Below are 72,089 nucleotides of genomic sequence, written 5' to 3'. Positions count from 1 at the left end.
TGTAGTAGTGTAGGTAGGTGTGTGCGGGAAGGGGGAGTAGGGCTAGCAGCGGTATTGTAGTGTAGTGCATTGGAGTGTGGGTGGGAAGGGGGAGCTGGGTTAGCGGCGGTAGTGTAGGTAGGTGTGTGCGGGAAGGGGGAGTAGGGCTACCAGCGGTATTGTAGTGTAGTGCATTGGAGTGTGGGTGGGAAGGGGGTGCTGGGTTAGTGATGGTAGTGTAGCAGTGTAGTGGAATGTGTGCGGGAAGGGGGAGTAGGGCTAGCAGCGGTATTGTAGTGTAGTGCTGTGTAGTGTTGGTGGGAAGGGGGAGCTGGGTTAGCGGCGTTAGTGTAGTAGTGTAGGTAGGTGTGTGCGGGAAGGGGGAGTAGGGCTAGCAGCGGTATTGTAGTGTAGTGCTTTGGAGTGTGGGTGGGAAGGGGGAGCTGGGTTAGCGGCGGTAGTGTAGTAGTGTAGGTAGGTGTGTGCGGGAAGGGGGAGTAGGGCTAGCAGCGGTATTGTAGTGTAGTGCATTGGAGTGTGGGTGGGAAGGGGGAGCTGGGTTAGCGGCGGTAGTGTAGGTGTGTGCGGGAAGGGGGAGTAGGGCTAGCAGCGGTATTGTAGTGTAGGTAGGTGTAGTGTGGGTGGGAAGGGGGAGCTGGGTTAGCGGCGGTAGTGTAGTAGTGTAGGTAGGTGTGTGCGGGAAGGGGGAGTAGGGCTAGCAGCGGTATTGTAGTGTAGTGCATTGGAGTGTGGGTGGGAAGGGGGAGCTGGGTTAGCGGCGGTAGTGTAGCAGTGTAGGTAGGTGTGTGCGGGAAGGGGGAGTAGGGCTAGCAGCGGTATTGTAGTGTAGTGCATTGGAATGTGGGTGGGGAGCTGGGCTAGCGGCGGTAGTGTAGCAGTGTAGGTAGGTGTGTGCGGGAAGGGGGAGTAGGGCTAGCAGCAGTATTGTAGTGTAGTGCTGTGTGGTGTGGGTGGGAAGGGGGTGCTGGGTTAGTGGCCGTAGTGTAGGTAGGTGTGTGCGGGAAGGGGGAGTAGGGCTAGCAGTGGTATTGTAGTGTAGTGCTGTGTAGTGTGGGTGGGAAGGGGGAGCTGGGTTAGCGGCGGTAGTGTAGTAGTGTAGGTAGGTGTGTGCGGGAAGGGGGAGTAGGGCTAGCAGCGGTAGTGTAGTGTAGTGTTGTGTAGTGTGGGTGGGAAGGGGAAACTGGGTTAGTGGCGGTAGTGTAGTAGTGTAGGTAGGTGTGTGCAGGAAGGGGGAGTAGGGCTAGCAGCGGTATTGTAGTGTAGTGCATTGGAGTGTGGGTGGGAAGGGGGAGCTGGGTTAGCGGCGGTAGTGTAGTAGTGTAGGTAGGTGTGTGCGGGAAGGGGGAGTAGGGCTAGCAGCTGTATTGTAGTGCATTGGAGTGTGGGTGGGAAGGGGGAGCTGGGTTAGCGGCGGTAGTATAGTAGTGTAGGTAGGTGTGTGCGGGAAGGTGGAGTAGGGCTAGCAGCGGAATTGTAGTGTAGTGCTGTGTAGAGTGGGTGGGAAGGGGGAGCTGGATTAGCGGCGGAAGTGTAGTAGTGTAGTGGAATGTGTGCGGGAAGGGGGAGTAGGGCTAGCAGCAGTATTGTAGTGTAGTGCTATGTAGTGTGGGTGGGAAGGGCGAGCTGGGTTAGCGGCGGTAGTGTAGTAGTGTAGGTAGGTGTGTGCGGGAAGGGGGAGTAGGGCTAGCAGCGGTATTGCAGTGTAGTGCATTGGAGTGTGGGTGGGAAGGGGGAGCTGGGTTAGCGGCGGTAGTGTAGTAGTGTAGGTAGGTGTGTGCGGGAAGGGGGAGTAGGGCTAGCAGCGGTATTGTAGTGTAGTGCATTGGAGTGTGGGTGGGAAGGGGGAGCTGGGTTAACGGCGGTAGTGTAGTAGTGTAGGTAGGTGTGTGCGGGAAGGGGGAGTAAGGCTAGCAGTGGTATTGTAGTGTAGTGCATTGGAGTGTGGGTGGGAAGGGGGAGCTGGGTTAACGGCGGTAGTGTAGTAGTGTAGGTAGGTGTGTGCGGGAAGGGGGAGTAAGGCTAGCAGCGGTATTGTAGTGTAGTGCATTGGAGTGTGGGTGGGAAGGGGGAGCTGGGTTAGCGGCGGTATTGTAGTAGTGTAGTTAGGTGTGTGCGGGAAGTGGGAGTAGGGCTAGCAGCGGTATTGTAGTGCAGTGCATTGGAGTGTGGGTGGGAAGGGGGTGCTGGGTTCGTGACGGTAGTGTAGCTGTGTAGTGGAATGTGTGCGGGAAGGGGGAGTAGGGCTAGCAGCGGTATTGTAGTGTAGTGCTGTTAGTGTGGGTGGGAAGGGGGAGCTGGGTTAGCGGCGGTAGTGTAGTAGTGTAGGTAGGTGTGTGCGGGAAGGGGGAGTAGGGCTAGCAGCGGTATTGTAGTGTAGTGTTGTGTAGTGTGGGTGGGAAGGGGAAACTGGGTTAGCGGCGGTAGTGTAGTAGTGTAGGTAGGTGTGTGCAGGAAGGGGAAGTAGGGCTAGCAGCGGTATTGTAGTGTAGTGCATTGGAGTGTGGGTGGGAAGGGGGAGCTGGGTTAGCGGCGGTAGTGTAGGTAGGTGTGTGCGGGAAGGGGGAGTAGGGCTACCAGCGGTATTGTATTGTAGTGTATTGGAGTGTGGGTGGGAAGGGGGTGCTGGGTTAGTGACGGTAGTGTAGCAGTGTAGTGGAATGTGTGCGGGAAGGGGGAGTAGGGCTAGCAGCGGTATTGTAGTGTAGTGCTGTGTAGTGTTGGTGGGAAGGGGGAGCTGGGTTAGAGGTGGTAGTGCAGTAGTGTAGGTAGGTGTGTGCGGGAAGGGGGAGTAGGGCTAGCAGCGGTATTGTAGTGTAGTGCATTGGAGTGTGGGTGGGAAGGGGGAGCTGGGTTAGCGGCGGTAGTGTAGTAGTGTAGGTAGGTGTGTGCGGGAAGGGGGAGTAGAGCTAGCAGTGGTATTGTAGTGTAGGTAGGTGTAGTGTGGGTGGGAAGGGGGAGCTGGGTTAGCGGCGGTAGTGTAGTAGTGTAGGTAGGTGTGTGCGGGAAGGGGGAGTAGGGCTAGCAGCGGTATTGTAGTGTAGTGCATTGGAGTGTGGGTGGGAAGGGGGAGCTGGGTTAGCGGCGGTAGTGTAGCAGTGTAGGTAGGTGTGTGCGGGAAGGGGGAGTAGGGCTAGCAGCGGTATTGTAGTGTAGTGCATTGGAATGTGGGTGGGAAGGGGGAGCTGGGCTAGCGGCGGTAGTGTAGCAGTGTAGGTAGGTGTGTGCGGGAAGGGGGAGTAGGGCTAGCAGCAGTATTGTAGTGTAGTGCTGTGTGGTGTGGGTGGGAAGGGGGTGCTGGGTTAGTGGCCGTAGTGTGGTAGGTGTGTGTGGGAAGGGGGAGTAGGGCTAGCAGCGGTATTGTAGTGTAGTGCTGTGTAGTGTGGGTGTGAAGGGGGAGCTGGGTTAGCGGCGGTAGTGTAGTAGTGTAGGTAGGTGTGTGCGGGAAGGGGTAGTAGGGCTAGTAGCGGTATTGTAGTGTAGTGCTGTGTAATGTGGGTGGGAAGGGGGTGCTGGGTTAGTGGCCGTAGTGTAGGTAGGTGTGTGCGGTAAGGGGGAGTAGGGCTAGTAGTGGTATTGTAGTGTAGTGCTGTGTAGTGTGGGTGGGAAGGGGGAGCTGGGTTAGCGGCGGTAGTGTAGTAGTGTAGGTAGGTGTGTGCGGGAAGGGGTAGTAGGGCTAGCAGCGGTATTGTAGTGTAGTGCTGTGTAGTGTGGGTGGGAAAGGGGTGCTGGGTTAGTGGCCATAGTGTAGGTAGGTGTGTGCGGGGAGGGGGAGTAGAGCTAGCAGTGGTATTGTAGTGTAGTGCATTGGAGTGTGGGTGGGAAGGTAGAGCTGGGTTAACGGCGGTATTGTAGTAGTGTAGGTAGGTGTGTGCGGGAAGGGGGAGTAGGGCTAGCAGCGGTATTGTAGTGTAGTGCTGTGTAGTGTGGGTGGGAAGGGGGAGCTGGGTTAGCGGCGGTAGTGTAGCAGTGTAGGCAGGTGTGTGCGGGAAGGGGGAGTAGGGCTAGCAGCAGTATTGTAGTGTAGTGCATTGGAGTGTGGGTGGGAAGGGGGTGCTGGGTTAGTGATGGTAGTGTAGCAGTGTAGTGGAATGTGTGCGGGAAGGGGGAGTAGGGCTAGCAGTGGTATTGCAGTGTAGTGCTGTGTAGTGTCGGTGGGAAGGGGGAGCTGGGTTAGCGGCAGTAGTGTAGTGTAGGTAGGTGTGTGCGGGAAGTGGGAGTAGGGCTAGCAGCGGTATTGTAGTGCAGTGCATTGGAGTGTGGGTGGGAAGGGGGAGCTGGGTTAGCGTTGGTAGTGTAGCAGTGTAGGCAGGTGTGTGCGGGAAGGGGGAGTAGGGCTAGCAGCGGTATTGTAGTGTAGTGCATTGGAGTGTGGGTGGGAAGGGGTTGCTGGATTAGTGATGGTAGTGTAGCAGTGTAGTGGAATGTGTGCGGGAAGGGGGAGTAGGGCTAGCAGCGGTATTGTAGTGTAGTGCTGTGTAGTGTGGGTGGGAAGGGGGAGCTGGGTTAGCGGCGGTAGTGTAGTAGTGTAGGTAGGTGTGTGCGGGAAGGGGGAGTAGGGCTAGCAGCGGTATTGTAGTGTAGTGCATTGGAGTGTGGGTGGGAAGGGGGAGCTGTGTTAGCGGCGGTAGTGTAGTAGTGCAGGTAGGTGTGTGCGGGAAGGGGGAGTAGGACTAGCAGCAGTATTGTAGTGTAGTGCATTGGAGTGTGGGTGGGAAGGGGGAGCTGGGTTAGCGGCGGTAGTATAGTAGTGTAGGTAGGTGTGTGCGGGAAGGGGGAGTAGGGCTAGCAGCGGTATTGTAGTGTAGTGCATTGGAGTGTGGGTGGGAAGGGGAAGCTGGGTTAGCGGCGGTAGTGTAGTAGTGTAGGTAGGGTGTGTGCGGGAAGGGGGAGTAGGGCTAGCAGCGGTATTGTAGTGTAGTGCATTGGAGTGTGGGTGGGAAGGGGGAGCTGGGTAGCGGTGGTAGTGTAGTAGTGTAGGTAGGTGTGTGCGGGAAGGGGGAGTAGGGCTAGCAGTGGTATTGTAGTGTAGTGCTGTGTAGTGTTGGTGGGAAGGGGGAGCTGGGTTAGCAGCGGTAGTGTAGCAGTGTAGGTAGGTGTGTGCGGGAAGGGGGAGTAGGGCTAGCAGCGGTATTGTAGTGTAGTGCATTGGAGTGTGGGTGGGAAGGGGGAGCTGGGTTAGCGGCGGTAGTGTAGCAGTGTAGGTACGTGTGTGCGGGAAGTGGGAGTAGGGCTAGCAGCGGTATTGTAGTTAGAGCTGTGTAGTGTGGGTGGGAAGGGGGAGCTGGGTTAGCGGCGGTAGTGTAGCAGTGTAGGTAGGTGTGTGCAGGAAGGGGGAGTAGGGCTAGCAGCGGTATTGTAGTGTAGTGCATTGGAGTGTGGATGAGAAGGGGGAGCTGCATTAGCGGCGGTAGTGTAGTAGTGTAGGTAGGTGTGTGCGGTAAGGGGGATTAGGGCTAGCAGCGGTATTGTAGTGTAGTGCTGTGTAGTGTGGGTGGGAAGGGGGAGCTGGGTTAGCGGCGGTAGTGTAGTAGTGTAGGTAGGTGTGTGCGGGAAGGGGGATTAGGGCAAGCAGCGGTATTGTAGTGTAGTGTGGGTGGGAAGGGGGAGCTGGGTTAGCGGTAGTAGTGTAGGTAGGTGTGTGCGGGAAGGGGGAGCAGGGCTAGCAGCGGTATTGTAGTGTAGTGCTGTGTAGTATGCGTGGGAAGGCGGAGCTGGGTTAGTGACGGTAGTGTAGTGCAGTGTAGTGGAATGTGTGCAGGGAGGGGGTACAAAGTTAAGGGTGGTGGGATGCAGGGTTAGGGGTAGTGGGATGCTGGGTACAGAGTAGTACCTGTCCTGTGCCTGGCCGGTCCTTGGGAGCTGTCTGTGACGCTAAAGAAGAGACGCAGGAGGAGTACAGTGCTGCAGAAGGTGAGTAATTAAAGACTAATTTAGGTTCAAAATTTTGGTAAACTCGCACCTAATTGGATATGCCCCATAGTGGACATTTTACAAAGTATTACAAAGTATTTAAAACCTATACCATTAGTAATTACTGAGAGATTTCAGTTTCACAAAAGAAACCAAGCTAATAGTGAAAGTGTGACATACATTACTGAGCTGAGGGAGTTATCGGAACACTCAATTTTGAGCAGGGTTATCAGATGCCCTAAGAGACCGTTTAGTTTGTTGAATGACAAGTATAAGTACACAAAAGAAATTGCTGGCTGAGCCTGACCTGACCTTATTCTGGGTACACTTTGGCCAATATATCGTGTGTGCGTCAATGTACCAGTCAATGTCTGTGAATGAGGTCGTTCACAGATATATCACGTTGGCTGTGCTGCACAGCCGATACCCAGTATACATGAAAATATATTGGTGCATTGTACTGTGTGTACGAGCGGTCAGCCGACTGCCCGTACACTCGCTGTAGGGGCCGCCGAGGAGGGGGGGCGCAACGTGACCCCCAGCCAGCGGGATCCCCGGGAACATATATCTTTAGACAGCAGTGGTGATTGTTCAGGTTGCATCAACAACCATCATCCAATACACTGAAATCAATCAGTTTCTGCTATTGGGAAGTCCTCACATGACACCAGTTAGTGCTGGTAGAAAATGTCACAAAAGCCTGGCATCTTCTGGCCTCTTCCGTGGCTGCCGGAGCTCTTCCCGCGATGTCTTCATTCTCCGCCCGCTGCCGCCGATCTGACTTTTCTGCCCAGCGGCGTCTGACGTCAGAGCCAGCTAAGGTTTCTGTGATTGCCTCACCGTGGCTGCTTTCTATTGGCTGCCAATCTGCGAGCCGAAATTGGTTCACGGCCACCGGCAAATTCAAATGGGCGCTGATCTGCACGGTGCTCCCAGCTGAAGAAACCTGTTCCTGAAACCATACACTCAAGTTCTTAGTCATTGTGTTAGCTTTTGGTTAAACTGGGAAATCGTCCTGTCTCTCTGACAGATATGGGAAATGAAAGAAATCCAGTAAGTCATTCAAGAGGTTCATGTCCAACCATGACAACAGTACAATGTGGTTATGAGAATACTTGACAAAATGATACAGCAAGCAAAAAGTGTGGGTGGGTCCTGACTCAGAACATTGAACATCAAACAGCTGAAACTTCTCAAAGACCATGAGAAAATAGAGAGGAAACTCCAGCCAAGGGGTCCAGATAGCAGAGATGTGTTAGATACAATGCAGGAGATATACTCCATTCTATAAACGAACCACACCCTCTCCACAACACAGCCAAGTGAAGGGGAGGTCAGCTTTTTCCAGGGGGAGGAAATACTGCAGCAGGTGGCATTGAGAATGTGCCAAATGAAGCATTGAGTATGCTTATATCTAGGATAGGTCTCGAGGTAGGAGAGAATAAGAAGTACTGAATGTAAATCTGTGTTATGCATGAGATTAAATTGAGGACAGTTGATCACCAGGGGCGTGGCTTGGACGCAGAGGAGAGTGGCAGCACCCTTCCAGGGCTCCGTGCCTGGGGAGGATTTTGTAGATCACTTTGCAGCCCTTCCTTTCTGCTCCTGCTCGAATCCAATACATAAATGCCCCACCTGATGCAGATCCTCCAACATGACTCCTTCCATTAGGTACAAAATGTTCTGCTCCTGGACTTCCCTCTTAATTTATGATTGCAGCCACCTGTGCTGAAACACCTGTCTCATCAATTACTTAGTTCAACACAGGTGACTGCAATCATACATTAGGTGGGAAGTCCAGGAGCAGAGTGTTTTGTACCTAATGGAACGGGTCATGTTGGAGGGTAGGCTGATGCGGCTGACCTTGGAGTGCCGTAAACACCGCTCCCAAGGACGCCCACGCCATCGGGCCGGGGTCCAACTCCTGCCCACCACACTGCAGTGGCCCTTGGCTTTCGGAGACTGAAGAGACAGGCCACCGGCGGGGAGCCCTGGATCGCTACCCCGCTGTCTACAACGGTTCCCGCATTAAATTGCAAGTGGGCTCTGCACTTCTTCACTGGCACCCTGGTGTCCTGGCTCTTGTTAACCTCCTCCGAAGCACTAGTGGAAGTAATGGCAGCCATCTTGGGGCGGACCTTCAGTTTCCTTGCCTGTGCCTTCAGCCTGCTCTCCCTATTTGGCGGGCAAGTTTATATTTCTCCCTCCTACCTTTTTATACATATACATACCACCACCTCAGAGCTTCTGCTGCATACCATGGACTGTGTATTACTATATGTGATGATGTAGGGAGGCAAGGTGGGATCTCCCCTGCTCATGACCTGAAATCCCAGTCAGAAGGAACTTTTCTTATATATTTCTTGCCTAATATTTGCTGGACCTACTTTACTTTATTACACCTCATCTACTACTAGTGGTGCCCATCAGGGCCGTAGCTATTGTAGTGCGGCCGGTGCCATCGCACAGGGCACCACAGGTCAGGGGGCGCTGTTTTGGCCTGTCAAATTTCTGTTTATTATCATTCTTGCTTGTAGTTTCCTCTAATTTCATCCCCAGCATCTCCTGGCCTCCCCTATCTATCTCTTCCCTGGCCCTTCCCCATGAGGGTATTCCCCTTTTTTGGGTGCAATATGTCCCTTTGAAAAATGAGGGGGGCCCAATGCTCATTCTGGCACAGGGCACCAAAAAGTCTAGGTACGCCTCCGGTGCCCATAATCTATATAGTGCATTCATAGGCAAACGCCGGGGGGGGGGGTTTCGGTTGCCTGGAAACCCCCCTCCCCATCCCACACCATGACCACAGTGGAAATAGTAATATAATATTACTAATGCTGCATGCTCTTCTAAGTATCACAATTGAAATAATTAGCACCGCCTGAGGATCTTGTAACATGTCAGCCAGTAATAAATATACCTGTGCATCAACTAGGAGATCTAGAAAACATGCACTGTAGGGTTAATTATTAATATCATATAATAATAGAATATCCAGTGCATAATGAGACCAATATGTACATATTCTATTATTATATATTTTCACCATACGCCACTAATACTCCATATTGTATGACTTTCAATGACTGTTATTACTCTAATTATATAATGGTGTATTTTGTCTATGCTAATACCTCTGGCTCTATTACTTTGTTTAATGTATGTTACCCATTACATTGACTCATTTCCATATAATGTAGTTTTTGTATTGTATTTTGGATGCCAAATAAAAAAAAATGGAGGATAGACCTCTATAGAGGTGCTATTTTTGGACAATCCCAAAAAATGTGGAGCAGGGTGCCCTCTCAACCACATTCACGCCAGCATAAACGTGAGATTTCTGGGTGGGTTTTATGAAGTCGACTAGGGACCAGATACAATCGGAGGAAGGGCTTAGCCGCATTTTCTCGGATGCGTACACAAGAAGAAGAGGCAGCCACATTGGATCTAATACTGCTCAGGGTCAAAGGTCCTCCCCCCATGTTGGGGATCTTTTTCAGGAGAATGAGCTGAGAAGAGTCGGTCGATGGAGGATAGCATTTCTTTGGAGGGTGCTCTAAGCCAGCAAAAAGACTTCAGAGGGCAGTGTACTTCCTCCAGCACTACAGTATATCTAGGTATACACTGGAGAGACCGCCATTTGTTCTGACTTTCCCGACTATTTCCCTTCAGACCAGAACAAATGATATTGAGTGTACACACTGTGCAATCTTGCCAATGACCAAATGATACAGTATATATATAGTATCGTTTGTTCGTATACGATTTGTCCTTGCTTCTGTACATACTAGAACAACCATCTTTGAGATCACTGGCTGAGAGTGGCAAGAGGTGACGTCTTCAGAGGCCAAATCGGAATGATAAATCTCCGGTTCGACTGATTGGCCGTACACCATATCACTAGCGTTATCGCTAGGTTTGATGTGCCGCACGGACAACCAGCCACTATAGCTAGCGACCAGTGGGAGTACACAATCATGCGTACACACTGAGCAATGTAGACGATTTGTCGTTACGAAACAGCAAATCGGCCCGACATTGCTCCGGTGTGTACCCAGCTTAAAGAACCAAGCAACAACCACTGTGTCATACTTACTAAAAACTTTGCTGCAAACTACAGTAAGTCACAGACTTGTGGGGCCCATACATCAGCAATCAAGGAAAGAAAAAACAATTTGACGATTCTGTGATTTTTTGTCGTTTTCATGATTCTCCAATACACCAATAAGCGCCAATTCATTACAGATAGTTTTCAGTGATTTGCAGATCACTTTCAGCAAATAACAGGTCTGCCAATCATGAAAGGCTCATTATGTTAATAGTAATGGTCGGCAAATCAGCTGATCGTTCCATACACTAGCAATCTACAGTCTCTATTGGTCAGTGAAATCCAACATGTTGGACAACCTGATTTACTGATTACGATCACTTTTTGATCAGTATCGGCGATCGGTGAACCCCATACAATGCAGATATTTTTACACAAACATCTGCAAAACGGGAAATTGCCCCAATTGATTGCTGATGTATGGGCTCAATTATTCTCGTCGAAGGAAGTAAACTGCAGATTGACCACTGTAGTTGAGAAGGAGTAGGCCTGCAGTTATGTAAGTGAGTGGAAGGGTCTTACAAAACTTGAGGGCTCTAGCTGCACATGTGAAAACCAGTATGCATTCATGAGTGAGCAAACCTGTAGAAAAGACTAGTAAATCACCCTCACTGACTGGTAAAACGTGAGCCCTCACTGGCTGGTAAAACGTGAGCCCTCACTGGCTGGTAAAAGAGTCACATCACTCTCAGTCAATTAGGTTTCTATGGCAGTGCCCACTGATTGGCTGAGAGTGAAGAAAGCACAGTCGCAAGCCTGGAGGTTGTAAATATTATACTCAAATCAGTTGTCAAAAAATTGTGCAGAACATTTATTTATAAAATAATTACATTGAAAGTATCAACAATTAACATAAAAAAGAACAATATTAATAACTTTAAAAATGATTGATAATTGACATACGATGCATGATCCCTGGATATGGCTCAATAATAAGTACTCTCGTTTCTCCAGAAAGATGAGAATATGGTCTTTTTTTATCAAAGTCACTAAGGGCCTCATTTATCAACGAGTTTATAACTCAAAACTAGTGATAAATATCACTTTTTCTGATAAATGGTGCTCAGCCAATCAGCTCCCAACTGTCAACTGTTAGAAAAATGACAGTTGGGAGCTGATTGGCTGGAGCACCATTTATCAGAAAAAGTGATATTTATCACTAGTTTTGAGTTATAAACTCGGTGATAAATGAGGCTGTAAGGGGTCTATTTACTAAGCAGTGTTAGGAGACAGAGTGAAAAGTGATAAGAAAGTGATAAGGTACAAGCCAATAAATAAATAAATAAAGCCAATAAAAAGGCCGACCTAACGATATCAGGTTGAGGGAGGGTGCCGTCAGTGAATGATATCGTTGACGATATCGTTCAGTGTGTATGCTCAATGTCGTTAACGAGTCCGGCAGTGCAGGGGAAACACTTAATGATATCACTCATTGAGCATATCGTTAAATGTGTATGTGGCTATAGTTGTGACTTTGGATATTTTTTGGAATTGCAAAAATATTAGAAATAACAATAATAGCAATAATAATAACAGTAATAGCAAGAATAATAGAAGATATAGAAATGTGTAAACATAGCAGGTGTAATTGATAGTGTGACTCCTAATAGCGCCTACACAAATTAACATGGCATAGTATAGTGTGTGTATTGCATATTTATTAAAACTGGCCTCTAAACATAAATTGTATATATATTAATATTAGGGGTGTGCGCCGGCCACTTTTCGTGTTTTGGTTTTGGATCTGGATCTTTCTTCGTGTTTTGGATCTGGATTGGTTTTGCCAAAACCACCCTTCCGTGTTTTGGGTTCTGGGTTTTGTGTTTTGGATCTGTATTTTTTTTTTAAAAAGCATAAAAACAGCTAAAATCACAGAATTTGTTGGTTTCTCTGCTCCTATGCTATTATTAACCTCAATAACCTTAATTTCCACTCATTTCCAGTCTATTCTGAACACCTCACACCTCACAATAGTGTTTTCATGTCCAAAAGGTTGCACCGAGGTAGCTGGATGACTATGCTAAGCGACACGAGTGGGCGGCACAAACACGTGACCCATCTAGGAGTGACACTGCAGTGGCAGACAGGATGGCAGTTAGAAAAACTAGGCCCCAAACTGTACATAATGCAAAGAAAAAAAAGAAGTGCAAGATGGAATTGTCCTTGGGCCCTCCCACCCACCCTTATGTTGTATAAACAGGACATGCACACTTTAACAAATCAATCATTTCAGCGCCAGGGTCTGCCACACAACTGTGGCTGAAATGATTGGTTCGTTTGGGCCCCCACAAAACAAGCTGGCAATTAATGTGTCCCTGCACAAACTGGCTCTACGGAGGCAAGATGTCATCCTCATCCTCCTCATCCACCGATTCCTCACCCTCTTCAGTGTGTACATCCTCATCCTCACAAAGTATTAACTCGTCCCCACTTGAATCCACCACCACAGGTCCCTCTGTACCTTCTGGAGGCTGGTCTCCCTGGAAGAGCTGATAATTCATTTTGATGAACATCATCTTCTCCACATTCTGTGGAAGCAACCTCCTACGCCTTTCGCTGACAAGGTTCCCGGCTGCACTAAACACTCTTTCGGAGTACACACTGGAGGGGGGGCAACTCAGGTAAAATAGAGCCAGCTTGTACAGGGGCCTCCAAATTGCCTCTTTTTCCTGCCAGTACAGGTATGGACTGTCTGACATGCCTACTTGGATGCTGTCACCGATGTAATCCTCCACCATTCTGTCAATGGTGACAGTATCATATGCAGTGACAGTAGACATGTCAGAAATTGTTGCCAGGTCCTTCAGTCCGGACCAGATGTCCAAACTTGGTCCTGCCTGCCCTGCATCACCGCCAGCGGGTTGCTTAGGATACCTAAGTTTTTTCCTGGCAGCCCCAGTTGCGGGAGAAAATGAAGAAGGAGCCGTTGACGTGTCACGTTCCGCTTCAGCTGACAGTGTGTTCACCAGCAGGTCTTTGCACCTCTGCAGGCTTGTGTCGGCCGGAAAGAGAGACACCACATAGGCTTTAAACCTAGGATCAAGTACGGTGGCCAAAATGTAGTGGTCTGATTTCAACAGATTGACCACCCTGGAATCCTGGCAAAGTGAATGAAGGGCTTCATCCACAAGTCCCACATGCCGAGCGGAATCGCTCCGTCTTAGCTCCTCCTTCACTTTCTCCAGCTGCTTCTGCAAAAGCCTGATGAGGGGAATGACCTGACTCAAGCTAGCTGTGTCTGAACTGACTTCACGTATGGCAAGTTCGAAGGGCTGGAGAACCTTGCACAACACGGAAATCATTCTCCACTGCGCTTGAGTCAGGTGCATACCCCCTCCTTTGCCTATGTCATAGGTGGATGTATAGGCTTGTATGGCCTTTTGCTGCTCCTCCATCCTCTGAAGCATATAGAGGGTTGAGTTCCACCACGTCACAACCTCTTGCTTCAGGTGATGGCGGGGCAGGTTCAAGAGTGTTTGCTGGCGCTCCAGTCTTCGGCACACAGTCGCTGAATGGCGAAAGTGGCCAGAAATTCTTCGGGCCACCCAAAGCGTCTCCTGCACGCCCCTGTCGCTTTTCAGAAAATTCTGCACCACCAAGTTTATTGTGTGAGCAAAACATGGGACGTGCTGGAATTTGCCCAGATGTAATGCCCGCACAATATTGGTGGCGTTGTCAGATATCACAAATCCCCAGGAGAGTCTAAGTGGGGTAAGCCACTGGGCGATGATTTCCCTCAGTTTCTCTAAGAGGTTGTCGGCGGTGTGCCTCTTACTGAAACCGGTGATACACAGCGTAGCCTGCCTTGTAACGAGCTGGCGTTTCTGAGATGCTGCTACTGGTGACGCTGCTGCTGTTGCTGCGTAAGGTGATACATCTACCCAGTGGGCTGTCACAGTCATATAGTCCTTAGTCTGCCCTGTTCCACTTGTCCACATGTCCGTGGTTAAGTGGACATTGTGTACAACGGCATTTTTCAGGACACTGAGGACACTTTTTCTGACGTTTCTGTACAGTCTCGGTATCGCCTGCCTAGTGAAGTGGAATCTAGACGGGATTTGGAACCGGGGACACACTACCTCCATCAATTGTCTAAATCCCACTGCACTAATGGCGGATACCGGACGCACGTCTAACACCAACATAGCAGTCAAGGCCTCAGTTATACGTTTTGCTTCAGGATGACTGCTGTCGTACTTCATCCTCCTCGCTAAGGACTGTTGGAGGGTCAATTGTTTAGTAAAGGTAGTGGTGTTCCTACTTCCTCTCTGGGATGATGAACGACTCCCAGCAGCAGCAACAGCAGCAGCGGCAGCAGTAGGCGTAGCAATGCAGGATCCTCCAGAGGAATCCCGGATAGGAGAGACAGTCATGCCAGTGACATGGCCTGCAGGACTACTTCCGATCCTGACTAAGGAGGAAATTGACGAGGAGGGAGTTGACGGTGTGGTTTGCAGGCGCTTGGATACAACAGGACAACAGGATTTAGGTGTCCCTGGACTGCTTACGGTCTTAGCCAAAGTTTCTGAACTTGACAGTAACTTTTTATGAACGCGCTGCAGGTGCCGTATAAGGGAGGATGTTCCTAGGTGGTTGACGTCCCTACCCCTACTTATTTCACCTTTACATATGGTACATATGGCAAGACAGTTGTTGTCCGGATTTGGATAGAAATATTGCCAGACCAAAGAGGTGGAATGTTTGGTCTTCTGCCCAGGCATGACCGTGATGGGCTTTTTCATCCCACGGACAACAACTGTCTCCCCCGGAGCCTGATTTAAACAAACCACATCACCATCAGAATCCTCGCCAACTTCCTCCTCAGCGCCAGCTACACCAGTATCCTCATCCTGTTGTACTTCAACAGTGACATCTTCAATTTGCATATCAGCAAGTGGACTGTGGGTGCTCCTTTCAGCACTTGCAGGGGGCGTGCAAATGGTGGAAAGAGCCACCTCTTCCCGTCCAGTGCTGGGAAGGTCAGGCATCGCAACCACCACCACACTTGGACTCTCCTTGGGGATTTGTGATATCTTCTTAGAAAGCACAGTTCTTCGCTGTGCTTTTGCCAGCTTAACTCTTTTGATTTTTTTAGTGGGAGGAGGGCTTCCATCGTCATTGAAGCTGAACCACTAGTCATGAACATACTAGGGATCGACCTTAGCCGTTCCTTGCCACTCCGTGTCGTAAATGGCATATTGGCAAGTTTACGTTTCTCTTCAGCTGATTTAAATGTCTTTTTCAAGGTCATTTTCCTGAACTTTGCCATTTGGGATTGTATGTGCCCTCTACTATGACATTGGGCATCGGCCTTGGCAGACGACGTTGATGGCATGTTATCGTCTATGTCATGACTAGTGGCAGCAGCTTCAGCACTAGGAGGAAGTGGTTCTTGATCTTTCTCTATTTTATTTTTATTGGAGAAAGTTTGGTCCTCCATTTATGTTATATCGATTTGATATATACGTGCGGCTAAACACAGAAAATAATTTTTTTTTTGGTTTGGACTGGAGTGTACTCTCGGGGGTTACAGCACCCTTAACGGTCAAGCCAGCCGGCCCTTTACTTATGACACAGGCGCACGCTTGGCACTACTTTGTTGATGCACGTGCGGCTACTGCGCACACAATTCACAAACACAGAAAATAATTTTTTTTTGGTTTGGACTGGAGTGTACTTTCGGGGGTTACAGCACCCTTTAACGGTCAAGCCAGCCGGCCCTTTACTTATGACACAGGCGCACGCTTGGCACTACTTTGTTGATGCACGTGCGGCTACTGCGCACACAATTCACAAACACAGAAAATATATTATTTTTTTAGCACTTGGGGGGAGCACCCCTGATGGACAGAGCACCCCCTGGACAACACTACAGCACTCCTTTAGGACTGGGACACTGCACAGGACTTTGGAGTGGACACAGCCCCTATGGAGAACTGACTGCACAACACAGTCCAGCCAGCCCCTATGGACTTTGAAGTAGTGGACACAGCCCCTATTAACAACAGCAGCACAGCACAACACAGCCAGCCCCTATGGACTTTGAAGTAGTGGACAACAGCAGCACTACACTACACTACACTACACAGCCCTAACTCCCACCCTCCCTCTTCACTGTCCACAGCCGAGTGAGAAAATGGCGCCGACGCGGGTACCTTATATAGGATCCAAAACCCGCGAGACTCGGAAGGCGGGATGATGACGTTTTGCCTAGATTTCAGATCCGAGTCAGGCGGGAAAAGTCGAGCCTGACTCGGATCGGACTCGGATCGGGGGGCTCGGGGGGGTTCGGATTTCAGAAATCCGAACCCGCTCACCCCTAATTAATATATATACAGTGTCAGATTGCTCAGGAACTGTTTAGAGGAAGTAAAATATGAAGAACAAGCCACAATTTATGGTAACAGGTTCCTGGAAAAAAGTACCCTAAATCTCTCATAAAAGAGAGAGCAACAATCCCTAAGAGAATGAACTATTAGTGTACAGTATGGATAATAACCGATTCTTTGTACCTTTTATAACAGTTTACAATAAATGTGAGAATGAAATAAGATCTATCTTACAGAAACATTGGAGAATACTCCAATTAGATCCTATTTTAAATAAAGTAATACCTAATAAACCACAACTAATATTTAAAAGAGCACCTACAGTACATTAAAGAAAAGATTAGCACTAGTCTCTTACCTATGGTAAAGAATAATAGTCAGGAGGACGGGAATTGGTTAGACAAAAAGCAAAGGTTTCTTCCCCTGTGGTCATTGCAAACTTTGTAAGTGTAAGTATTGCAGTAAAGAGATTCTGGAATAGTGATAGAACGAAGAGCAGAAAAATGAATAGCAACATGAACTGCTTAAGAATAGGTGTAATCTATATGATAAAATGTAACTGCGGTTATATATATATAGGTAAGACAAAGAGGAATCTGAAAATTAGGATTCTTGAACATACAAGAAATATTCTAAATAAAGTAATGAATCGTAGTGTCCCCAGGCACTTTGCCAGTTGCCAAAAAACATCACTATCTGGTTTTCCTTTTAAAGCAATCGAAAAAGTTGAGCTTGATGAGAGAGTGGAGATTTAAATAAGAAACTCTTACGTAGGGAGACATATTGGATTTATATGCTAAATACATTATCTCCAGTAGGGTTAAATGAAGGACGTGACATCGTCTCCTTCTTCCATTAATTAGGGATATTGGGAGAGGTGATGGCTAAGTAGGCAGTGTTGTTGAATGAGAAATTGTTAGAATCCCTGAATCTGAGTAGTAGGGTATGTTATCAATGTGCTATATGAAGTTGCCATTAATTATTATTTTTCTTTTATTCGTAGTAAGACCTATTGTTTCGTATATAGAATGACATTTTTGTTGATGAAGTAAATATAAAAAGGAGTAATTTTGTGGGTAGATATTAAACTGGCAAAAATCATTCATTTATTTACCCCCTTGGGTAATTTAGCTGCCAAATGTATAATTATATATGAAGTAGATGGCATGAATAGGCAAACGCAGGGTGGGGGGGTTCCCGTAGGGAAACGCAGGGGGGGGGTTCTGTCTGAATGGAAACCCCCTGACCCAGCACACACCATGACCACAATAGAAATAGTAATATAATAGAATGTTACTAGCGCTGCATGTTCTTCACAGTATCACAAATGAAATAATTGGCACCACCTGTGGATCTTTTAAAATGTGTCAGCTAGTAATAAATATACCTGTGAACCAACTAGGACATGTGGAAAATATGCACTGTTACGGGTGCACTGCTATAGACCATCAATAGGGTAAATTATTAATACTGTATAATAATACACTATCCAGTACATAAGGATACCAATATGTACATATATATGTCCAGGGCATTGCTAGGTTCTTCTGCCGCTCCCCCAGACTCCCGGACTTGCTCCCATGTTCTGGAATGATACCCACATCTAAAATAAAACCATTCAGCTGAGACAGGATGTCCCTACTGCCAAATCTAATGGCTTACTGTGATTGCTGGTCCTGTATATGCTGGAATTATGCAGCACAATATACTTTGTAACATATTAAAGCTGGATAAGTACTAATTCTGTCCTCTTCATGGACTGGCATTTGGAAACCCCCCTCTAGAAATCCTGCGTTTGCCACTGGTTCCGATTACCTGAAAACCCCCTCCCCAGTCCACACCATGATGACCACAATAGAAATAGCATATAATACTAAAGTTGCATGTTTTTAAGATCCCCTCAGTGTCACAAATTAAATAATTAGCAGCACCTGTTGGTGTGTGAGCCAGTAATGAATACACTTGTGCACCAACTAGGAGATCTGGAAACCAGGCACTGTAAAGCTGGCCACACACTAGACCAACTTACATCCAACCAGCCAACTAGTTGATTGGTTGGAATGAAAATCTGGTAAGGTATGAAAGCAAATGACAATCAGCAATTTGCTCCCAAACGCTGGAAAATGGACAGAAACTGTTGTTTGAACAAATTGTTTAGATCAAACATTTAACAAACTTGTCTGACGGCCATTTTCATCTGTTTTCTGGTATTTAGGAGCAAATTGCTGATCATCATTTACTCCCATACTATTAGAGGTCCACTGATATAGACCAATTCTATAGGGTCAAATATTAATACTGTATAATACAGTATATAAGGAGACCAATCTGTACATAAATGTCTAGGGCAGTGCAAGGTACTTTTGATGCTCCCCCAGACTCCTGAACTTGCTCCAATGCTCTGGAATTGTTCCCACATCTGAAATAAAAACATTCAGCTCAGACAGGATGATCCTACTGCCGCATATAATGGCTTACTGTGATCGCTGGTCTTGTATATGCTGGAATTATTACTTATATATATATATATATACATACACACACACTGTATTTAGATACATACGTATGATGTATTTTCTGGCTGGTTAAGAGCTGACTATGCTCTCATGGACTAACCACACTTGCTTGAAAATCAAGCACTTGGAAACCCCCTCTAGGAATCCTGCGTTTGGCATGTGCATATATATAATATTGAGAAACTACCTACATTAATGCTCCTTTGAAGTAGTATCCGTTAGATATATTTTATATATTAATATGTTTTAAATGATTGTAGTAGTCTGTTAAAATATGCTGCTAATGTATATTTAATATGTATTTGGATTCTGTATAAGACCATTGCTGCTTTCCACTTATAAGCTGTGCTTTGTGGTGATGGGAAAATCAGAGACATGGTGATTAATTGATTGACAGCAGGATATAAGTCAGTAGTGAAGGCATTTAGGGGTCTATTAAGCAGTGTTAGGAGACAAAGTGATAAGAAAGTGATAAGGTGCCAGCCAATCAGCTCCCAACTGCCATCTTACAGGCTGTGTTTGAAAAATGACAGTTGGGAACTGATTGGCTGGCACCTTATCACTTTCTTATCACTTTTCACTCTGTCTCCTAACACTGCTTAGTAAACAGACCCCTTAGACACACCCACTGACAAAGTCTTTGATGACGAAACGCGTTTGGGTGTGCGTGGGTGGTGACTCTGGTAATTACTCTGAGATCGGACCTCACACACAGGCGGCTGCAAGTTAGAAGTCCTCCTGCCGGCGCTTCGGGAAGTCGGCTTGTGGCTGCATAACACACAGCGGCATTGCTCGGAGAGGAGAATACTGTATCTCTTACCAGGCTTGTGTTAAGCGGAATTGTTTTTACTGAAATGTACGTTTTTATGATAACTTTATATAAAGTTTACATTTTTACTACGTTGTGCGCTCCTGTTCTCTTCCTAGAACTATCTTCTGTTGGGGTGTGGTGAGAGGACTACTCTCACGGTTCCAATGGAGTAAAGGAGAACAAACCACATTTTTATGGGGGATGATATTTTATTGTTTTATTTTGTCTTTTTATAATTGGTATATGTGAATAAATATATTTTTTGGGATACAAAGGAATACTTTTTTTTTACTTATTTATTTATTACCAGTTATTTATATAGCGCACACATATTCCGCAGCACTTTACAGAGAATATTCACATTCACATTCATGGGCCATTCACATCAGTCCCTGCCCCAGTGGAGCTTACAATCCATGCTCACACATTTACACACTAGGGTTAATTTTGTTGGGAGCCAATTAGCCTACCAGTATATTGTTGGAGTGTGGGAGGAAACCGTAGTACCCGGATGAAACCCACGCAAACACAGGGAGAATATACAAACTCCACACAGTTAGGTCCGTGGTGGGAAACGAACCCACGACCTCAGTGCTGTGAGGCAGTAATGCTAACCTTTACACCATTACTTGAACTTGTTTGGGTCCAATTCCCCTTGGGAATATATCAGAGCATCCGTCTGTGACAAGCTTATCCATTCGCAAAAGAAACCTTTCTATGAATGTAGCGGCTTATTCACAGGTGAATATTTGGTATTCAGTGTATATAGAGAAGATTAAAGATACCGTTTGATGTACGCATCCCTATTGATTTGCGGTGAGTCTGGAGATGCAGACGAAATATTGAGAAAAAGGAAATTTATTATATGGATGTATCACTGCTTTTCTCTATTATCTGTTGAAAAATATTGGAAATCTACTACAGAGTAAGTCAAGGGTCCTCTCCATAAATTGATCCTAACAGCGCTTGTGAACCACACAGGCTCCCTGGGTCAAAGTTCTGCCTAGTGTACACCAACGGGAGGTCCGACCGGGCCCTTAACACCCTAAAACCTGACCAGGATACAAATGGAACACCTTGCGTTGGTATCCTATCAATCGGTGCAGGTGTGTCTGAATGCATAACCGTACAGAAAACAGACCAATGAATTTTATATATAAGATTTGTTGCTTTTTGTCGCATTGTCACTATGTGGTCTAATAGCTTACATTTTTCATACTAAATAACTATGTAAGATTTGGCAGCTTTACCTCGAGAGCTGTGGAAGATATTCGTCAAACAAACTTCTTCTTTTATATATACAGTATAGTAGATTACAATGGCTAGACAATATGTAGGAAGTTACCGCAACTTTCATAACTGATACAAGTGAAATACAGTAAGCACATTCAGTATCACTATGATTACGTTGTTACATTAGAGATGTGCAGTGAGTGTCACTCTTCAGTGCAGCACAGGGCAGATCCCATCTAGCATCCTCTCATTGTTACCCAAGACAGGACTGAGTGTGTGGCTCAGACAGAGGAGACACCTTCCTATCAGTGCTACAGTACATGGGAACCAGAGCAGAGAGCCAGGAGACCTCAGACAGAGGAGAGCAGGTGATGAGGGGGATTCCCAGCCAAGTCCTCCAGTGAGCACAGAGGGAGGATGTCACTGTGACCAGCAGTCTGTCATGAGCTTCAGTGGTGAGTAAATGTGTTCACTTGTTTTGCTGGCTTACACTGTAACTATTTGCTTTGTACTTTATCTGAGTGCAATATGCATTTCCAAGTTAAGCTCTATGGAGTCAGCGATGTAATATAGATAAACAATAATAAGTGTAGTTATTGTTAGATATAATAGTTTGAATTGACTTTTCCCTACTTAAGTTATTCCTGCTTGGCAGCTAGTGATGAGATTGTAGCATAGAATTCTATGGACTGCGGTTGCAGATTTCAGTGACAACAGTGTGCTCACTGGGGGGTCTTTCTCATCACATATGTGAGATACTGGGAAAAAAGCAGATTGCTGAGTGTTTAGAGCTGTTACAGGTTGGGTTGGATAACACAGCTGTTGTGGAGTGAGTGGCATTATCTTCTGTTCAGCACAGTCCTACATAATGTTATAAGGATATTGGGCAAAATAAATCCCACTCCCAAATATAAGATCAGGAAGTTGTATAACCTGTATTATGTATGTTTCATTACTATTTTTTGAATTACATCTTTAGTTCTACTTTGTCTAAGTAATGCAACTTGAAATGTAACACAATACACACAGACTGAGGAGGTGGGGAGGCATGACAAAAGGGAACTGATAGAGAGGTACACCTGATCAAGCCTTCTAAAGAGAATGGATGAAGATGTTGCATTCTTTATAATGCAGCAGCTGCGATGCTCTTGCAAAGCTGTTATGTGATCCATTGGGAAGTGAGAGTGGGACTCAGACACTGTAGATGCTTTCTGAGGATTAGGAGACTACTTACCAGTACTAAATAGTGTTGACGCCAAGGATCAAACATTTCTCCAAGCGTCTTGGGCTATGGTTAATGGGCAGGTCCATCATACATGTGTTATACTTCCCTACTTCCTGACACACAATAAGGATGACAACTGTGAGTCCTACTGAACATCTTATACCATCTAATCATTATCTTACAAAAACACAGCCAGAGCACCAAGCTGCTAGGTTTCATTTTACTTTGGATACCTGATAAAGTGTGTGGTACCGCTGGATTGCCATAGGTGGACACTAAAAGGCAAGGGGTGGCTGTGGGGCACTGGAGCCGCATAACTTGTGGATGGCGTGTAGCAAAGCCCGGGCAATGTGGGTAAAGAGTGGTAGACTGTGGGGCTCAGGAAGAGAGACCTTGCACCAGAGAGTGGAGAGAAAGTAAGATTAGAGTCAGACGGGAGACATCAGGTAGGATATGAACAAGGATGGGGCTCAGTGCTAGAGAGTGAGACGGAGGAGAGTTTGAGAAGAGAAGTTATTTGCTGTTGGTGTATAGAAGCAAAAGAGCAGCGCCGGAGGAAGGCTTATCACTGCTCTGTGCCAGCCCCGCTCCAAGGGGCCTATTCAGCATCACTTATTTTTAACAAAAGCAGGTGAAAATGCACATTTTCACCTGTAATTGTAAAAATTAAGTTATCGGGCCATTCATCATGAAGGTAAAGCAGGAGATATCACAGATATCTCCTGCTTACCTTTCTCTCCCAGAATGGCCCGCTGTCCCCATACACTAGTATGGGGACAGAATTCGTCAAGCTCTGAAAATATTATTTTTCCGGAGTTTGATTGCGATAGCATTCGTCATCCTCAGATGGCGTTTGCTACTGCTACCCGAGTTGAAAATAGGTATCATTTCCGATACCTCCGCCACTGTCCGGCTCCTTCCGCCGGACGTTGGGGCTCTTGTGAGCATGCGTGACCTGTAGGTCACGCATGCGCACTGCTCTCACGAGCAGTGAAAAGATTCACTGCTCCAAAAGGAGCAATGAAGCCGCTTGCTGGGACAGCTGATTTTTGGATCAGCTGTCTCAGCGCCGGAACAATGATGAATTTCCCAGGCATCCGCGGCAAGTCAGTGTGTTATTTATTGGAGTCCATTCAGACCTCGATAATTAACATCTTGAATAGGCTCCCAAGTATGTGACATCATATAAGGGAGCGTAGCCAACGTCAGGAGATTATGTACAGCTGCCTGGATGCTCCGGGTGGATCTCCATACTGCAGGTTGCGAACCTGGAGCGTCCTTTGGATGCTCTGAGTACCTCTGCAGCAGTGTAACTCTCTGCAGGGTGCCATTTCAGGGACCCTGCTAGCCAAAAGCAGGGGCCATGGAGCAGTGGTGGTTCCGCCCCCGAGCCTTGTGCCCTGGGCTATGGCATTGCTTGCACACCCATCCCTGTGGCCCTGCGCAAGACTGAATGCGGGAAAGTGTTTAACCTGCCAGCAGTGTTGTAAAACTTAATAAATGCAGCAACAATTTCATCAATAGGTATAGTAAATGCAAAAATATTTTGTGTGCGTCCCTCGACAGTTTAATAAAACCTGTTAATTGCCCCTTTAATCAAAATTTTAAATAATTTGTTTTGAGTAACGGGCTCAATGGGTGGATGAAATGCTGAAATAACTTTAGGGAACCAAGTGTGTGGCAGCCCGAAAATGTTTGGAAATCACTGATCTTACCTAAAACCCTAAAAAGTGCCCGAGTGATGCTCACCTATGCCAAAATACAATTACAATCCAATACTATATACAAATATGTCTCTATATAATATTTCCATTTAGTGCAATATCTTACTTTCAGTATGTACAGTCATCTACAAGAAAAACCACAAGCTAGGTTAGCCGCATGATCTTATATTTTGTTTGCAGACTAGGGGGTAAATTTATCAAAGGTCGATTTTGCATTTTGAGTGATTTGAGGTGCGATTTTCATTCGATTTGTATTCGATTTTGCTTTTGGGTATTTACTAAAGGCCAAATCGAATGTAAAATTGAATTTCAAATCAAATTTTTAGTCAAATCGGCCTCAAATCGACAATCGGGAAAAACATTGGTACTTTTACATAGCCCAACACACAAAACCCTTATTTACTATCATTCGATTTGAAATCGACCTCAAAATCGGACTTCAAATTGAACTTCAAATCACCAAATGAATAGAACTGCTTCATGCTTTCGATTTGAGCATGAGCAGGTCGGATTGACAGATACATGCAGACATCAGTGAGATGCCTGCATGTATCTGAATGTAAAAAGTAAATAAAGAGTTAAAACTTAAAAAAAAATGACGTGAGGTCCCCCCCCAAAACAGAACCAGCCCCGGACTGTTCAAACCCAGGTCTGGTTGACTAACTACAGGGAAAAAATTACGTAGGGTCTCCCTGTACTCAGTACAACCAGCACTGGGCCATGGGAACCAGCGATAAAAAAATGGTTGGTTCTTCTTTAGATGCCACCATTGGTCGCTCTTTCGAAACATGCGCCAGCCCTATGGCAGGTGCAGTTTATCCGTACGAATATGGCCTCCTATGTGGCTGGTTGAACATCTCTGTACAGGCTGTAACCGCTTTCATTGAAACTCCTGCGACACTCCAATAACACTCCCATAAGACGGACCATCTTGTGTCTGCTTAGCCGCCTCCCTGTCTCCACCCAGGAATGCCCAAAAGCATCAATGTTCAGAAAGTTCTGCTGGATAATTAATCTGCGGCTCTGATCGCAAGCGCGAAACAACGATGGTAGGACCCATCGATGGTAAGACCCATCGATAGTAAGACATTGCTTAGTTTTTTTAATCATCGATGGTACACCATCGATTGGAGACACACTGGGCCTGATTCAGACCCGGTCGCAAGCGCTGAGTGATCGATGGTGCGCATGCACGAGACCCGGATAGTGACGGGCAATCCGTCGCTCCGGGTCTCGTACCAAAGGGGGCGTGCTGTCGATGTTGAGTGACAGCACGCCCCCCTTTGGTGGGTGGGCCGGGGGAGAGGCTGCCCAAACGGAGGCGTTCCCACGAGTGATGTCAGTGGGAGAGATTTCGGCTCTGTTAGAGCCGAAATCTCTCTGGGACTTGCGGCAACGAGACCCTACCACAAGAGTCTCGTCGCAAGCCCGATGGTCGCAATGGTCAGACGTCAGGGCTCTTGTACGCATGCATGACCTATCGCTCACGCATGCGCACTACCGTCACTGCTCCAAGCCGCTGGCGGGACAGCTGATTTTCCGCATCAGCTGTAACCGCGCCGAAGCACTGCTGAATTAGAATGTTAAGGACCCCGATAATTAACATCATGAATAGACCCTTTAGTCACTTATTTAATTGTAGTTGGTTTAAAGTCACATGTTAGTGTTTCTCTCTTGCTTTGTTTTAGTCTAGATTTAGTTAGTGGACCTCAGTTTTAATTTTAGTCTAATATTAGTCAATGTTTAGTCAGAATTTTTGCAAACAGTTTACTTATACTGTAATGGATTTTACTGTACAACTTTTCTCTAAAATTCCCTTAAGAACTTGAAGTCAGCATACCTTTAACTACAATTATCTGTTTAGTAATCTACAGCCATGGCCAAAAGTTTTGAGAATGACACAAATATTGGTTTTCACAAAGTTTGCTGCTTCAGTGTTTTTAGACCTTTTTGTCAGATGTTACTATGGTATACTGAGGTAAAATTACTAGCATTTCATAAGTGTCAAAGGCTTTTATTGACAACTACATTAAGTTTATGCAAGGAGTCAATATTTGCAGGGTTGACCCTGCTTTTTCAAGACCTCTGCAATTCTCCCTGGCATGCTGTCAATCAACTTCTGGGCCACATACTGACTGATGTTCACTCCGCAATCATCCTAGAATATTCCCCCTTCGTATATAAGTGAGCGGCCACCCAACCAGCAGTCAGCTGACTATTATTTTTTTTTGTGTGTCTTGTCCGTGTATCTCAAAAATTAGAGCCAATCTAGCATGTGCAATGGATCTGGCAAGCACTGGGACCACCGTATGCGCACAAGCCCGACTTCTAGGGGCAGCATCAGCTGCAGCACCTAGGAGCCGGGTAAGGCTAATGGTAAGACAGGGGCTTCCCACTAGAAGCTGCTCAGTTAATTGTGATACAGACTGGCAGTCCTACGGGGAGAAAACACCTCCCCCTGTGAGTGCCTGTGCTGTGTGTCATTGGGAGAGATGCACTATACCAACCAATCAGCTCCTGTCAGTTTACAGGCTGTGTTTTGAAAAATGACAGGAGCTGATTGGTTGGTACTTTATCACTCTGCAAGGGTTAGTGCATCTCCCCTACTAACAGGTAATGCTTTCCATGGGAAGTCACTGCCAGTATAGCCAGTGCACACGGACTGCATTGGGCTCACTGAAGGTGGTGGATTTTACTGGGGGATAAAATCTGCCACTGGTTAAAAGTAGAATACTGAGGATTTTAGTTTTGTTTCATAAGCATTTCCTGTATTTTGCTCTGCTAAATCTGATATGTTATCTCAGAGCATAATCATGGTGCAACTTCTCATTTGTTTATCTGAGATATGTCTTCTTTAGAAGAAAAAAGTGGTTAAAATTGTTCGTCGGTTGTGACCTGCTTCCTTCCTACAATAATGTAGTCAATGCATGGGTTTGTCCATAGGAAAACTAATTGAGGTAGCTTTCTAATGTTTCTGGGTAAAGATGCACATTGACAATCTTGAAAGCCTCTGTTCTCAATGGACAGCTTATACAGGGACAGAAAAACACTAGGACCCTGATTCAGAGCCGCTCGCTGCTGGCGGGCGCTTGTTCTGAATTTGGGCGTTTTTTAATTATTTTATTTTTTCTCCGGCCGCTCGCAAAGCTGTGGGAGACCACCCACAGCTTGTGCGAGAGGCCAGGAGACCATCGCGATTATCGCGACCATCGGGCTTGCGACGATACCCTGGGGTAGGGTTTAGCTGCCACAAGCCCGAGTGGACTTCTTGCTCTAATAGAGCAGGACATCCACTACTGACATCACTAGTGATGCCAGTCAGCCCTCCTACAAACACCAGGCGTTCCTAAGGGAACGCCTGCGTTTGTCCGGCCACCCCCCCCTACCCGCCCACAAAACGGGGCGAGCTGTCAATCAACATCAACAGCCGCCCTGTCTTGTTGCGAGCCCCGTAGCGACTGAACTTCAGTCGCTCAGCTGGGCGCGTGCACACTGCACGCAGCGCATGCGCAGTGGGCAATCATCGGGCTGCTTGCGAGCGGCTCTGAATCGGGCCCTAGATCCACATGAAGTTCTGCAGATGGGGTGAGCATTTTCTAGTAAATGGGTAGAAGTGGATTTGTTTATGCATGGAGTACCAATTTGCCAGTATCCTGTCAGCTGAGGTCCCTTGAAATCTAATTTGATCACAGTGTATCTCTTTTTAACAGAAATAATACACATTTATATTTTATCATAATTTAATTGAAAAAAATGAATTTAAATTCCCTGAACCATTTTTTGTTGCAGTTTAAAGCTGGGCACACATTGGAGCTCATTCAGAGCCGCTCGCAAGCGCTGTGCTCTCACAAGCGACTCGATGATTGTGCACTGCGCATGCGCCACGTCCGGCGTGCGCGAGCCCCGCTGAGCGACTGAAGGTCAGTCACTACGGGGCTCACAACAAAACGGGGTGGCTGTCGATGGTGAGTGACAGCTCGCCCCGTTTTGTGGGCGGGTAGGGGGGGTGGCTGCACAGACGCAGGCGTTCCCTTAGGAATGCTTGGCGTTTGTTGGGCGGTCCAACTGACATCACTAGTGATGTCAGTAGTGGATGTCCTGCTCTGTTAGAGCAGGAAGTCCACTCAGCCTTGCGGCAGCTAGACCCTACCCCAGGGTCTCGTCGCAAGGCCGATGGTCGCGATTATCACAATGGTCTCCTGGCCGCTCGCACAAGCTGTGGGTGGTCACCCACAGCTTTGCGAGTGGCCAGAGACCAAAAAAAAAACCCACTCCCACAAGCCCTGCGAGCGACCGCCTGCAGCGCGCGGCTTTGAATCAGGGCCATTATGTGATGTGACCCGCAGGCACGTGCTATCAGGCATACACACTATACGATCCGCATCAGAATGATATATTGTGCGATATAGCTTATAGTGTGTCCCTGGTTTATCTCCTAGTTTTTGTCCATGTGTGTAACTACCATAGGTGCAAGGGGGCAGCTGCTATGGATGTGGATTAACAGAGAGACAGTAAAAAGGTAGACAATGTCTAGATACCATAGACACCAGATGATACAGTCAGGAGGTTGACTGGGACAAAAGGTCGACAGGGACAAAATATTGACACACAAAGGCCGACCATGTAGGAATGTCGACAGGTACAAATGGTCGCTGTGGTCAACTGGTCGACACAAAAATGATCGACACATTATTTAAAAAAAATTTTTGCCATACTCTTCACCCTAACCCTCCCCTTGGTGCCTAACACTAACCGTCGGGGTAGGTGCCTGACATTAACTGTCCCTTCTAGTGCCTAACCCTAACCCTCCAGTAAGTGCCTAACCCTCCCTCCTGGTGCCTAACCCTAACCATCGGGGTAGGTGCCTGACACTAACAGTCACCTTCTAGTGCCTAACCCTAACCCTCCAGTAAGTGCCTAACCCTCCCTCCTGGTGCCTAACCCTAACCCTCCATAAGTACCTAACCGTCGGGGTAGGTGCCTAGCCCTTATCCTCTGGTAAGTGCCTAACCAACCAAAAAAAAATCACGTGTTGACCATTTTCAGGTCAACCTTTTGACCATGTTGACCATTTGTACATGTCGACCTTCTTACATGTCGACCTTTTATGTGTCGACCTTTTGTCCCAGTTGTCTACCATCTGGTGTCTATCTAGACATTGTCAACCTTTTTACTGTCTATTTATAGTCCGGCCCCCAGCTGCTTTAGGGTCCCAGAGCTGAGGGGGGCCCATCTTCCTTGTCAATATTATTGTTATATACATTTTTCACCATTGGTTGGGGCATAAGGGCATTTACAAACTTTTGCTTTGGGGCCTTCAAATTCCTAGTTACGCCCCTGTTTTTTTCCTTTTATTTGAAAAAGAAAATTGAAACCTCAGTTGCATTAACCTCTTAATTATTATTATCCATGACAAGTGTGCCTGCCCTCAGCACGCAGTGCCATACAGGACTATCCTTTTGAATCACAATTGCTGGAACATCTGAATAAAACATGTTTCTTTGTTTTTTTCTGTCCTGACATATTGTATTGTATTTGCTCAGTGGTGTTTGCTAATTCAGTTACCACGGTTGTGGCTTTACATGTACTTGTAAATGTGATGCAGCTGTTTTCTGGAAAGTCTTGTAAAATAATTTTCCCATAGTAGACCCTATGTCGGTGGGTAGGAACGTAGAATCTGATCAGCATAGCTTTCTTTGCTGCAGGATACCCCGAAGGCAATGACATTGTGCTTTTTATTGTAAAATAAATATCTACCCTGCTGCAGGGACACTTTTCTCTTCAGTTAGACAAACACTAACTTATGTTTACCGGATAAGTTTTATGTTGTACACCTGCTCCGAGGTGTAAAGTGAAATCGGACCCAAATAAAAAAAAAACATGCATTGGAGAATTCAGCACATCCACATTTACCAAACAGCAGTAACCAGCAACAGTCTAACCAGCAGTAGCCACCAGCAGAGGAAGAATGACCAAGCTCCGGAAGAGACTATCCTCCTAGACTACCCTCCAACCCCCTTCCTCACCATCTGCATACCAGAAAAAAAAACTCTGCTGACCAGGAGACCATAAATGCACCTTATGCCACTCCGTTATACCCTTTTTACACCAAGCTAAAAATCCCAGGTTGATGCGCATCAACCCAGGATTTTTGTCGGTGTAAATGGATCCACCCAGGTCCAGGGACCCGGAGATCCAACTCTGGTATTTTGCAGGTTTGGCAACAGGTCATTCCCGAGTCACCCTGCAGTGTAAACGGCGCAATCCGGGTCTCAATGACCGGATCGCATCGCAAGTTCCGGTTCTGATCTGGATTGGAACCTTGTTCCAACCTCTAGGTCAGACCCGGAACTTTGGTATAAAAAGCAGTATTAGAAAGCATTTCAATATTTCTTCTCACTAAACAAAATTGATTAGAACATGCTAAAAGCTGCATCCCAGCAGACAGTGTAATTTTCAAATGCAAAGCACAATATAACATTTGCGTTGCAGGCTCACAATTGTGCACAATAAAATATGGTACTTACTACTCGAAACTGTCATTAAGGGGCATACATGCCTACTCTCCCAGAAGTCGCGGGAGGCTTCCGATTTTTCGGGTAACCCACCGCACCCCCAGAAGAGTAGGCATATCTCCTGCCCACTTCCTAGTGGGAGATTTTATGGGAAATTTTTGGGTCTGGGGGTAGGGGCGGGGCTAAAATGCAGAGAATTGCTTTATTTAAGCCCGCCCCCTGCTCGAGGACCCGCAAATTGAGGCATTTTCCCGTTGGTGGGGAGGGGCCTAATGACTTATACAGTTCGGCCCCGCACCATGAAGATGTCACAGAATCTCCTCTCCGGGACTTCTTCCGGGGAGGGGATTTAGAATGTTGGCCAGGGGCGGAACTAGAGTGTTCTTTTAGGAGGGGGTGATTTATTTAATTTTTTGTTGGTCACATGAATTATTCATAATTATATATGTTTACGTAATTCACTCTGCTTACATATACAATGCTAAATGCATCGATCCAAATTTATAAACTGACAGTATACAGTAGGGAGCAATGATGACAGCAGAGGTGACTGGCACACTGCAGGGCACCCAGACATTGGCATCTTCCCTCCAGCCCCGTGCACCAGACCCTGCTGAAAGTAATAACAAGAAGACACCATTAGCCAGGTGCCAGGCCCGGTAGGTTCTCAGATCTGTGGTCACTTACCTAGGTTACAGTACATGCTGTAAGGTGTACAGAGAAAGGGTGTAGTGTGGCCAGGAGGAAAGAGAGGACAAAATAATGCCTGCTGCTGTCTGTTACTACATGCCCATCTCTTCTAACTGCAGCTGAGCAGCTCGGAGCTACTTGAATGGAGTTTTCAGCATCCCCCGCACTTCCCTGGCTCATACATAAGGTGTGTGCCCTAGACCTGACCTAGGCTGGGAGCTGGCTGCACTGGACAATTCAGGAACAACTTTCCTCATACTGCAGCTCTCTCAGGCACCCGACTCCCCCCCCTCCAAGTACAGTGCACGGCTCCCTTCAGAGCTGAATGAGGACGTACAGCCAAGAGGAAGGGGAGTGATGGACCTTAACGTCTTCAGTGCAGGTGAGGATACCAAGACAAATGTTCAAGAGAGGACTGTGCTGTGGGGCGGTTGCTCCAATCCCCCCCCCCCCCCCTTGGATCCGCCACTGATGTCGGCAAGTATGTTATGGAGTCTATTCATCAGGGCCGTAGCTAGGATAGTGCGGCCAGTGCCATCGCACAGGGCACCACAGGTCAGGGGGCGCTGTTTGGGCCTGTCAAATTTCTGTTTATTATCATTCTTGCTTGTAGCTTCCTCTTACTTCATCACCAGCATCTCCTGGCCTCTCCTATCTCTTTCCTGGCCCTTCCCCATGAAGCCATGGCCCTTTTTTGGGTGCATTATGTCCCTTTGAAAAATGAGAGGGGCACCAATGCTGTAGTTACGCTCTGGGCACAGGGCACCAAAAAGTCTAGTTACGGCTCTGCTATTCATCATCACTTAATTTCTACAAAAGCAGGTGAAAATTAAAATTGTCACCTTCTTTTGTATAAATTAAGTGTCAGGGCCATTCAATATAAAGGTAATGCAGGAGATATCACAGATATCTCCTGCTTCCCTTTCTCTCCCAATGTGGCCCACTGTCCCACACTGGTACAAGGACCTAAATTCATCAAGTTTGCTCCCACAACCCCCGAATCTCATTGGCAAACGCACAAATTCTGGAAGGGGGTTTCCAAACGCTTGATTTTAGAGCAAATTTGTCCAGTAGCAATCGCAATAGCGATCTGTAATGAATCAGGCCCTATATCTTTTCCCGGTAGTTCAGGGGAAATCGTTCACGGCATCGAATCATTTGCAAGTTGTCTAATGTGTAGGGGATTTTACAGTTCTGTAGGAATGTTTAGGGCCTTGTTTGTAAAATAAATAGATACTATTTACTTCCTGGAAAGCTGAGCATTGAGTGAATACTCTAGACCAGTGGTTCCCAAACTGTGCGCCGTGGGACCCTGGGGTGCCTTGAGACACTTGCAGGGGTGCCTCAGGTTGGTGGTCCAGCAGCAAATCAAATTATTTATGGTCAATGTAATGTAAATATGTGGACAAACAGAAGTGCAAACTAGTCCACCACCACATAACTGAACCTAACCATGACAGGTAAACACAATTCACTTCACTTTATTAGTTTACTATTTTTTTTCTGAATATCTAATAAGGATACTGGATTTCTACCTCTATACGCACCTACCTATACCTTCTAAAACCTGCCTATAAACCTCTAAAATTGATGCTATTTGCGTATGCAGTCATACAGTAAAATAAAGACTTTAGACCTTGAACATGTGTTTCCAAAGCACAAAGTATTATTCAAGTAAAGTACAGTCAGTTACACGCTGTGATCTAAGTACAATTTAGCGCAAAGAATTATACAGACCCAAGATACAGTCATACATACACACGCTCTGGACCAGATACCGGCATCAGCAAGAAACCTCCGTCAATCAGCAAGAAGACTCCAAACTGGGGTCACAACACACACATTTATACCCTTACAGAAATAGACAAGACAATAGAGAGGTTTGTTGCTGATCCCATTGGTTCCCCATCGTGGTGCATTTGTTACAGGGCATTTAACAGGTTGATTCAAATGGACACAGAACAGCCTCTAACAGCTTGCTGCCTCCGTTTTCCCGCCTCATGCAAATCTTGGCTGTTGGTTTTACAATGTACATTCTGGTGCTTTAAGTCTCTGCGGTCCATAAGTTGCGAATGCATGTTGCGATCTCCACACCGATTATACCGGGAAGCTGGTGAGAGAGTGCAGATCAGTGTAATACCAAACACGGCTTACTTATCACGTATTAAACCTTAGATACCAAAATAGCCTTTATTTCACAGCATTTGTAATAAATGAATAAAACTTGGATCTTTTACTTTGTAGCTATGGAACCTTTTGTGTAAGTGTGCATTATGTAAGTATTAAGGATATGGGAAAAACGCCAGTTAACTTCGGGCAGATGCGTGTGCACTAAGCTAATGAATAGCGTTTTCATACTGGGCCTTATGCATTCGCTAATATGCAACATGTTAACAGCGCAACTATGTGTATTAATGTGTGTATGAGGTATGGTGAAAGATGCGATCGCCTAATGCTAATAATAGCAACGCCATATGTACTTAAGTGTGAGTTTAGCTAAAATGGCGCTGAGCGGCCATTCGCAAAATGGCGTCTTGCCGATCTCATTTCCAAAATGGTGTCTTGCGGCCATTCGCAAGATGGCGTCTTTTCGATCTTATTTTAAGCTGATCTTGTCTTAGCCAATTATCCAGCTTCGACACTAAATAAAAAACTTTTGGCCCTGGGGTGGCGTGAAAACAATACTGATACTCTAGGGTGCCGTGATTTTAAAAAGTTTGGGAACCACTCAGTGGCATCACTTACCTTACTTGTACCTGGTGCGGTGGTCAGTCCCGGGATCCATGTTCTTGTGCGTGCGCGGGTGAAAGGGGGCGTGGCTTCTTCCCACGAAGCCATGACCACTCGTGGGTACACTCTTGGGGACGTGGACGCATGTCACACCCCCCGTCCTCACCATTCAATGGGCAGGGGAGAGGCTAGGCTGCCTGTAGCTGCTGTGCTGCTCTGCTGAGTAATCCCGGGTCAGCGCAGCAGCAACTGCTGGACAGCCAACAGCCCCTGCCTCTCTCACTGCAGTGTGACTGGCTGCTCGGTGACACCATCCGAGGGGGTGATACCAAAATAGCAGAGCAGCTCTGCTATTTTGGTGTCACCCCCTTGGATGGTGTCACCAGGTGTGGCCCGCACCTGCCTTGTGACTCCAGTGGAACCACTGCTCTAGACCTCCCTCCCACAAACCAGCCCTAACATTAATTTAATAGAACAAACATTTAAATGGAAGGCTGTGATATAGCATTTATATGTAAGTAGACCTGTTTCCCCGCTACTGGTTCCATCATTAAATCATAACATCAAGACCCCCAAGTTCCCCACTGTGGCATGCTGTCGGTGGCAGAATCTTGTGTCTGCCTCTTGGTGTGGTGATAGAGCAGCGAAGTCTCAGCTGGTAATGAGGGGGAATTCGGAGCTGACAGAGAGGAGTTAGGAGAAGGGAAGGATGAAGGAGGAGGAATGGATCGTGTGCTGGTGCTAGGGGAAATAGAGAGGCCACCAGGAAGTTAGTCCATTGACGGGGAGCCCATTCATGGTTTTTTTTTTACCATCAGAGGAAAACCATTGATGGTTAAATGTGGGCAATACGGAAAACAGATGGGCTTTTTACCATCTCACCTCCCTGATCATTGGTAAAACCATTGCCTATTTGCAGGGCTGCCAACAGCTCTGCTGGGCCCAGGTACAGGGAGGGGGCGTGACCAACAGGGGAGGTGTGGACAGACCCCCTCCTTACAAAAAAAAAAATCAATATGTTTGGCATAGGAGAGCAGGTGTCCGGGGGTGGGGGCACACTCACTCCCCCCTCCTGCATGTAACGGAGGGAGAGAGAGGACTGACTGCTGCTGCAACAGCCTCTCTCCCTAGCCCAACACACAGCGTTTGCAGCAGTCATTCCTCTCTCTCCCTACATGAACTTAAAAGTGGTAGTTGGGGCAGGGAGTGTGCTGCTGGACCCAGGGATGTATCTATAATGAGCTTAGGGTGTGCGGTCCAGGGGGTCCCGCACCGAACACCCTGCACCCATAATATATTTACCTCTCCGGAGTCCCACGTCGGCGTGGGGGTCCGGTGCTGTAAAAAAAAGTCTGGAAAATGGCTGCAGCGGCTATTTTACCATCGTTTGCGCATGCGCAGTACAGGGAAAATGGCCGCCATGGCCATTTTCCCGATGACCTGTGCATGCGTTTTAGACTCAGGGCACACTCTAGTGCCAAGAATGTATAACTCCGGAGCTGGCCACGCACAGCTCAGAGCGCTGCCGGCTGCCGAACGGAGAGGAGGGGGCTCATGACAGAGACTGCACACGGCCCCCCTCCTCACTAGAAACGTCCCTGGCTGGACCTGTGTTTTATGTAAATACCAAGTGAAAGCCCCATTCACCAAATACATGGGGCACCAAGCAACCTTCTACCAAGGAAGACACTTTTTATGTGTCTGTTGCTCACCTGAAATCACTAGGTAAAGACATGCACATTTATGGCACCACCCAAGCTAAGTTTACCCATGCAAATGGAGTGCCATTTTTATCAGGAGACCTGCAGCTACTTAGATGTATAACAGTTCCTTCTGTTCTGTCTTTAATTCAGTACATAAAAGAAAAAAATGTGCTACAGTATTTCTCGCTACTGTGTCACCAGCTGGAACCTATTTTGCACCCCATTCTTGGATTAGAATGGTAAATGATCCCACCTTTGAAGCTTTATGTTGTCTAGTTTCCTAAATACTATGGGTTGGAGGGGTTGATTAATAGTAAATTTAATTAAAGTTTTTGATTCCGTAGCAAATTTATGAATGATGAGGCGAAAAAATATGAAATCATTCACATCAGTCCTTGCCCCAGAAGAATCCTTGAATGCTATGCCTGCTGCTGCTGCTGCTGCTCCTAGGAGTGGATCTTCATCCCAGTAGCATACTTGCCTACCTTTGTTGTCTCTTCCCTAGGAGATGCCTGGGGAAGAGAAGCAGGTGGGTTGCGACAGGGCCTGGCAGGTGCGTCATTAAGCCCCACCCCCTATGTGATAAATTACCGCTAATTTCAATAGGGGCCGTGGCTAAATTATGCGATTCATGAAGAATTGCGTCATTAGGCCCTGCCCCTTACACGGGGACCCGCTATCACCACGGAAATTCTCCCCATTCTGCCCACTTCACTAGGAAGTGGGTAGAATGCGGGAGAAGTGCCTACCCTTCCGGAGGTGCGGGAGGTTACCCGAAAAACCAGGAGCCTCCCGCAAATTCCGGGAGGGTAGGCATGTATGCCCAGTAGTAGTTTAAAAGAAACAATTGACTGTTAAACAATTCTTTGCAAGGAGGAGCAAGTATGACAGCAGTCACCCAGTTGCACAGCGGATAACTGACACCATAACATCTATGCTGGTATTAGATGTGCGTCCAATATCCGCCAATAATGCAGTGGGTTTTAGACAGTTAATTGAGGTCCTGAGTCCCCGCTTCCAAATCCCATCTAGGTACCACTTCACTAGAAAAGCATTTTCAAGCCTGAACAGGGATGTAAGAAAAAATTAATTGGTGTCCTCCAAAATGCCATTGTACCCACTGTCTACTTAACCACAGATATGTGGACAAGCGGAACAGAGCAAACACAAGATTTCATGACTGTAACAGCCCACTGGGTGGGTGTATTACCTTCAGTGGCACCAGCAGCAGCAGCATCTAAGAAACAGCAGCTCATTCAGAGGCAGGCTACTCTGTGTATCACCGCTTTCACTAGGAGGCATACCGCTACAACCTTTCAGAAAAACTCAAGTGATTTCAAAATGGCTTACCCCGCTTGGACTCAGGATTTGTAATTTCTGACAATGCCACCAATACTTTGAGAGCATTACAGCTGGGTGAATTCCAACATGTCCTATGTTTTTGTCACGCAATCAACTTGGTAGTGCAATTAAAAAAAAAAAAAATGACGAATGGGTCTGAATGAGCTCCACAGATCTGAAGAGATGCAAAGAGCTGTTGTAAGCAAATTGTCAGCTCAAGCAGCACGTGATGCAGTGATGGCTCCTCCTTCAGTTTCTCCAGCAAGTGGGGCTGCCAAGGAATAACTAAACTTTCCGAAAAGACCCACTGGTGATGCAGGTGAGTCAACACAACCAAGTTCTGACATCTGGTCGGGTCTAAAAGAATTGCCTACGATTAAATTAATGATACCTCTTCCGTGACTCCATACTGATACGGTCACCATTCATAGAATGGTTGATGACTATTTTTAATGAAAGAGTCCATATAGGCTTGTCAGACAGTCCGTTTGACTACTAGCAGGAAATAAAGGCAATTTGGAGGCCCTTGCACAAACTGGCTTTGCTTTACTAGACCTGCCAACCCTCCAGTGTGTACTCTCAGAGTTTTCAGCACAGACGGGAACCTTATCAGCAATCGGCATAGGAGGCTACTTTCTCAAAATGTGGAAAATATGATGTTCCTCAAATGAACTACAAATTCCATGAGGAAGACCTTTGCTGCCAATTATATCCAAAAATTACAGAAGCACCTGTAATGTTGGATTCCAGCAGGGACAAATTAATATTGTATGAAGAAAGATGATATAGACACAGATGAGGGTGAGGAATCAGATGATGGCGACCACATCTTGCCTCTGTAAAGCCAGTTTGTGCATGTAGAGATCATTGCCAGCAATGTCAGCTGCCCATTCGTAGCTTGTCTTCTGGGAGCCCACACAAACCAATCGCTTCATGATTGAGGATATTGTTGATGAAGGTGTTGGTGGTGAAGATGGCAGGTGCTTGGATCTAGCAGAGAGAAGGGAGCTAGCTTATGCTTGCCTGCTTGTTTGTACTTTTTTAGTCTATACAAAAAGCAGAAATGTCCTGCAAAGGACAATGAAAATTATTGAGGTAAGTCGAAACCAACTTATAGAAAATAAAACTTGAAAGAGGTATCTATTAGCTCAAGTTGGTGGTGCTCCCCTGGGTTAACAACAGTACATTGACATACTCAGGAAAAGGTTTGTTGCATCAAAGAGAATGCTACAAAGACAGAAAGAACCCTTCATGGGGGCACTGCTTATATATATTGAGTATCTAAGATATAGCCGATACGAGAAAATAAGAGACATATGCATGTTCTAAAATTCTACTTTTATTCTACTTTTTTAGCCAAAGTTTTTTGTAAAAACTATTTTGATGGATGCGCCGCATATGACGTAACAGGGAGGAGGTTCCTAGATGGTTAAAGTTCCTACCTCTACTTATTCTGGCTTTACAAAGGGTACAGATGGCTTGACAATTGTCTGGATTTGGGTAGAAATAATTCCAAACATAAGAAGTAGTGGATTTTTTTGTCTTATACCCAGACATAACAATGGGCTTTTCCTTATCATGAGCAACAACTATTTCTTCCACTGGTGCCTGATTTACACAAACAACATCCTCATCAACAACAGCATCATCATCACCAATATCCTTATTAGCGCCAGCTACACAAATATCCTCCTCATCCTGGTGCACTTCCACAGAAGCATCCTTGATTTCTATGTCAGCTTGTTCAATTGTGCTTAAATCATCATAAGAGGCAGAACCATCAGTCATAAATAAAGGCCTTAGCCTTTCATTGCCACTTCATGTGGTGAAAGGCATATTGCCAATGTTATGTCTTTCTGCAGCTAACTTTCCCTGTGATATTTTTTTCTTTACGACTGTAAAAAATTGCTTCTTTGATTTTAGATGCCCTGACTTATGCCCTATATGCCCTTGAGAATCGACTTTAGTAGATGATGTAGACAGACTAGTATCGTCACTGCTGGCACTGGCAGCAGCTCCAGCACTAGTATGTGGTTCCTGCTCTCCTCTCAACTGATCGTTCTCCATATCAACAAACACGAATGGAGTGGGGTACAGCACACACATCAATTTGTACACTGAGGTATCAATGACCTACAGTGTCACAATATTTTTTGTGAATAAGAAAAAAATAACACTGCGCTACCACTTACAGTGTCACAAGATTTTTTATGTTAAAACACCGTGCTACCACTTAGTGTCACAATATTTTTTATGAATAAGAAAAGAATAACACACTGCGCTATCACTTACAGTGTCACAAGATTTTTTATGAATGAGAAAAGAGTAACACTGCGCTACCACTTACAGTGTCATAAGATTTCTTATGATTAAAACACTGTGCTACAACTTACAGTGTTACAATATTTTTTTATGAATAAGAATAACCCATTGCGTTACGACTTATAATGTCACAATTCGGGGATGATAAACAGCGGTCTGGCCGGCAGTGTCACTGAACAATATTTTTTTTTACACTGGGGAAGAGCACCCCTGGACGAGGCAGCAGCCCTTTGATGAACAACACAGCACCCCTTTATGAACAACAAAGCACCCCTGTGGAGAGCGGACGGACCACCTGCAGAGTCTTAAATACGTGGATGACAAACTGCGGTCTGGCCGACAGTGTCATCGAACAATAATGGTGTAGCTAGCATGCCCAAAAAAAAGTGAAAAAAAAAAAGATTTTATTTTTTTATTTTTGGGGGAATGATTATTATTAATTTTAATCTTTTTTTTTTACACTGGGGAAGAGCACCCCTGGATTGACAGAGTACTCCTGGACAACACAGCACCCCTCTATGTCTGCAGCCCTAGCCCCTTGACTGACAGGACAAGGTGCACCCTTGAACAACTACAACACTCCAACCTTGAACAATAGAGAAGAACAGAGCCCCTTGATTGACAGGACAACAGTGACACAGCAGCACCCCCCACTCTATATACTGCAGCCCCAGCCCGACAACACTGCACCCTTGAACAACTAGTACACTGCACCCTTGAACAACTACTACACTGCACCCTTGAACAACAGAGTTGTTCGGGTGGGTCTGGTTCTCGGAGAACCGTACCGCTCATCTCTACTTGTTATATATGTACAAATTGTTAAGTACTGTTTTTATAGGTATAACTCTTTGAACAACTTTGGTACAGTATTGTTGGAATACAGTGCTTGATTCTGCATGCAGCCTCACTGCGATAGTATGCTAATTCATTGTGATCGCTTTCCTGCCGCAGCACAACATAAGAACACCCCCTTTGCCTTACACACATCCGTAGTCCTTAGCAAGAGTGGGAAACCATTGGTACCATCAAGCACCATCGCAGTCTCATGCACACTTGCACAAGCTCTGACCAGTGACGTAACTTCATCCCAGGTGCCCGGAGGCAAGATAAATGTTGGTGCCACCCCCTCCCCCCCAAATTAAAATATACCACCCCCCAGCACCTATGCCAGGCCCCTATGCAGTTCCTTTTATACAATGCCCCTAGTAGTAGTCACCCTATGCAGTGCCCTCAGTAGAGATCCCCCATGCAGTGCCCGCCTATGTAGTGCCCCCCAGTAATAGTCCCCCTATGCAGTGCCTCCAGTAGTGGTCCCCCTATGCAGTGTCCCCAGTAGTAAGGCCCCTGTAGTGCCCCCAATAGTAAGGCCCCTGTAGTAATGCTGCTGTAGTGCCCCATATGATGCCCCCAGTAGTAAGGCCCCCCTGAATGCCCCCAGTAGCAAGGCCGCTGTAATGCCCCCTGTAGTGCCCCCAGTAGTAAGCCCCCTGTAATAAGTCCCCTGTAATAAGCCCCCTGCAGTGCCCCCATAGTAAGCCCCCTGTAATTCCCCCTGTAGTAAGCCCCCTGTAATAAGCCCCCTGCAGTGCCTCCAGTAGTAAGCCCCCTGTAATGCCCCTGTAATAATTCCCCAGTAGTAAGCCCCCTGTAATGCCCCCATTAGTAAGCCCCGTGTAATGCCCCCTGTAGTAAGCCCCCTGTAATAAGCCCCCTGTAATAACTCCCTGTAGTGCCCCCCCCCGCGCGCACGCACGCACACACACATACATAAAATATAAAAATACTTACCTTAAACCCCACTCCAGTGTCTGCTGCCGTCCGTCCCCAGCGCTCGCTCCTCGGAACTATGGGAATGACATCATGATGCCACTCCCATAGTGCACTGCGGGACCCAGAAGCCGGAGCTCAGGAATGAGCTCCGTCCTCCGGCTACCACTGGGGGGGAGGAGGAGCCGGGCGCCCACTGGAAACACTCAGCGGGTGCCCGGCAAATGGAGGGTACAGGATGTGCAACCACACCCCCTGCACACTCCGTAGTTATGCCACTGGAGGATCGGCGCTCCTTATCCATGCAGCTCCGGGTGATAATGGAGCCAGGTGCCCCATTCAGGGCTGGCGCCCGGCGATAAATGACTCCATTGTCTCCTGGAGTACCGTTACTGGCTCTAACCTTACTCAGGAATTGCTAACTTCCTCACACGCTATGAATCCTCAGGCTGCGTAAGGCATCGCAGTGGATAATTTATGCACGTCCATGCAACAGCGTCCAAACGCACTGGCACGCCTGTGTATCACTGACCAACCCCCCGTTGCCACCCACAAACGGCCCTTCCTGTCAATCACGATGGGTCTGCGTAGTCACTGCGGTCACACTAGTTGCAGTGGCTGGTTTGCACTCGCGAACTGCATTGCATATGCATGCGCAGTATGCAACAATCGGCCGATTTAGTGCGTATTAGCAGTTGCGATCCTTGCTGAATCAGGCCCACAGTTCTTTAATTGACATTAGCTCTTTAAACTATGTATATTGCTCAAAGAATCCATCTCCATAGTAATTACAGTGCCACCCAACATGGAAGTGGTATAAAGGCCAGCAATGTATGGGGGCATAGGAAAGAGTTGACAATAGATATTCTAAGAGGTCAATAAGGAATTACGGAAAATTTCAGATATTTTGTGCGCTCTTCTGTAGGGACGAACAAAAAAGTGATCTACTGTAGTTGCTATTTGGGATCGTATTCCAGAATGCGATCCGCACCTTCAGATGTATTCACATACATCTTACTTCATTGCACATTAACGTGCCCTTCTGTTGCGCCATGCCATAGTGTGACTCTGTAATGCCGAGCATCTTTTCATGCGACTGTTTACCGTCAAACGCATCTTTTTTACACAGCGCATATGATGCACATGCAGCTTCTGCTGATTAAAATGATATGCGGCATGCCGATGTTCTGTGTGTGACTGCAGTTGTATGTGCCTGCATTCAAAATGCTATGTTAGTGTCAGCAGCCGTGACACTTTAACATAGCAATTCACATACAGAATGTAACATGGCATTTCGCATGCAGAATAAGAAATAAATAGCGGTTGCATACAAAATATAGGCATGCTGTATATCATTTTAATCAGCAGAACATTTGGGGTGCAGGAGCAAACGCCATCTGAAGAAATATTGAAAAAGTTTGGAGCTTGATGAATTTAGGCATGGGGACAGATTGGGGCTGAAAGATAAGCAGGAGGTATCAGTGATATCTCCTGCCTTACCTTTATTATGAATAGCCCAAATCCTTATATTCTACAAAAGTAGGTGAAAATGTTGATTTTCACCTACAGTACTTTGATGATGATGAATGGACACCTGAGTATTTATATCTTTTTTGCCTATACTTGTGCAAATGCATTCAGGTCTTTTGAGGAAATGCATGTATGTAATGGAAAAAGTTAGGCAGACTGGGGGTGTTCATTATGGACTGTAGCAGATTAGTTATACAACTACATGCAAAAATAAGATCTTGTTTTGTTGGATAAGAATGAGGTGGGAAAACTGTATGTGGGGAGGGGGGCTTTTTATCCCTGTGTATGTGCTTTTATATGATGAACAGTGTAAATATACACATACATGGGGATGGTGTGTATATATACATATATATATACTAGGGGTGAGCGGGTTCGGATTTCTGAAATCCGAACCCCCCCGAGCCCCCCCGATCCGAGTCCGATCCGAGTCAGGCTCGACTTTTCCCACCTGACTCGGATCTGAAATCGAGGCAAAACGTCATCATCCCGCCTTCCGAGTCTCGCGGGTTTTGGATCCTATATAAGGTACCCGCGTCGGTGCCATTTTCTCACTCGGCTGTGGACAGTGAAGAGGGAGGGTGGGAGTTAGGGCTGTGTAGTGTAGTGTAGTGTAGTGCTGCTGTTGTCCACTACTTCAAAGTCCATAGGGGCTGGCTGTGTTGTGCTGTGCTGCTGTTGTTAATAGGGGCTGTGTCCACTACTTCAAAGTCCATAGGGGCTGGCTGGACTGTGTTGTGCAGTCAGTTCTCCATAGGGGCTGTGTCCACTCCAAAGTCCTGTGCAGTGTCCCAGTCCTAAAGGAGTGCTGTAGTGTTGTCCAGGGGGTGCTCTGTCCATCAGGGGTGCTCCCCCCAAGTGCTAAAAAAATAATATATTTTCTGTGTTTGTGAATTGTGTGCGCAGTAGCCGCACGTGCATCAACAAAGTAGTGCCAAGCGTGCGCCTGTGTCATAAGTAAAGGGCCGGCTGGCTTGACCGTTAAAGGGTGCTGTAACCCCCGAAAGTACACTCCAGTCCAAACCAAAAAAAAATTATTTTCTGTGTTTGTGAATTGTGTGCGCAGTAGCCGCACGTGCATCAACAAAGTAGTGCCAAGCGTGCGCCTGTGTCATAAGTAAAGGGCCGGCTGGCTTGACCGTTAAGGGTGCTGTAACCCCCGAAAGTACACTCCAGTCCAAACCAAAAAAAAAATTATTTTCTGTGTTTGTGAATTGTGTGCGCAGTAGCCGCACGTGCATCAACAAAGTAGTGCCAAGCGTGCGCCTGTGTCATAAGTAAAGGGCCGGCTGGCTTCACCGTTAAAGGGTGCTGTAACCCCCGAAAGTACACTCCAGTCCAAACCAAAAAAAAAATTATTTTCTGTGTTTGTGAATTGTGTGCGCAGTAGCCGCACGTGCATCAACAAAGTAGTGCCAAGCGTGCACCTGTGTCATAAGTAAAGGGCCGGCTGGCTTGACCGTTAAAGGGTGCTGTAACCCCCAAAGTACACTCCAGTCCAAACCAAAAAAAAAATTATTTTCTGTGTTTGTGAATTGTGTGCGCAGTAGCCGCACGTGCATCAACAAAGTAGTGCCAAGCGTGCGCCTGTGTCATAAGTAAAGGGCCGGCTGGCTTGACCGTTAAAGGGTGCTGTAACCCCCGAAAGTACACTCCAGTCCAAACCAAAAAAAAATTATTTTCTGTGTTTGTGAATTGTGTGCGCAGTAGCCGCACGTGCATCAACAAAGTAGTGCCAAGCGTGCGCCTGTGTCATAAGTAAAGGGCCGGCTGGCTTGACCGTTAAAGGGTGCTGTAACCCCCGAAAGTACACTCCAGTCCAAACCAAAAAAAAATTATTTTCTGTGTTTGTGAATTGTGTGCGCAGTAGCCGCACGTGCATCAACAAAGTAGTGCCAAGCGTGCGCCTGTGTCATAAGTAAAGGGCCGGCTGGCTTGACCGTTAAAGGGTGCTGTAACCCCCGAAAGTACACTCCAGTCCAAACCAAAAAAAAATTATTTTCTGTGTTTGTGAATTGTGTGCGCAGTAGCCGCACGTGCATCAACAAAGTAGTGCCAAGCGTGCGCCTGTGTCATAAGTAAAGGGCCGGCTGGCTTGACCGTTAAAGGGTGCTGTAACCCCCAAAGTACACTCCAGTCCAAACCAAAAAAAAAATTATTTTCTGTGTTTGTGAATTGTGTGCGCAGTAGCCGCACGTGCATCAACAAAGTAGTGCCAAGCGTGCGCCTGTGTCATAAGTAAAGGGCCAGCTGGCTTGACCGTTAAAGGGTGCTGTAACCCCCGAAAGTACACTCCAGTCCAAACCAAAAAAAAATTATTTTCTGTGTTTGTGAATTGTGTGCGCAGTAGCCGCACGTGCATCAACAAAGTAGTGCCAAGCGTGCGCCTGTGTCATAAGTAAAGGGCCGGCTGGCTTGACCATTAAAGGGTGCTGTAACCCCCGAAAGTACACTCCAGTCCAAACCAAAAAAAAATTATTTTCTGTGTTTGTGAATTGTGTGCGCAGTAGCCGCACGTGCATCAACAAAGTAGTGCCAAGCGTGCGCCTGTGTCATAAGTAAAGGGCCGGCTGGCTTGACCGTTAAAGGGTGCTGTAACCCCCGAAAGTACACTCCAGTCCAAACCAAAAAAAAATTATTTTCTGTGTTTGTGAATTGTGTGCGCAGTAGCCGCACGTGCATCAACAAAGTAGTGCCAAGCGTGCGCCTGTGTCATAAGTAAAGGGCCGGCTGGCTTGACCGTTAAGGGTGCTGTAACCCCCAAAAGTACACTCCAGTCCAAACCAAAAAAAAATTATTTTCTGTGTTTGTGAATTGTGTGCGCAGTAGCCGCACGTGCATCAACAAAGTAGTGCCAAGAGTGCGCCTGTGTCATAAGTAAAGGGCCAGCTGGCTTGACCGTTAAAGGGTGCTGTAACCCCCGAAAGTACACTCCAGTCCAAACCAAAAAAAAATTATTTTCTGTGTTTGTGAATTGTGTGCGCAGTAGCCGCACGTGCATCAACAAAGTAGTGCCAAGCGTGCGCCTGTGTCATAAGTAAAGGGCCGGCTGGCTTGACCATTAAAGGGTGCTGTAACCCCCGAAAGTACACTCCAGTCCAAACCCCAAAAAAATTATTTTCTGTGTTTGTGAATTGTGTGCGCAGTAGCCGCACGTGCATCAACAAAGTAGTGCCAAGCGTGCGCCTGTGTCATAAGTAAAGGGCCGGCTGGCTTGACCGTTAAAGGGTGCTGTAACCCCCAAAGTACACTCCAGTCCAAACCAAAAAAAAAATTATTTTCTGTGTTTGTGAATTGTGTGCGCAGTAGCCGCACGTGCATCAACAAAGTAGTGCCAAGCGTGCGCCTGTGTCATAAGTAAAGGGCCGGCTGGCTTGACCGTTAAAGGGTGCTGTAACCCCCGAAAGTACACTCCAGTCCAAACCAAAAAAAAATTATTTTCTGTGTTTGTGAATTGTGTGCGCAGTAGCCGCACGTGCATCAACAAAGTAGTGCCAAGCGTGCGCCTGTGTCATAAGTAAAGGGCCGGCTGGCTTGACCGTTAAAGGGTGCTGTAACCCCCGAAAGTACACTCCAGTCCAAACCAAAAAAAAATTATTTTCTGTGTTTGTGAATTGTGTGCGCAGTAGCCGCACGTGCATCAACAAAGTAGTGCCAAGCGTGCACCTGTGTCATAAGTAAAGGGCCGGCTGGCTTGACCGTTAAGGGTGCTGTAACCCCCGAAAGTACACTCCAGTCCAAACCAAAAAAAATTTATTTTCTGTGTTTGTGAATTGTGTGCGCAGTAGCCGCACGTGCATCAACAAAGTAGTGCCAAGCGTGCGCCTGTGTCATAAGTAAAGGGCCGGCTGGCTTGACCGTTAAAGGGTGCTGTAACCCCCAAAGTACACTCCAGTCCAAACCAAAAAAAAAATTATTTTCTGTGTTTGTGAATTGTGTGCGCAGTAGCCGCACGTGCATCAACAAAGTAGTGCCAAGCGTGCGCCTGTGTCATAAGTAAAGGGCCAGCTGGCTTGACCGTTAAAGGGTGCTGTAACCCCCGAAAGTACACTCCAGTCCAAACCAAAAAAAAATTATTTTCTGTGTTTGTGAATTGTGTGCGCAGTAGCCGCACGTGCATCAACAAAGTAGTGCCAAGCGTGCGCCTGTGTCATAAGTAAAGGGCCGGCTGGCTTGACCGTTAAAGGGTGCTGTAACCCCCGAAAGTACACTCCAGTCCAAACCAAAAAAAAATTATTTTCTGTGTTTGTGAATTGTGTGCGCAGTAGCCGCACGTGCATCAACAAAGTAGTGCCAAGCGTGCGCCTGTGTCATAAGTAAAGGGCCGGCTGGCTTGACCGTTAAGGGTGCTGTAACCCCCGAAAGTACACTCCAGTCCAAACCAAAAAAAAATTATTTTCTGTGTTTGTGAATTGTGTGCGCAGTAGCCGCACGTGCATCAACAAAGTAGTGCCAAGAGTGCGCCTGTGTCATAAGTAAAGGGCCGGCTGGCTTGACCGTTAAAGGGTGCTGTAACCCCCGAAAGTAGACTCCAGTCCAAACCAAAAAAAAAATATTTTCTGTGTTTGTGAATTGTGTGCGCAGTAGCCGCACGTGCATCAACAAAGTAGTGCCAAGCGTGCGCCTGTGTCATAAGTAAAGGGCCGGCTGGCTTGACCGTTAAAGGGTGCTGTAACCCCCGAAAGTACACTCCAGTCCAAACCAAAAAAAAATTATTTTCTGTGTTTGTGAATTGTGTGCGCAGTAGCCGCACGTGCATCAACAAAGTAGTGCCAAGCGTGCGCCTGTGTCATAAGTAAAGGGCCAGCTGGCTTGACCGTTAAAGGGTGCTGTAACCCCCAAAGTACACTCCAGTCCAAACCAAAAAAAAAATTATTTTCTGTGTTTGTGAATTGTGTGCGCAGTAGCCGCACGTGCATCAACAAAGTAGTGCCAAGCGTGCGCCTGTGTCATAAGTAAAGGGCCGGCTGGCTTGACCGTTAAAGGGTGCTGTAACCCCCGAAAGTACACTCCAGTCCAAACCAAAAAAAAATTATTTTCTGTGTTTGTGAATTGTGTGCGCAGTAGCCGCACGTGCATCAACAAAGTAGTGCCAAGCGTGCGCCTGTGTCATAAGTAAAGGGCCGGCTGGCTTGACCATTAAAGGGTGCTGTAACCCCCGAAAGTACACTCCAGTCCAAACCAAAAAAAAATTATTTTCTGTGTTTGTGAATTGTGTGCGCAGTAGCCGCACGTGCATCAACAAAGTAGTGCCAAGCGTGCGCCTGTGTCATAAGTAAAGGGCCGGCTGGCTTGACCGTTAAGGGTGCTGTAACCCCCGAAAGTACACTCCAGTCCAAACCAAAAAAAAATTATTTTCTGTGTTTGTGAATTGTGTGCGCAGTAGCCGCACGTGCATCAACAAAGTAGTGCCAAGCGTGCGCCTGTGTCATAAGTAAAGGGCCGGCTGGCTTGACCGTTAAAGGGTGCTGTAACCCCCGAAAGTACACTCCAGTCCAAACCAAAAAAAAATTATTTTCTGTGTTTGTGAATTGTGTGCGCAGTAGCCGCACGTGCATCAACAAAGTAGTGCCAAGCGTGCGCCTGTGTCATAAGTAAAGGGCCGGCTGGCTTGACCGTTAAGGGTGCTGTAACCCCCGAAAGTACACTCCAGTCCAAACCAAAAAAAAATTATTTTCTGTGTTTGTGAATTGTGTGCGCAGTAGCCGCACGTGCATCAACAAAGTAGTGCCAAGAGTGCGCCTGTGTCATAAGTAAAGGGCCGGCTGGCTTGACCGTTAAAGGGTGCTGTAACCCACAAAGTACACTCCAGTCCAAACCAAAAAAAAAATTATTTTCTGTGTTTAGCCGCACGTATATATCAAATCGATATAACATAAATGGAGGACCAAACTTTCTCCGATAAAAATAAAATAGAGAAAGATCAAGAACCACTTCCTCCTAGTGCTGAAGCTGCTGCCACTAGTCATGACATAGACGATAACATGCCATCAACGTCGTCTGCCAAGGCCGATGCCCAATGTCATAGTAGAGGGCACATACAATCCCAAATGGCAAAGTTCAGGAAAATGACCTTGAAAAAGACATTTAAATCAGCTGAAGAGAAACGTAAACTTGCCAATATGCCATTTACGACACGGAGTGGCAAGGAACGGCTAAGGTCGATCCCTAGTATGTTCATGACTAGTGGTTCAGCTTCACATGACGATGGAAGCCCTCCTCCCACTAAAAAAATCAAAAGAGTTAAGCTGGCAAAAGCACAGCGAAGAACTGTGCTTTCTAAGAAGATATCACAAATCCCCAAGGAGAGTCCAAGTGTGGTGGTGGTTGCGATGCCTGACCTTCCCAGCACTGGACGGGAAGAGGTGGCTCTTTCCACCATTTGCACGCCCCCTGCAAGTGCTGAAAGGAGCACCCACAGTCCACTTGCTGATATGCAAATTGAAGATGTCACTGTTGAAGTACAACAGGATGAGGATACTGGTGTAGCTGGCGCTGAGGAGGAAGTTGGCGAGGAGGATTCTGATGGTGATGTGGTTTGTTTAAATCAGGCTCCGGGGGAGACAGTTGTTGTCCGTGGGATGAAAAAGCCCATCACGGTCATGCCTGGGCAGAAGACCAAACATTCCACCTCTTTGGTCTGGCAATATTTCTATCCAAATCCGGACAACAACTGTCTTGCCATATGTACCATATGTAAAGGTGAAATAAGTAGGGGTAGGGACGTCAACCACCTAGGAACATCCTCCCTTATACGGCACCTGCAGCGCGTTCATAAAAAGTTACTGTCAAGTTCAGAAACTTTGGCTAAGACCGTAAGCAGTCCAGGGACACCTAAATCCCGTTGCCCTGTTGTATCCAAGCGCCTGCAAACCACACCGTCAACTCCCTCCTCGTCAATTTCCTCCTTAGTCAGGATCGGAAGTAGTCCTGCAGGCCATGTCACTGGCATGACTGACTCTCCTATCCGGGATTCCTCTGGAGGATCCTGCATTGCTACGCCTACTGCTGCCGCTGCTGCTGTTGCTGCTGCTGGGAGTCGTTCATCATCCCAGAGAGGAAGTAGGAACACCACTACTTTTACTAAACAATTGACCCTCCAACAGTCCTTAGCGAGGAGGATGAAGTACGACAGCAGTCATCCTGAAGCAAAACGTATAACTGAGGCCTTGACTGCTATGTTGGTGTTAGACGTGCATCCGGTATCCGCCATTAGTGCAGTGGGATTTAGACAATTGATGGAGGTAGTGTGTCCCCGGTTCCAAATCCCGTCTAGATTCCACTTCACTAGGCAGGCGATACCGAGACTGTACAGAAACGTCAGAAAAAGTGTCCTCAGTGTCCTGAAAAATGCCGTTGTACACAATGTCCACTTAACCACGGACATGTGGACAAGTGGAACAGGGCAGACTAAGGACTATATGACTGTGACAGCCCACTGGGTAGATGTATCACCTTACGCAGCAACAGCAGCAGCGTCACCAGTAGCAGCATCTCAGAAACGCCAGCTCGTTACAAGGCAGGCTACGCTGTGTATCACCGGTTTCAGTAAGAGGCACACCGCCGACAACCTCTTAGAGAAACTGAGGGAAATCATCGCCCAGTGGCTTACCCCACTTAGACTCTCCTGGGGATTTGTGATATCTGACAACGCCACCAATATTGTGCGGGCATTACATCTGGGCAAATTCCAGCACGTCCCATGTTTTGCTCACACAATAAACTTGGTGGTGCAGAATTTTCTGAAAAGCGACAGGGGCGTGCAGGAGACGCTTTGGGTGGCCCGAAAAATTTCTGGCCACTTTCGCCATTCAGCGACTGCGTGCCGAAGACTGGAGCGCCAGCAAACACTCTTGAACCTGCCCCGCCATCACCTGAAGCAAGAGGTTGTGACGCGGTGGAACTCAACCCTCTATATGCTTCAGAGGATGGAGGAGCAGCAAAAGGCCATACAAGCCTATACATCCACCTATGACATAGGCAAAGGAGGGGGTATGCACCTGACTCAAGCGCAGTGGAGAATGATTTCCGTGTTGTGCAAGGTTCTCCAGCCCTTCGAACTTGCCACACGTGAAGTCAGTTCAGACACAGCCAGCTTGAGTCAGGTCATTCCCCTCATCAGGCTTTTGCAGAAGCAGCTGGAGAAAGTGAAGGAGGAGCTAAGACGGAGCGATTCCGCTCGGCATGTGGGACTTGTGGATGAAGCCCTTCATTCGCTTTGCCAGGATTCCAGGGTGGTCAATCTGTTGAAATCAGACCACTACATTTTGGCCACCGTGCTTGATCCTAGGTTTAAAGCCTATGTGGTGTCTCTCTTTCCGGCCGACACAAGCCTGCAGAGGTGCAAAGACCTGCTGGTGAACACACTGTCAGCTGAAGCGGAACGTGACACGTCAACGGCTCCTTCTTCATTTTCTCCCGCAACTGGGGCTGCCAGGAAAAAACTTAGGTATCCTAAGCAACCCGCTGGCGGTGATGCAGGGCAGGCAGGACCAAGTTTGGACATCTGGTCCGGATTGAAGGACCTGGCAACAATTTCTGACATGTCTACTGTCACTGCATATGATACTGTCACCATTGACAGAATGGTGGAGGATTACATCGGTGACAGCATCCAAGTAGGCATGTCAGACAGTCCATACCTGTACTGGCAGGAAAAAGAGGCAATTTGGAGGCCCCTGTACAAGCTGGCTCTATTTTACCTGAGTTGCCCCCCCTCCAGTGTGTACTCCGAAAGAGTGTTTAGTGCAGCCGGGAACCTTGTCAGCGAAAGGCGTAGGAGGTTGCTTCCACAGAATGTGGAGAAGATGATGTTCATCAAAATGAATTATCAGCTCTTCCAGGGAGACCAGCCTCCAGAAGGTACAGAGGGACCTGTGGTGGTGGATTCAAGTGGGGACGAGTTAATACTTTGTGAGGATGAGGATGTACACACTGAAGAGGGTGAGGAATCGGTGGATGAGGAGGATGAGGATGACATCTTGCCTCCGTAGAGCCAGTTTGTGCAGGGACACATTAATTGCCAGCTTGTTTTGTGGGGGCCCAAACGAACCAATCATTTCAGCCACAGTTGTGTGGCAGACCCTGGCGCTGAAATGATTGATTTGTTAAAGTGTGCATGTCCTGTTTATACAACATAAGGGTGGGTGGGAGGGCCCAAGGACAATTCCATCTTGCACTTCTTTTTTTTCTTTGCATTATGTACAGTTTGGGGCCTAGTTTTTCTAACTGCCATCCTGTCTGCCACTGCAGTGTCACTCCTAGATGGGTCACGTGTTTGTGCCGCCCACTCGTGTCGCTTAGCATAGTCATCCAGCTACCTCGGTGCAACCTTTTGGACATGAAAACACTATTGTGAGGTGTGAGGTGTTCAGAATAGACTGGAAATGAGTGGAAATTAAGGTTATTGAGGTTAATAATAGCATAGGAGCAGAGAAACCAACAAATTCTGTGATTTTAGCTGTTTTTATGCTTTTTAAAAAAAAAATACAGATCCAAAACACAAAACCCAGAACCCAAAACACGGAAGGGTGGTTTTGGCAAAACCAATCCAGATCCAAAACACGAAGAAAGATCCAGATCCAAAACCAAAACACAAAACACGAAAAGTGGCCGGTGCACACCCCTAATATATACACACCAGGAATTGAACTAAACTTTCCATAACTACATGTTTTAAGCTGGGTGCATACTATATGTTGTGTACCCAGCCGATGGCATGCCATGATGGAACGATATACTGTATTGTGCTGGCTGTATACACCTACATGATATTGTGTACGACCGCGCAATATATTGTTCCACGCTGCATTTAGCAGCATGGCATCGTTCATTGTTTCGTCTCATCTGCTGTGCAGCAGAATAAAGCGTACACATTATACAATCCACACGATATATCGTTTCGATCCCCGTCAGAACAATATAACGTAACATGTATCATAGAGTGTGTTCCCGGATTTACACATTCCAGGTGGATGTTCTAGATGCACTTCAATCAATATTAAAACAAACAAACAAACAAACAAACAAACAAACATTAAACACACCAAAAATACTCATGTAATTTAGAGGGTGATTTAACAAAAATTCTAAAGTGGACAAGTGAAGGTGATTCCCATAGCAACTAATCATATTCAAACTATCTAGAGAGTTTTAGCAAACTGCTCATGTGGCAAACATACTTATCTGTGTGTCAGAATGTTCCTGAATCGGTCTGATTTCGGACGTTTCTCTATAGTTTATCAATGTATATTTGGTTAGCAATGCCCAACACATTTCAATAAAACTTGTGAACAGCAGTATATTTGAGGCAGTCATCAAATGTAAGAGACAATCATCCATGAAGTTCTACTTTACAGTAGAGTTTTTGGAAGCGGCATGTTTCCTTTGTTTGCCAATTGCTGAGGGTGTGGACAAACCTGGGAAGAATAAGCAACTTTCAGCCAAACGTTGCTGCTATGGAGTGGTTAAAATATGGGGCTGCCAGATTAGTACAGGAAAATACAGAAATCTGGGAGAAATATTGTTTGAAAGAGCAATAAATCTGTTGACAATGAACAGAACTGAGATGTTTGCAGATATATCAACACCTGGTCGAGTTAGGTCCAAAGAGGTTCAAGTGGTGAAGAAGAGATTGCAGGTGATAAGGTAATCAGATCTGAGACCGGCAAATCAGAACCTAAAGTCTGGAGAAAACAAGAACAAGACTGTGGGCATCATGATATGTAGAAGAGTTGATCCACTGGGAGATGCCAAGAGGGGATGGTAGTGATAGCCAATCTATATAGCGCATCAAATGATGCTAAGTAGCAATTCATGTATACTCTGGCATGAGTAGAGATGAGCGGTTTGGCTTTACCACTCATCTGTAGTTAAGAGGTGGTGAACCGGCATACAGTATGCACATGTTAGATCACCTTACTGAGACATAGCAGTGGCAGTCAGGGGCACCAGCGCCTTACTAATAGCAATGGGGGTAGGGCAGAGCAATGGGATACGGGGGCAGCGGTAAGTACAGAGAAGGAGAACCGACATATGCATATGTCTGGTCACCTTGCTATTATATATAATGGCAACGGGGGTAGGAGCAGTGCAAGGAGGTACTGTGGCAGCCGGCAGTCAGGAGGAGCCAGGTGACCTGGCATATGCATATGCCCGGTCACCTTACTAATATGTAGCGGCAGCACATGCTGTGAGGCAGAGCAAGGGGGCACAGAGACAGCGGGCAGGCAGGACTCAGAGGAGGTGACCCGGCATATGGATATGCATATGCACTGGGCTCCACTGATTGGCTCCTGTATGTGAAGGGGGCGGAGAGATCAGGGAGAAGGCAGGGAGACAGGTGTCTTCACTGCTCTTCTCCCCTAACAAGCCTCCTTACACTATCCTGAGATGGGGAATGGCTTTTGTGAAGCGAAATGGAAATATCTGCTTTCTGTGCCTCTAGGAATCACTCTCCCCATACTAGTGTATGAGGAAGCGATAGCCAGGGGCGTATCTACCCATTGGCCAGGATGGCGCTCGCCAGGGGTGCTGGCCAAAGGGGGGGCGCCATCCGGCATTGCCACCAGCAACCAATGGGTGGACTACCCCAGGGGCTTGAACTAGCCCCGCTAGTCCCCTGGGCCCCACAAGTGCTATAAACAGACACACATGCCGCCGCTGGCGGCTGTGTGTTTGTTACTGTGTAGGGCAGACTGCTCTCACTGCGGTCTGCCCTACACAGGAACAAACACAGCGGTCTGCCCTACACAGTAACAAACACACAGCCGCCAGCGGTGTTTGTTTGTAACAGCCAGCCAATGAGAGTCAGACAGACTCATTGGCTGCTGCATCATCCATGGAACTGCAAAGGGTGGACTTCTACTGGGGGCATTGCATAGAGGGGACTACTACTGGGGGCACTGCATTGAGGGGACTACTACTGGGGGCACTGCATAGGGGGGACTACTACTCTGGGCACTGCATAGGGGGGACTACTACTGGGGGCACTGCATAGGGGGATTACTACTGGGGGCACTGCATTGAGGGGACTACTGCTGGGGGCACTGCATAGGGGGGATTACTACTGTGGGCACTGCATAGAGGGGACTACTACTGGGGGCACTTCCTGACATTATGGCAATAGCTGCACTAATCAGAAGAACCGGTGTAGAAATCTGAGATGTCTCCACAGTAACCACGTCTATGAATGAGGTGAAGCAGCAAAAAAGCCCTGTTACAACTGATAAAGGGCTTTCACTGCTACATGAATAGACCCACAGTAGGTCAAACAGGGGAACATAACTAAATGAACAGATTGGAGAACTGTAAATGTGCAGTGCCGAAAAGGGGGGAACCAACCCCAACTCCTTGTCGCCAGGCCTGGAAGTGGATAAGTGGACACTAGAGATGTGTGCAGACCCCTGTGTTTTGATTTTGGATCTAGGTAAAGTGTTTCGGTTCGGTTTGATCCGGTTTCAGTTTGGAATTTCTTTAAAAATGGATAAAAACAGATAGATCAAGTAACTTGGACCTGTCTCTGTTCCTATTAATATCAATAACATTAATTTCCAGGTAATTTTGACCACCCCACAGCTCCTGAAGTCATGAGAGAGGGTCTTAAATGCAATCCAAAATATGCAAGATCGGGTTTTTAGATCTGAATTCCAAACTTGGCGAGAAGACCCAAGTCGGGACTGTGCTCTAATTGGAACCCCAAAGTGACCTGACCCGAGATTTGGATCAACTCGGAACCCCAAAGAGGTCCACTCACTGCACAGAGAAAGGGAAAACTACTGTAAAACTTTTGATTAAAAAGTATAATTTTTAGCTTTGATTAAAATGATAGACCATAAATCTTAGAGAAGAATGTGCATCCCCTATAGATTGTTTTCTAGTCTACTGTTAAGGGTGAATTCAATTCAGGTTGATGTGATGCCAGGCATCACGCCTAAGCCCGGCTGCACACGTATCGTCCAATTATGGTAGCCCTGAAATTGTAATTTTCCTGTGCACCTCTATGCTGGGAGTTAAAACTAGCATTATACAGTGGTAGATGGATGCGATTTGCCATTCTGGAACTGAGGGCCTGATTCAGAGCCGGACGCTCTGACCAGAGCGCTCACTCTGAATCAGTGCCCTCCTACCTAAAAATGGAGCGGCCTCCTGGCCTCTCGCATAGCTGTGGGTGACCACCTACAGCATATGCGAGCGGCCAAAAAGATGGTCGAGATGGTCAAGACCATCGCGACCATCGGGCTTGTGACGAGACCCTGCGGTAGGGTCTCGGTGACCGCAAGCCCTGGAGTGATTTTGGCTCTATCAGCGCCAAAATCACTCCCACTGACATCACTAGTGATGTCAGTGGGGCCGGACCCAGACGGTAGGCGTTCCCATGGGAACGCCTCCGTCTGGCAGCCACGCCCCCGGCACGCCCACCAAAGTGGGCGTGCTGTCAGTCACCATCGACAGCACGCTCCCTTTGGTGCGAGACCCGGAGCGACAGCTTGGCTGTCGCTGTCCGGGTCTCGCGCATGCGCACGACGGAGCTCCCTCCGTCGCGCGCATGCGCATTGGGGTGACATCGACCTGCTTGCGAGCGTCCTGCGCTCGCGAGCGGGTCTGAATGACCCCCACTTCCCCCATTAATTGTTGAATGTGGAAAGTTTTTGCTTGTTATACTGTTGCACACAACATTCTCTTTTTCATATAATGATATTTCATGTTTTCCCTGTTACAGATCATGGATGTTCTGGCAAATGTATCCATTGACATGATCATGAAAACATGGACCATGGAGACCACAGAACCAGTATCTTCAGACACCAACGTATCCACATCTCCTTCTTTCATTGGCTGTGATATCCAAGATGGAATCCTGTCCTGGATGCTTCCAGTGGTGTATTCATTTGTATGTGGTCTAAGCCTCCTAACGAACCTTCTGGCCCTCCTCATTTTCTGGATAACCTGTCAAAAACCCACATCCGTGATCATCTACCTGAGGAATCTTGTAATAGCCGATCTACTCCTAGCCCTCTGCTTGCCTTTCCGCATTGCTTATCAGAACAATAATGGCAATGTACTCCTATGCAAGCTCATAGGTGCGTTCTTCTACTTGAACATGTATGCCAGTATCATGTTCCTGAGCCTCATCAGCATGGATCGCTATCTTAAAATAATTCGACCTCTGCAACAGTACAAAATCCATAGTGTGTCCTGGAGCACTAGAGCCACTGTGGTTGTCTGGGTGATCAATGTGGTCTGCATAGTGCCATTTCTGTTGGAGAACAAAGAAGATGAGCCCTGCGACCAAAAGTGCTTCCACTTCAAGAAGAAAGGGAATGTAGCTGCTGCAATCAACATAACTGCGGTAATTGCTTTCTTTGTCCTGCTTTTCCTTTTTGTCTATTTTTATGCAAAAATCTTTGCCAAGCTCCACAAGGCGTCTCTAGGAAGAACCCAGCCGCAAACTAAGAGGAACAGCAACAGGGCAATGAAAAAGTCTTTTATTGTCTTAATTATCTTCATTGTCTGTTTTGTGCCATATCACTTAGTACGGGCACCCTATGTCCTAGCCCAGATAGATACTATTTCCAGCCCGTCCTGGAAACAGACTTTGCATATCACTAATGAATTAGTGCTGTGTTTATCTACCCTCAACAGCTGCTTGGATCCTGTGATTTATTTCTTCTTGTCTGACAGCTTCAAAAGAGCTGTGATGTGCACCATTCAGGGAAAGCTGAAACTCATTATGAACAGTCAGGACAGAGTGACAAACTGCAACAAATCTGTTACTGAAATGTGAATCTGGGGTCTGCTATGTTTACCATCATCTCCGGCAGTAGCACCTGTTCCTCGGTGGTTCCTCAGTGACAAAGCATTTGGGTAGATTACAGAAGGTGACAGAGGTTTAGGTAGCCTCCCCCAGTTGTTGTTGTTGTTGTTGTACTACAAGAACTTTGTACTGTTTGGAAATGCAGGCATATGAATCTCGCAATGTGCTGTCAACATGTTGGATCGTCTTATTGCATCAACATTACAACTTGCAATGCCCAAACAGCAGACGTGGAAGAAGCAATCTAGTCTGCCTGGATGTGACTTTACCCTCTATTATTTCAGAGTGATGGTTGTTAGGAAATGTTGATAAAACAAGGCTGTCACTATGTCTGAGATGTTGCAACCCCCCCAAGCCGGGTGAATGTATGTAAACTCATAAGGACAAGTTAATTTATAGCAACCTTTTTCAGATTTGTCAAGTTGAATGTTGTATACATCAAGTATTACTTGGTAAGAATGCATAATCACAGACTACTTCTTATTCATAAAAATAGATATATATAATATATATATATATATATATATATATATATATATCTTACCATAGCTTTTATAGAGATTTTCAGGGAACAGCAGTAAATAAATGAACAGAGGGCCTGATTCAGCTTAGGACGGAATTGCAAAGCTGTACGCAAGCAGCTTTGCAATTCTGTCCTTGCAATTATTTTAATACAGCAGGAGGCATCATGCATCCGAACTGCGTCCATGGATGCAGCATTGTATAATTGGTGATCACATCAGCCGGCTGTGTGACTCATGGGATCAGGCAAGCCGGCCACCGCAGATACAACAAAAAGGCCAGGAAATCTTTGTCAGCCAACGGAAATCCTGGCTTCTTCCCTCCCCCCCAACGGTGGCGACACGTCTCCGTTTAGGACAGGGATGGGGAACCTCAGGCCCGGGGGCCCTTCCAAGGCCCCCAGAATCATTTGAACTGGCCCTCTGAGCTTTTTTCTGCTAGGCTCATCTGGCTAGCAGGGTGCCTAGAATGGCATCCTGCAGCCAGAATCTATGCAGCAGTGCCGCCTTAGGATGCTACAGACGGTCACACCGCTGCCCTCACAGCTCCCTAGAGCATCCTCAGGATGCTCTGGGCATAGTAATCACTGGTGACTGTGGCCACACACCATGTGACATCACACGGAGGATGCGTGACCTGCACCAGGCCCACAAATAATGTAATATATATCAAAATGACCCTCGGCAGAAAAAAGATTCCCCGTCCCTGGTTTAGGGAAACAGAGGCCGTCACCACTCCTTCACGCCCACAAACGGTGCCTGAGCAGATTCCCAACCATCGGCAATCTGCATTCAGCGGTGTACTAGCGTGCCCTGCTGAATAAGGCCGAGAGAGGTTCACATTGAAACTGTTAGCGTGTTCTGTGATGGCATCCAATCAGAATCTAACTGTCATTTATCTAGTGCTTATTGGTTGTTTTGGGCAACTTCTCCAAGTTATCTCTGTTTTGGGCAACTTCTCCAAGGCTTGGTACATCTCACCTGGATGTTTGTATTTAATTGAACTTAATTAGTGCTTCAAATTTCTATTTGCATTTCGACTTAATTGTATTTTGCATGTTAAATGATTTAATAATAACACTGTCCAGACATAGCATTATCTGCTCACACTGTCACTGGTGCCTATGGTGCCCTTGCAGAGACGCCAGCTCCAAGCCGCTGTGGGTGTACATTTAACACCTGCATTATTTGTAGCAAAATACGTCCAACTCTAGAAGTGACATTTGGTTGATGCAACTTAAAAATAAAAAAGGTCTAAATATGACTCCCACAGAGTCTGCACATTAATTGCTGGGCTGTTATAGAGCCCTGATGATATATTTTTTACATTTGTAATTTTATATTTGTGACTTTTATACATGTGTTTCATTTGGATTTTGATAACTGTAATAAAAAAGCAGATTCCTTAAAAAATATGGGTTCTTTCTACAATTCTTCATCCAAGATCAATAAAACCACCAAAAGTGAAATTCTGTACGCTCTTTAGGTCAACTCTAGGCGACAGGGCTAGGAACGGGAAATGGGCGTCGTTCGGAAGTGCATACACTGACGGCCCACTCACAGCTCTTATTTTATTAACACGGTGGCATGGCCTGGCCCTGAACACACACTGCTGCAAATCACTGCGCTTATACTAGAGTAATGGTGGCACACACCGAAAACTTTTGCAGGCACCAGTGTGCACCAATAAAGGGTTAATGCTGCCCGGTATTAGGAGTTCTGTGCCGCACTGCGTTCAGTGACAAAAAACAACACCAGTGTGCACCAAGGGTTAATGCTGCCCTTGTATTAGGAGCTCTGGGCAGCACAATGGGGAAGTAAGTGACAGCACCAGTGTGACTGTGTAGTGCACCAATAAAACGTTAATGCCAATGAATGCTGCCTGTATATTAGAAAGAGCTCTGGGAGCTTTGTGCACCATTAAATACAGAATTTAATGCTGCCCTGTATATTAGTAGGAGCTCTGTGCACCAGTAAATGAAGAATATAATGCTGCCCTGTATATTAGGAGAAGCTCTGGGGGCTGTGTGCACCAGTAAATGAAGAATATAATGCTACCCTGTATATTAGGAGGAGCTCTGGGGGCTGTGTGCACCAGTAAATGAAGAATATAATGCTGCCCTGTATATTAGTAGGAGCTCTGGGAGCTGTGTGCACCAGTAAATGAAGAATATAATGCTGCCCTGTATATTAGGAGGAGCTCTGGGAGCTGTGTGCACCAGTAAATGAAGAATATAATGCTGCTCTGTATATTAGGAGGAGCTCTGGGAGCTGTGTGCACCAGTAAATGAAGAATATAATGCTGCCCTGTATATTAGTAGGAGCTCTGGGGGCTGTGTGCACCAGTAAATGAAGAATATAATGCTGCCCTGTATATTAGTAGGAGCTCTGGGGGCTGTGTGCACCAGTAAATGAAGAATATAATGCTGCCCTGTATATTAGGAGGAGCTCTGGGAGCTGTGTGCACCAGTAAATGAAGAATATAATGCTGCCCTGTATATTAGGAGGAGCTCTGGGAGCTGTGTGCACCAGTAAATGAAGAATATAATGCTGCCCTGTATATTAGTAGGAGCTCTGGGAGCTGTGTGCACCAGTAAATGAAGAATATAATGCTGCCCTGTATATTAGGAGGAGCTCTGGGAGCTGTGTGCACCAGTAAATACAGAATATAATGCTGCCCTGTATATTAGGAGGCGCTCTGGGAGCTGTGTGCACCAGTAAAAAAAAAGCTTCAGCCACCATATATGAATAAATGAAACGGATTCTTGCACTGGGATCAAACCTAAGTGATTTTTAAACAGCCAAATCTCCACTGATTCCAAACAATACTGATAGAAGTGAAAGATTTTTTCTTGCTTGAAAAAGACCACTTGATGTAAGAAAATCACTGAAAAACAAAATTCAGCAACATATCCTCAACATTGAGCATGGCCTGCAAATATTAGTGCCATATTTGTATACAAAGCAAAAAGGCCCGGGGTCCGCCTTCTCCCCCCGAGCATACTTACCTTTCTCCGGCAAGCGGGTCACTTCTCCTCCTTAGGTGCACCATCTTCCCAGTGACATCTTCAGGAATATGGTGCCGCACAGTGAAAGCAAACACTCTGATACTGTGCCAGAGAGTCTTAGTCCTCAAGTGCACAAGCTCCATCTTCCAAATATCACAGGGAAGATGGCGCCGCAAGGTAAGATGCTGATGCGGGGGGAGCGATCGCACAGAAGTGGGCTGACTACAGTTAAAGAGACACTAAGGGGCTGGAGAGACAGAAGGGGGATGGCTAGAGCTAAAGATTCATTTATTTAAAATATAGCTGACAATAAGGCTGCTCTCTTCTCTTCCACTTGGTCCCCATGGCTGTCCTTTCATAATGCTCCTCAACCTGTGTCTCATGGTTATAGTTCCAAGACCTCCTGTGGATTATCCATAGCAGCCATTGGTCCTCTTGTGTGTGTATGTGTGCTTAGTGAATTGAGTTTGACTGTAAACTGTATAATTGTTTTCTAGATACTATCTGTATAACTTCTACTGGCCGTTGAGCCGTGTTATGGTGCGTACACACTAGACGATATGCTCCCTGAGCGATATCATCTAGTGTGTCCCCGGCAGGGCGTGCTCAATGTCGTTCATGACATTGAGCACACCCGCTGAACGATATTATTAATTATATCATTCAGTGCCGGGCTCTCTCCCCCATTCCATAACATGCAGCAACCTGACGACATCGTCAGGTTGGCCTGCGTGTTAACCCGATGAACCATGATGACGAACGACCCGCGGGCACGCGCGTCGTCGTTATCGTTCATCGTTTTTGTGTTAAAAATGGACGATAAAGTGGACGACTGAACGATAATGATATCGTTATCATTCAGTCATCCACTTTAATCGCCCAGTGTGTACACACCATTACACTGTGTCATGTTTGGATGTATTTTCAAATGTCCCTTCCCCTGTTCCCCTTCTTGCCTTCTGTCCTTCCCTCCCCTCCTCCCATTTAAATTTGTTGGAAAAAATATTTTCAATAAAAAGTTAATATGTAAAAAAAGATAAATTGAGGGCTGGAGAGACAGAAGGGGGCTTGCTAAAGCTAAAGAGACAATGGAAGACTGGAGAAACAGAAGGGGACTGGCTAGAGCTGGAAAACATACTAGGAGGCCGGAGAAACACTGGGGGGCTGGAGAAACAGAAGGAGTCTGAGTAGGGCTTGAGAGACACTGGAGAGACAGAAAGGTGGGCACACAGGGCCTTATTAACAATGGGGTGGGTGGAGCTGCAGCTCCAGGCCTCTGATCAAAATAGGCCCGCCGCCCATAGGAACCGCTGTGGAGACTGCCAGTGTTTAGGAAAAATACAATTCCTGTCACACAGCCAGCATTGATAACCATCTAAGGTACCGCCCATTTCAACCCCACCAATGGCGTGACCAAGATGGGGAAAATGTGAGGCACTTTGTGACCTGGGCACCATGGGGGTGATGGGCATTGTCCAGATAGACCTCTTCTGCAATAACCAGATTATGCCCATGGTGAATGCTACAAACGTGCACCGTGTACTTTCCATGTCATAAGCTCCCCTGACACTGGGGTAAACATCTATGCAGATGTCGTAAGTAGGAGGGAATGTGAGCCACAGCCATGTGACGTGAGGAGTAAGAGGGCATGAGGAGTATCAGATAAGCCTCTAGCTGTGACTGATCACACCCCCATCATGGAGCTTCCTCCCAGCTTTCCCTATCTGCTGCTTCTGGATAAGTTATCAGAGGAGCAATGCGGTGAGGGAGAAAGAAAGAAGTATGAAGTAGAGCGATAATCGGTAAAATAAGCTTTGTTGTCAGAGGAGACAGAGAGTGTGTTTAGCAGGAGCAAAAGATGAGGAAGATATAAAAGACAGAGGTAGGGGCATAAGGGAAGGAGATAGACAAATATGGGCAGATCCATAAAGAGGAGCAAGGAGTGTAAATGGAACCAGTTGGAGAAAAGGGACTAGAAAATGAGCAGCAGAGGATAGACAGAGAAGAAAAAGTGAGCACAAGAAGAATGTACCAGTTATCCAGCTTCTAGGCTGGCAGTATGTCTCCTCCCTCATCTCAGGGTAGTCCCTTATGGTTGGTGCTTACAATAAGCCTCAGACACATGGATTAAAGATTTAAAACTGCTGAATTTTTAGCCATTTCACGAGCTGAGACATAAGCATTAGCTAATAAGCACTAGACCTGGTCCTGGTTCCCTTAATGTGTGGATATACATACATAAATATATATATATCTATTAGTAGTTATGGAACCAGGTCAACCTTAGCTCAACTCCACAAAATTGAAAAATGCCTAGGCGCCCTCCCATGAAAATATCCATTAACTACAACGATACACAGAGAGTCACTCCACAGACTTTCATAGAGGAAGACTGCACACACTACAGCAGTTATGCCAGTGGTTCCCAAACGTTCTCAGTTAGAGGCACTCTTAGGGTCTCCATAGTTTTCTCAAGAAACCCCTAAGCCTAAATAATTATCGAGCAGTACCGATTTTTAAGCATTAATAAGTATTTAAAAAAAGAGAAAAAATAAAAACTGCTATTTTTACCCATTGCTCCCTCTGTCTCTATCCTATTGCCCCCTGTGTGTCTCTTCCAATGCATCCTCCGTCTTTCTACTTTTGTCCCCATGCCTCACCCTTTGCAGCCCCTTCCAAGTGTCTCCAGTCTCCCTTTGCAGCCCCCTCCAAGTATCTCCAGTCTCCCTTTGCAGCCCACCTCCAAGTGTCTCCAGTCTCCCTTTGCAGCCCCCTCCAAGTATCTCCAGTCTCCCTTTGCAGCCCACCTCCAAGTGTCTCCAGTCTCCCTTTGCAGCCCCCTCCATGTGGCTTCAGCCCCCCTCCCTTGGTCACTATGCGGTCCCCCTCCCTACAGAACACTGTGGCACTAGAACTATGTGTCACATCCTCCCTCAGCTCCTTTCACCATCCTCTCTCTCTCTCTCTCTCGCTCGCAAGCAGGTCGATGGTGGGCCAATGCGCACGTGCGCAAGCCCCGTAGCGAGTGAGAAACCACTCGCTCCAGGACTCGCAAAAAAATGGGCCAACTGTCGATGTTGATCGACAGCTCGTCCCGTTTTGTAGGCGGGGAGGGGGGGTGGCTGTACAAACGGAGGCGTTCCCGAAGGAATGACTGCCGTTTGTGGGCGGCCCTACTGACATCCTATAGTATTATTAACAATAACAATAACATTAATTTCCAGCCAATTTTGACCACCTCACAGCACCTGAAATCAGGAGGGAGATACTTAAGTGCCATCTAAAACATGCAAGATCCGTTTTTTAGATCCTAGTTCTGAACTTGGCAAGAAGACTCAAGTCAGGAGTCAGGGTCTGATTCAGACCCGCTCGTGAGTGCATTGCGCTCGCAAGCGGTCGATGGTGGGCCCGTGCGCAATCCCCGTAGCGAGTGACAAATCACTCGCTCCGGGGCTCGCAAAAAAACGGGGCGGCTGTCGATGCTGTTCGACAGCTCACCCCGTTTTGTAGGCGTGGAGGGGGGGAGGCTGTACAAACGGAGGCATTTCCAAAGGAACGCCTGCTGTTTGTGGGTGGCCCTACTGACATCACTTGTGATGTCAGTAGTGGACTTCCTGCTCTATTAGAGCAGGAAGTCCACCTGGCATTGCGAGTGCTGAGACCCTACCACAAGGGTCTCTTCGCAATGCCGATGGTCGCGATAATCGCAACCATCGCCAGGTCGCTCACCCACAGCTGTGCGAGCGGCCTGGAGGCCGGAATTTTAAAATAAAGGGACGCCCTGATTCAGAGCGAGCGCACGCAAATAGCGTTCGCCTTGGAATCAGGCCCTCAGGGATAGCATAGCGCTCGCAAGCGGGTCAATGGTCGGCCAGTGCGCATGTGCATTGTGCGAGCCCCGGAGCGAGAGAGAACTTCACTTGCTCCAGGGCTCGCTACAAAATGGGGCGGCTGTCGATGTTGATCAACAGCTCACCCTGGTTTGTAGGCGGGGAGGGGGGGTGGCTGGACAAACAGAGGCATTCCCGAAGGAACGCCTGCCATTTGTGGGCGGCCCTACTGACATCATTCATGATGTCAGTAGTGAACTTCCTGCTCTATTAGAGCAGGAAGTTCACTCGGGCTTGCGGGAATCGAGACCCTACCACAAGGGTCTCGTCGCAAGCCCGATGGTAGCGATAATCATGACCATCGACCAGGCCGCTCGCAAAAGCTGTGGGTGGTCACCCACAGCTATGCGAGCGGCCTGGAGGCAGATTTAAAAAAAAAATCTGCCCTGATTCAGAGCGAGCGCTCGCAAATTGCGAGCGCCTCTGTATCAGGCCCTCAGTTCTACCAGGAACCCCAAAGTTTGGGTGTTTTCATTTTTTATCAAAACCAAACCGCTCATCTTTCCCTTAATTTTGTACATCTGTCAGAAAAATAGATAAATAGAATCCAATGAATCAAAACACAATAACACAGACAACACACGTAGTTCAGAGTCACACGCAAAGTGGCTGCATTGCGTGTTTTAAAATAGATTCTGCATCTAGGCCGCTGTACCGCCCCCATATATCCGCTTGTCATCACTATTAGCTCCCATCACTATTAGTGCACATTTGCACCAGCCCTATACGTGGTACAATAGATCCGTCTGAAATCAGCCGCATCACCAGTGGCATAACTAGGGCAGGGACGCTGGGGCTCATGTCCTGGGCGCCATGGGACCGGCGGCGCAGCTAGCCAGTGTAGTGCCGACCGAAGTGAGTGCAGTCAGCACTACACATTTACTCAGGATTTCCCTGCACCCAGCACTGTTCTGTGCTGCACAGCCACCCAACTTCCCTCCCCCTCAGTGGTTACCCAATAGCGCCAGGCGAAGGGTGGGGGGCGGGCTCAGGCTAGCCAGTGCCTTTATACACACATCACCTCCGATGTGTTTCAGCAGCCAATGAGAGTCAGACAGACTCACATTGGCTGCTGCAGTGCCCACTGCAAGAGCCGGGCTGGAGCTCACTCATGAGCTCCGCCTTCCAGCTCCTGCAGTGGGTTATGAGAGAGACGTCATGACATCTCTCCCATAATGCAGAGTGCGCCAACCCGGGAAGACCGATGTGCGGATGGTTGCAGGAGCAGGAGTCGGAGCGTGGATTCAGGTAAGTTATTTTTTCTTTTACTTGTGTGTCGGCACTACTGGGGGCACTGCATTGGGGGGGGACCTCTACTGGGGGGGGACTATTACTAGGGGCACTGCATCGTGGGGGGGACCTCTACTGAGGACTACTACCAGGGGGGACCACTACTGGGGCGCTACTGGGGGTGCCTCTACTGGGGGCACTACTACTGGGGTCACTGCATCGGGGGGACCACTACTGGGGGCACTATATAAAGGGCACTGCATAGGGGGTACCACTGCTGGGACACTGCATGGGAGGACTACTACTGGGGGCACTATATAAGGGGCACTGCATAGCGGGGACCACTACTGAGAGCACTGAATAGGGAGGACCACTACAGGGGGCACTGTATAAGGGGCACTGGAAAGGGAGGATCACTACTGGGGCCTGCATAAGGGGGACCACTACTGGGGGAACTGTATAAGGGGCACTGCATAGGGGGGACCACTGCATGGGGCACTGCATAAGGGGGATCACTACTGGGGACCTGCATAAGGGGGACCACTACTGGGACACTGTATAAGGGGCACTACTATGGGCCTGCATAAGGGTGACCACTACTGGGGGCACTGTTTAAGGAGCACTACTGAGGGCCTGTATAAGGGGGACCACTACTGGGAGCACTGTATAAGGGGAATTAATGGAGGGCTGCATAGGTGGGACCACTACCAGGGTTACTGTATAATGGATACTACTGGGTGCCTACATAAGAGGGACCACTACTGGGGACATTGCATACGGGGGTACTGTATAAGGGGCGCTGCATAGGGGGGACTGTATAAGGGGCACTGCATTAAGGTGCATATGGAATGGAAAGGAATGTTCAGAGTGATGAGAAAGGGGTGTGTGTCATGTTGACATGCCCCATTTTAAGTGGCCATGCCCCTTGTGACCACACCCATTTTTTGCTACACGCGCCTAAGGCTCCATTTTCAATTTGCCCTGGGCTCCAAATACCCTAGTTGCGCCACTAGGCATCACTGCATACGATCACCTCTGATTAGTCCGCAATTCTGTCTACATGTCCACGCATAGGCATCTTTATAATGGGTGCAAGGTGTGTGGTGCCCACCAAGAGCCGCGACGGGCCTGGGTTAAAGGGGGCATGGCCTAATTGCAAGATGCGTGACCACGCCCCTTAGGTAAAAAACAAAATGTTTTGCTATCCTGCGAAGCGGCACTGTGTGCTGGCGAGGGGGGCGCAGTGATCCCCCTCAGCCTGGTGCATAACTAGTGGGGGGCGCAATCAGCTTGATCGCTCCCCCCACAGACATAGGAGAATGCTTTGGCTGCTTCTTAGCAGCCGCGAGCAGTCTCCCAGTGCAGCCCAGCACACAGCAGCATGTGCTGGGCTGCTGTATGTAGGAGCGGGGGAGTGGTGCCAAGCCATGGCCCCGCTGGGCCTGGGTAATTAGTACCTGCCCCCCCTCTCAGCGCCCCTGCCTGTACCCATAGTTCATAATACCTTTCCGCTGATTCCGGTGTGCTGCTCTGCGCCATTTTCCCAGTGACCTACACATGCACAGATAAGATATCTCCGGGAAAAAGACGCAGGTGCCATTTTCCAGGAGGCCCGCGCAGAAGTTTCTTGCGTGAAGCCAGAATCTACTGCTCTTAGGACCTGATTCAGACCCGGTCGCTAAGGCGCGAACGCTCGCTGCCGGGCGATTTTTGTTCAGTGTGCATGCGTATAATTCGCAGTGCGCGTGCGCAAGCCAGCTTCAGCGACGGGGGACCGTGCACTTGTAGTACACAGACTTGCCGCTACTTTGAGTGACAGATAGTGCCGTTTGTGGGTGGTAACAGGGGAAGGTGCTTGTGAATGGGGGAGTGGTTCTGCGAACGCAGGCGTGTCTGACCGTCAATACGGAGTTTTAAGGGTGTGCATAATTTAAAGGCCGCGTCATTGTACACGTCAGTTCGCATCTATTTCGATGGAAGTACACGCAGTGCTTGCGGTAGCCTAGGGTCTACCACAAGCACTGCGTGTGCAGCCGATGGTTTCTTCCTCTGTCGATGTATGCAGTCAATTAGTAGAGTAGCAGGTGTTACTCATTGCATTGTATATAGCAAAGAGGATGCATAAAATAAGCATATATTGTTTTTGTTTTTTTTTACTCTTTTTGTTTGTAATTTGGATATTAAGAAAGATACCGATCGCAAAAAAGTTTTATTTCACAAACAATAGTCCCTATATTTTTTTAGTTCACAAATACATGTTTTTTTTTTTTTTGTCGTATTTAAAGTGAAATTGTTTTTTTTGTTGTGGAACTGCAGATCCCAGCATGCCATTCCAAAGTAAATACATATCTTCTTAGCAATACTGTGGCATGCCAGGCCCGGATTTGTGGTACCATAGTAGATATAGGGCCTGATTCAGAGCCGCACGCTATTTGCGCTCGCTCGGTCAGAAAAAGGGGCCGGCTATTTAAATTGAGCGCTCGCTCTTTGCGGTCTGTTGACGCCTCTATGTCTGAGCGAGCGAACGAAACATGCGCTCGCTATTTTGTAAAGACGCCCCCTAGCCACTCGCATCCTACGTCATCTCCGCTATTTATTTGATTAATTGAGTACATCGAAAGGCATCTGAACTGCTCGCAGTGCTTGTGGTAGGTTTATCCTACCGCAATCATGCGAACAGTTCAGGCTAAGAAACAACCAAGTGACGTGGTCGATGACGCTGCTTTATTAATTATGCACACCCTGAAAACGCCCGTTTGGCACGCCTGCGTTCGGATCTCCACTCCCCGTTTTCAAGCACCTTCCCCTGTTACCACCCACAAAACGCCTCATCCTGTCACTCAAATTAGCAGGCACTCGCTATTTTGCGAGCGCTCGATTTCCGATCGCACTGACTGGTTGGCGCATGCGCATTACGACCCATACGCATGCGCAGTTGTGCGAACATCACTCGGAGCAAACGAGTGGCCGCTTACGAGCGGCTCTGATTCAGGCCCATAGTGGTTATTATTTTTGTGAAGAAGGTACAAAAATAATTTTTTCATGGAAAATGAAATATTTTATTAGTGTCTTTTATTTTGTTTTTTATCATTTCAAAAAACCAAAATGTTTTCATTAACATTTTTTAGAAATGCATTATTGAAAATAAGATTTAAAAAAATAAAAATACAAACAATTTATACAATTAAAAATACATGATTTTCTGCACAAATTTGGTTTAGGCTTACCATCAAAAAATGAAGATGTGGACACACTTACAGATGTGGGTGAGGAAAATGTGCCTGTGCCGCCACCAGATGTGCCTCCTCCAACTCCTACAAACACATCACCTCAAAATGTGGCAGGCCCATCACATGGCATGATACAATATCAAGATATTCGTTGTGGGTCTTCCAGGGGCACTAATCAGATTACATTTTTGGACATAAACATTCGGAAAGTTCTGGGTGAAATAAATCCAAGCACTAACCAGATTTAAATTTTGGACATACATAAGGAAAGTCCTGGGTGAAATAAATTAAAGATCATCAATGGTTTTTTTTTTTCTTTGCAGCCGAATCTGGAAAGCTGAATTTACGGATCCGGGTGGACCGTCGTGGACCCTGTTGGGAGCTCGGTCCAGCCACAGCAGGGCACTGGTCCACCTCACCTTCTATTGGGCTAGTCAGATGTTCTTTGATCTCCCTGACATCTTGGCTTATGTACCTTAGAAAGGAGTTTTGCTCCAACATGCTGGCCTGGACAGCCTCAATGGCTGCTGTTTGCCTTAAAACTGCCACCCTAAGCCCATACAGGACTTGGGTAAGGGTGGCAGTGGAGGATGGGGGAGGCACAATTGATGGAGGTTGGGCCGTCACCCCATCCATCTGCAGGCTTTCAGCCATGGCACTTCCTAAAAAATGGTAGACATAACAATTATTTTTACAAATTAATAAAAAAATAGACAGATACAGAGACAGGTGTATGCAAATAATTACCAGACTCAGCATGTGGGTCATCTTGTGGAGGCTTCTGATTTGATGTTGCCTTTGGGTCAAAGCCAAGCTGTCAGGGCCCATTAAAGTGTTTTCTCTGCAAATTCAGCTTTGTCTTGAGCCGGCTGCAAAGGTCACTCCACCTTTTGAAAAATTTACAACATTCATAAATGTATACTGAGTCATGGCAAATTTTTAAATGTTTTTTTTTAAACAACTATTAGGATTACGTTAAACAAGAGAAATGGCATGACAAGCCTTATCCCCAACCACCCCTGAAGCCCCCTTCCCACAGCCATCCTCCCTACCCACCCATGAAGCCCCCTCCCCCACCCTTCCTCCCCAACCACCCCTTAAGATGCATCCACCCACCCATCCTCCCCAACCACCCCTGAAGATGCCTCCCCCCCAATCCTCATCACCCATCCCTGAAGCTGCCTCCCCCACCCACTTCTCATCACCCATCCCTGAAGCTGCATCCCCCACCCACTCCTCATCACTAGGGGTGAGCGTGTTCAGATTTCTGAAATCCGAGCCCCCCCGATCCAAGGCCGATCCGAGTCAGGCTCGACTTTTCCCGCCTGACTCGGATCTGATATCGAGGCAAAACGTCATCATCCTGCCTTCCGGGTCTCGCGGGTTTTGGATTCTATATAAGGTACCCGCGTCGGCGCCATTTTCTCACTCGGCTGTGGACAGTGAAGAGGGAGGGTGGGAGTTAGGGCTGGCTGGGCTGTGTAGTGTAGTGCAGTGTAGTGCAGTGTAGTGTTGTGCTGTGCTGCACTGTGCTGCTGTTGTTCATAGGGGCTGTGTCCACTCCTCCAAATTCCATAGGGGCTGGCTGTGTTGTGCTGTGCTGCTGTTGTCCATAGGGGCTGTGTCCACTCCTCCAAAGTCCATAGGGGCTGGCTGTGTTCAGCTGTGCTGCTGTTGTCCATAGGGGCTGTGTCCACTCCTCCAAAGTCCATAGGGTCTGGCTGGACTGTGTTGTGCAGTCAGTTGTCCATAGGGGCTGTGTCCACTCCAAAGTCCTGTGCAGTGTCCCAGTCCTAAAGGGGTGCTGTAGTGTTGTCCAGGGGGTGCTCTGTCCATCAGGGGTGCTCCCCCCAAGTGCAAAAAAAAGAAATATTTTTTCTGTGTTTATGAATTGTGTGCGCAGTAGCCGCACGTGCGTCAACAAAGTAGTGCCAAGCGTGCGCCTGTGTCATAAGTAAAGGGCCGGCTAGCTCGTCCGTTAAAGGGTGCTGTAACCCCCAAAGTGCACTCCAAATAAATATAATATATATTTTTTTCTGTGTTTGTGAATTGTGTATGCAGTAGCCGCATGTGCATCAACAAAGTAGCGCCAAGCGTACGCCTGTGTCATAAGTAAAGGGCCGGCTGGCTTGACCATTAAAAGGTGCTGTAACCCCCAAAGTGCACTCCAAACAAAATAAAAAAATATTTTCTGTGTTTGTGAATTGTGTGCACTGTGGCCGCACGGTTATCAACAAAGTAGCGTCAAGCGTGCCCCTGTGTCATACATAAAGGGCTGGCGGGCTTGACCATTAAAGGGGGCTGTAACCCCCAAAGTGCACTCCAAACAAAATAAAAAATTATTTTCTGTGTTTTTGAATTGTGTGTACTGTTGCCGCACGTGCATCAACAAAGTAGCGCCAAGCGTGCGCCTGTGTCATAAGTAAAGGGCCAGCTGGCTCATCTGTTAAAGGGTGGTGTAACCCCCAAAGTGCATTCCAAACAAAATAAAAAATAATTTTCTGTTTGTGAATTGTGTGCACTGTAGCTGCACGTGCATCAACAAAGGAGCAGCGCCAAGCGTGCGCCTGTTTCCCATAAGTAAAGGGCCAGCTGGCTTGTCCGTTAAAGGGTGCTGTAACCCCCAAAGTGCACTCCAAAAAAAATAAAAATATATATTTTATTGTATTTGTGAATTGTGTGCACAGTAGCCGCACGTGCATCAACAAAGTAGCGCCAAGTGTGCGCCTGTGTCATAAGTAAAGGGCCAGCTGGCTCATCTGTTAAAGGGTGGTGTAACCCCAAAAGTGCATTCCAAACAAAATTAAAAAATATTCTCTGTGTTTGTGAATTGTGTGCACTGTACGTGCATTCTCAAAGCAGCAGCGCCAAGCGTGCGTCTGTCTGTTAAAGGGTGGTGTAACCCCCAAAGTGCACTCCAACAAAAATAAAATATTTTCTT

The 72,089-nt window shown here is 47.1% G+C and overlaps 1 protein-coding gene across 2 annotated transcripts; it reads left to right on the top strand.

Annotated features, from left to right (window-relative positions):
- The first annotated feature begins 21,139 nt into the window (after positions 1 to 21,139).
- On the top strand, positions 21,140 to 59,170 carry LOC148538562 (putative G protein-coupled receptor 34). 2 transcript variants are annotated; one of them, XM_088452582.1, is made up of 2 exons: positions 21,140 to 21,359; positions 56,175 to 59,170. In XM_088452582.1, the coding sequence occupies exon 2, from the start codon at positions 56,178 to 56,180 to the stop codon at positions 57,237 to 57,239; it is 1,062 nt and encodes a 353-aa protein (XP_088308708.1). In that variant the 5' UTR covers positions 21,140 to 21,359; positions 56,175 to 56,177; the 3' UTR covers positions 57,240 to 59,170. The 2 variants fall into 2 exon arrangements, with proteins under 2 accessions (XP_088308708.1, XP_088308709.1); XM_088452583.1 differs by lacking the exon at positions 21,140 to 21,359 and adding an exon at positions 54,554 to 55,198.
- The last annotated feature ends 12,919 nt before the right edge of the window (positions 59,171 to 72,089 follow it).

Source organism: Taudactylus pleione, unplaced genomic scaffold (assembly GCF_031769625.1).
Source record: "Taudactylus pleione unplaced genomic scaffold, aTauple2 ptg000039l, whole genome shotgun sequence".
Taxonomy (NCBI): Eukaryota; Metazoa; Chordata; class Amphibia; order Anura; family Myobatrachidae; genus Taudactylus; species Taudactylus pleione.
This window is presented reverse-complemented; position numbering and strand designations above follow the sequence as displayed.

Excerpts from the sequence above, each read along its gene's own strand:
- LOC148538562 (XM_088452582.1), top strand. The coding sequence starts at position 56,178 with ATGGATGTTCTGGCAAATGTATCCATTGACATGATCATGAAAACATGG.